The 72,089-nt window shown below is 41.4% G+C and overlaps 1 protein-coding gene across 1 annotated transcript; it reads left to right on the plus strand.

The window, feature by feature from the left end:
* Positions 1–468: 468 nt before the first annotated feature.
* lrrc3 (leucine rich repeat containing 3) lies at positions 469–41,485 on the plus strand. Its single transcript, XM_059966105.1, has 2 exons — positions 469–606; positions 40,453–41,485. The coding sequence occupies exon 2, from the start codon at positions 40,547–40,549 to the stop codon at positions 41,330–41,332; it is 786 nt and encodes a 261-aa protein (XP_059822088.1). The 5' UTR covers positions 469–606; positions 40,453–40,546; the 3' UTR covers positions 41,333–41,485.
* Positions 41,486–72,089: the final 30,604 nt, after the last annotated feature.

Genomic DNA, 72,089 nt, shown 5'->3' on the forward strand with positions numbered 1-72,089 from the left:
ATACACAATGGGCTGAACTCTCTCCTATGTTATAACAAGATCATTTTGTTAGCACTTTCTTGCATTTTTACAATAAAGCTTTCTAACTTCGCAGCAAGGTTTGATTTAGGGAAAAGGAATAAATTATTGCAATTACTATTCCTGAAGCTTTGCCAACAAGTTGGTCATGATGCAGTTTTATTTGGCAGGTCTCTATGAAATGGATAACCTTTAGTATCACCAAAAAAAAAACAAATCACAGGATACAACAAGGATATGTGTGTGAGGAGATGGGGGGAGCAGAAACATCTGACAGAGATTTATGCGACAGGCTGCAAATAAAATACACTTATTAATACAATACAAGCTGCGGAGGTGCTTCCTAACTCTCAGTGGCACAGAGAGATGCCAATCAGAAGTGAAGGCCCTTGCCATTGGATGAAAGAGAGAAGGGGTTGTCCAATGCTGGGCGCTGAGGAGAAGGGACAATCAGGTGAAGGTCTTTGACTGAGGGAGTGTGAGAATGAAGAAAAGAGGGAACAAAAGAGAAAATAGGGTTTGAAATAACATCAACAGCGGCAACAAGTAGAAGAGGAGCTCGATAGCAGCATCTGGAATCTCATTCAGGTACTGTAACACGCTGCTAATGGTAGCAGATGGAAATCTTCATGCTGGATATTACTGCTTATGTTATCCAGCTATTTGCTGTGAATGTGAACAAGTTAACAGTTGCTGTTAACAAGATTTTCTGCACTGCGATTTGTAGGGTCTCCTGTTTACTTATTTATATCCTAAATTAAATTCTGTGCTATTTAGTTCTGGTTTACAGAGAAGAATTACTTTGTCAACTGGGACAGGGTTTCTTTTTGTTTAAATCGAATTGATGGTTAGATTTAATCCATGACAATGGAATGAGCATAGACTTGGTGGAAGGAAGAATAAAATCTGTCAGTTTGTATTCTAAAGGAGAGCTTGCTGCTGTATCAGTATCTGTATCAGTTGAGGATATTTTTTTCTATGTTTCTATCTGCATCCTGAGAATGCTCATTGCCAGCTAGAAGCAGGCATGCTTCCTAACGTGCATAAATGGCCCCTTTGGGGCTGCTGGTGTGCTTGTGACTGATCTTACATACATCATTACAGATGTTAACATCTGGCCCTGTCACTCTGGAATAGATGCAAGGGAGGGGGAATCCCTGGTGCTTGTACCTTCCTTGTTCACTGTTTTCCCCAGAACCCACAGCCTCACTGTGTTGTTTATGGTGCTCCGACTAGGGGAGCCTGGTGGGTAAATGGAGACAGGAGAGGTTGAATGGTAAGCGGTGAGAAGGGAGAATGGGTATCTGGCACTTTCAGCCTCTTTTGGACATTGCTGTGAGATCACTGAATGATCACAGCCGGCGGCACTGTCTATTATATTAATCGACATACTGGCCAAACTCACGACTGATTATTGACAATAATTAGATGTTATTCACCACCCCCTTCAAATAAGTACATGGTCAGTCCGGGACATTCCCCTGGCAGCAAGAATAATAATGCATTCCATTTAATGGCAATTGAAGCTTAGAAATGATTTTATGTGGGTATTAGAAACCAACATCTTTCTGCCCATTGTTTTGCTGCAACTAATAACCAACATAATTCATCATGAAAACAGCAGGTGGGGAAATATCACACAAAGGTGAAGCTTTCATCTATAAGTTTCAGCATCAGTCATTATGCTATTTTCTTACCTCTTTATCGAACAATGGAATGGCATGGCAAGTGTAGACCTAGTCCAATGATCCTGCACCAGTTCTTTGAAAGTGTTATCCAATTAGTCTCACCCTGCTCTATTGCATAATCCTATAAGACTTCCTTTTCAAGAATTTCTCCAAATCCTTTTGAAACTTCCCACTTTCAAGTAATACATTCCAGATCATAACAATTCACTACGTGGAAAGAATTTCCTTCAGTGTTCCCCTGGCTTTTTATTTCAGTCATCTTAATTCTGTCCTTTAGTTATCAATCCGGTGAAAACTGTTTTATTCCCCTTGTTTAGTACATACATCAAGTCCATTCATAGCTTTAAACATCTATAATTAAATAATTATTAATCGACATAGCATCTTTCACCGAGATTGATCATACAATGAAGCTTTCCTTTCATTCCGCAATTATGATGCTCCTATTCAATGTGAAAATCTCCCCTGTGGTGTTTAGCAGGTCTTGCGTACTAACCCATATGACAATGCTATCCACTAACAGTAAGGGATGACATTGCCCTTGGACCTCGGCAGTTTGTTTGTTTAACCCAAGTCATGTTGCCTTTGATTACTTTTCTATCAGTTTGACTTGTTTGAAAGTAGAGACCCAGAGATTTTTCTTAAACTTGCTGTATCATTGGTAGCTACATCCCAATCAATCAACCTAAGCCCTGTTAATATCAATAACTTTAAGGTAACTAATGGAATATGGATTGGAATTTCACTTTCTGACCTCTGTGACTCTCTACACACATGAATTAGACTGAACACATCATGATATAATGATCTTTGCAAGCTCGACTCTAATGATCTCATAAGGGGGGCGGCTTTGAACACAGGAGAATGAAATGGAATGAAATTGAGTTTGATGCCGTAACAAACTGGTGTGTTTGGAAATGGAGAAGAAAAGCCCTTCCACATTTCCTCTTTCTTATTTTATCATTTTCATTACCCTCATTTCCGCTCACCTTCTCTACCTTCTTCTGCAATCCTCCCATCTTCTTACTTTCTCTCTATTGTCACAACCCTATCTGCTATCCTTTCTTTTCTCTCTAGACACCACACTTATTTTTTCTTATTTGATTTAGCCATAGGAATAAGCATTTCTCATTTCTTTTTGCACTGCAAAGTTGCTAGTATTTATTGATCAGTTCCTTATTTGTTGCAATGTCTTCTAAGGAAAGCCCACGTCAGCGTATGACCAGAAGTGGAATCATATATGAGATAGAATGGGTAAGGTTGACAGAAATCCTTCCCAAAAATACACCTGTAAGCCAAATGACTTTTGCAACAGCCTGCAGTTTCATGATCACTGATACCATGTTTCCAAATTTACCCAACAGAACTCTCAAACGGGATTTGAACTCTTATTCTCTAGATCATTATTCAGGCTTATGTATTATTCTCCAATAATATTCACTGATATTTGCAAACCCTTCCATTTGCTCCAGGTTAAGCAACATCAGGAGATGTAACACTTGCTCTTTTACTCCTCCCTTCCCACCAACAAGGGTCCAAGCAATGTTTTCCCCATGAAATAGTGATTTAACTTGAACTTCTATCCACTGTGTTTATGTATTCTTCACAACTGAAATCTCATTTACAAGGAGGAGACCACTTTGGCCACAGCTTTGCCGACCACCCCAATCGAGATTTATAGGGTCTAATGATACAAACAGGCACTTCAGCCCCTCATGTACTTGACAGCCTACAAACACTAAACCTACACCATAAATATTTTATTTTCCCTGTCTTCACACCAACTCTTCTCAGATTCTATCACTCACTTCCATAAATAGGGAAACTTACAGAGGCCAAGTTACCTACCAACCCACATGTATTTGTTATGTGGGAGTCAACCAGAGCACCCAGAGGAAACCCAGAATGTGCAAACTCCGTACAGACAGTGCGCAAGATCAGAAATGAATCTTGGTCACTGGAGCGGTGAAGTTTCAGCTCGACTAGTTTTTTTTATTGCAAATTACGATAAATTGCACACTACACTTTCAGATGGAGACGTAACGTAAAGATTTTTACTCCTCATGTATGTGAAGGATGTAAGAAATAAAGTCAATTCAATGTGCCACTCCAGTGAAGCTCGAGGTAAATTCAAGGAAAACCTTCTGGCAAGACACATTTCAATGTTTGGTACTCAAATCTGAGCAATGATTTTAGAGGATAAGTGTTTCAATATTTTTTGCTTGCTCCTCATACCCTTCAGCCATTTAATTTCATCTGTCTTTCACAATATAATTCTTCCTTTTTATATTTTCCTCCCTTTACTACAGTCTAGTAATCTTAAACCTCTTTGTCCTTACTTTGAAATGTTAAACGTGCTTCATATCCCACAGCAGTTGACTGCCCAATTGATTATTTTCAATATTTGTGCATTTCTAGTATCCGCATTACTTAGCTACTTTATAATTACCCACTTCCAATTCTCATCTCTTTTGCCTGGTTTTCCTCCCTTCACCTTTTTCCTCTTGTCTGTGTTATTTCCATTGTTTATCTTTTCCTCTTTACTCTTCTCTACTGCACTCTGCATTTCTATCTGTGCACTTTCCAGAATCCTATGAGGCTTGTTTTCCTGAACCTACATTTCTCTCCCATTTCTTTTTCTCTTTGACATCAGGAGCCTTTGATGATAGCTTGTGATACACAATGGAAAATTGGTTTTATTATTCATTTTGCAAGTCACTTGTCCAGCATTTATAGCCCTTTTCTAATTGCCCTTCAGGAAGTGATAGTTAGCCATGACTTTGTATAATATTTCTGGTGAAGGTACATCCACCATGCTGTTGGAGAAGGAGTTCCAGGATTTAGATCCAGCGATGGTGAATGACAGGTGATATATTTCCAAGTCAGAATGATGTGTGACTTGGAGGGAATCTGTTGGTAGGAAACATCATACCTTTGTCTGTGTTGGTGGAAGAGTTTGCATGTTTAAGGAAATACAGCCAGAGCCCAGGTGAATAACTGCAGTGTATTTTGTAGATGATACATACTGTAGTTGCTGTGGATATGGATATTTATATGGATGGTCCAGTTGACCTCTGGTTCACTTGTGAAGGGCATAAATGTTTAGGGTGGTCAATGAAGTGCAAACGGAGATGGCTGCTTTGTCATGGATGACATCAAGCTTCTTGAAAATTGTTAAAGTTGCACTCATCCAAGCAAGTGGGGAGAATACTATCACAGTCCTGACTTAGTCATAGTATTACAGCACAGAAACAGACGCTTCAGCACAAATCATTCATGCCAGCCAATGAGCTTCCCATATGAATTCCATTTAGTCCATGTACAGTACCTCTAAACCAAGTGTCTTCAAACCATAATTACATCTCCCTCTACCATTTCCTCTGGCAGCTCGTTCCATAAATCCACCATCCTTTGTGTGAAAAACCTGCCCAAGTCACCTTTAAATATTTCACCTCTCACCTTAAACCTAGTTTTAGGCTCCCCTACCCTGGGAAAAAGATGGTGACCATCCATCTTATCTATGTCCTCACAGTGTTATAAACCTCTATAAGATCACCTTTCAACCTCCATCGTTCCAGGGAAAAAACAGTTCCAGTTTATGCAGTCTCCCCTCATAACTCAAGCACTCCATTTCTGACAACATTCTTGTGAATTTTTTCTGCGTCCCCTCTAGCTTAATCCTCTCCCTGCTATAGTATGGTGACCAGACATGTACACAATGATCCATTCTTAACAACATCCTATACAGTTGTAACAGGACATCCCAACTTTCATTCACTTCCCCATCTAATGAAGGCAAGGCTTGTTACCAGTGTGGCCACTTTCAAGGAAGTACAGTATGTACTTGCACCCTTATGACTTGTGTCTTATAGTTGGTGAAAAAGCTTTGGGATTTTAACATGAAGAGGTAACACAGTATACCTAGCTTTTGATATGACAATGTGCCCAAGATATTTATATGGATGGTCCAGTTGACCTCCGGTTCAAAGTTGATGTTGGAGGGATCATCAATCCTAATGTCAATGGTGGGTGGTTAGATTCTCTCTTGTTGCAGATAGTAATTTTCTGGTGCTACTGTGCTCTGATAGTTACATGCCACTTAAAGTCCAAATATTGTCTAATTTTTACTGTGTGCAGGCTTGGCAGTTTCATTTACTAGGGAGTTACAAACAAAATTGGATGTTGTGCAATCATGATGGACTTTATGATGAAATCTAGATCATTGAGGGAGCAGCTGAAAGGGTCTAGGACACTGCCTTGAGAAACTTATACAATGATGTCCAAGGGCCAGGATGATTGACCTCCAACAAGCACAGACAGAAGACAAAATACAAGGTCAATGGCAAGATTCTTAGCAGTGTGAATGAACAGAGAGATCTTGGGGTAATGTTCTTGGATCCTTCAAAGTTGCTACCCAGGTTGATAAGATGGTTAAGAAGACCACCTTCATTAGTAGAAGGAATAAGTTCAGGGGCCTTGAGGCAATGTTGCAGCTCTATAAAACTCAGGTTAGAAAACACGGGATATCATAGGAAGGATGTGAAAGTTTTAGAGGGGGTGCAGAAGAGATTTATCAGGCTGCTGCCTAGATTAGAGACCATGTCTTATGAGGGTAGGTTGAGCGAGCTGGGGCTTTTACTTTGGAGTGAAGGAGGATGAAAGGTGACTTGATAGAGGTGTACAAGATGATAAGAGGTGTAGATCGAATGGATAATCAGAGGCTTTTTCCCAGTGTGGAATGGCTAATGTGAGGAGTCATCATTTTAAGGTGATTAGAGGTAAGAGGTCAGAGGTAAGTTTTTTTGTGGAATGCCCTGATGGGGTGGTGGGCAAAGAAATACATTAGGGACATTTAAGAATCTCTTCAATAAGCACATGGATGATAGAAAAATAGAGGTCTATGTAGGTGTGAAGGATTAGGTTAATCTTCGAGTAGATTAAAACATTGTGGGCCAAAGGACCTATATTGTGCTGTAGTGCCCTGTATTCTGTGTCTTATTAACCACAACTGCCTTCTGTTATGTGCCAAATGACTCCAACAAATGGAGTGTTTTCTCCTTGATACCTGTTGAGTTGGTTTGACCATGGCTCCATGATGCCATGCTCAGCCAATGCTTTGAGACAACAGTAACTGCCCATCAAAGGAATCCACTCTCACCTGAACCATTCAGTCCATATGGGCCTTGTCAAAAATTAAACAGGGCTTTGGCATGACAACACTGCTGACAATCAGGCTGATTGGGCAGTAATTAGCCAGAGCAGATTTGTTCTTTTTTGTGAAATAAAGGATACAGCTGAGCAAGTTTCTACATTGTGAAGAAAATGCCAGAGTGAAGCAACTCTGGAACAGTTTAGCTGGAGCTGCAGAGTGCTGTGAGCTCAGGTCTTCAACAGCTGCAGCCAGGGTATTGTTTGGACATATAAACATAGAAAACCTACAGCACAATACAGGCCTTTCGGCTCACAAAGTTGTGCCGAGTATGTCCCTACCTTAGAAATTACTAGGCTTACCCATAGCCCTCTATTTTTCTAAGCTCCATGTACCTATCCAAAAGTCTCTTAAAAGACCCTATCGTATCCGCCTCCACCACTGTTGCTGGCAGCCCATTCCATGCACTCACCACTCTCTGTGTAAAAAACTTACCCCTGACATCTTCTCTATACCTACTCCCTAGCACCTTAAAACTGTGTCCTCTTGTGGCAGCCATTTCAGCCCTGAGAAAAAGCCTCTGACTATCCTTATGATCAATATAGCCTTTGTTGTATCCAGCCATTTCTTCAGGTTACGTGCAGTGAATCAAATGTGGAGTGAAACCAATCCATTTTACCAGGTTGCTATGGCGACAAATTTTCCATTGGAAACCAATTTCAGAAATACTGTACCAAGTTCACTTGTCAAAAATGAATTTAACTTCCATTGGAAAAGTTGGAAAACTGTTCTTACCTCCCTGAATTTGAAGTGGAATCTATCCCGAGCTGATATTAAGGGTTTTTGATGAATCTATGCTCATAGAAAAAACACTGCTTTTAATTTTCTTATTTGAAATTGGATTGGGACTAACAGGATTGTGCAACAAGAACAATTTATATTCAATACACCAAAACTTTCCAAGATGCTTTCCCATTGAGTTATCACATAAAATTGATGTTAAACTCCAAATGGGTAGGCTTTTTCCATTGAGAGTAGGGGAGATTCAAACAAGAGGACATGAGTTGTGAGTTTTTGGTAACACAAGGGGTAACTTCTTTACTCAGAGTGGCAGCTGTGTGGAACGAGCCTCCTGTAGAAGTGGTAGAGGCAGGTTCAATTTTGTCACTAAAAAAAAAATTGGATAGGTATATGGACAGGAAAGGAATGGAGGATTATGGGCTGAGTGCAGGTAAGTGGGACTAGGGGAGAGTAAGTATTCGGCACGGACTAGAAGGGCTGAGATGGCCTGTTTCTGTGCTGTAAATGTTATATGGTTATATGTGGTTATATGGATATATTCATTCAGAGGATCAAAAACTTGATTAAAGAGGAAGGTTGTTAAGGAGTTTCTAAATGAGATCGAGTCAGCGAAGTTCAACAATGAACTACAGAGTTCAGCACCTTGGGAGCTGAGAATTAGCTTAGCTAGCAATGGTGTAGAGATTAAATTTGAAGAAACCGGAGTTGGAAGAAGGTGGATACCCTAGAATGGTGAGGGAGACAAAAGGGATAATGGCTATGGAGAGGTTAGGAAACAAGGATGAGAATTTTGACTATAAAGTGAAAAATAACTCCAAATGTTGGAAATCTGAAATAAAGCTAGTTAAGCTCAATAAAGTTAGCTCAACCATTAGTGTCTAGGGAGAGAGAAACAGTGCAATGTTTCAGTGGTTCTTCATCAGGGACTTAAGAGCTGCTAAACCAAGGCATTGCTTAGCTAGAGTTCAAACGTTGCATGCCAAGTAATAAACCATAAAACATAGGAGCAGAATTAGGCTATTCAGCCCATCAAGTCTTCTCCACCTTTGATCATGCTTTGGTGTCCTCACTAACCTATCAACCTCCATTTTAAACACATCCCTGACTTGGCCTGCACAGCTGTCTGTGGCAACGAATTCCACAAATTCACCACTCCCTGGCTAAAGAAATTCCTCCTCATCTCTGTTCTAAAGGGATGCCCTTTTATTCTGAGTCTGTGCCCTCTGGGCCCACAGTTGCAAACATCCTCTCCACCACCTAGGCCTATCAATTTTCAGTAGGTTTCAAACCTAACAGGTACAAGCCTAGAGCCATCAAGCACGCCTCATACAGTAACCTTTCATTTCCAGGATCATTCTCGTAAACCTCTTCTGGACCCTTTCCAATGATAGCACATAATTTTTTTTAGATATGGGGCCCAAAATTGCTCACAATACTCCAAATGTGGTCTGACCAGTGCCTTATAAAGCCTCAGAGTTACATTCTTGCTTTCATGTTAAATTCTTGTTGAAATGAATGCTAACACTGTATTTGTCTTCCTTGCTACTGACTCAGCCTGCAAATTAATCTCTAGGGAATCCTGCATAAAGATTCCCTTTGCTCATTTGATTTCTGAATTCACTCCCTGTTTAAAAATAGCGTTCACCTTTACTCCTTCTACCAAAGTGCATGGACATACACACCGTATTCCATCTGCTACTTCTTTGCCCATTCTTCTAATCTGTCCAAATCCTTTTGTAGACTCCCTGCTTCCTTAACACTAACTGCTCCTCTGTCTATTTCTGAATAGGTGGTGGATGAATGGGATGCCGCTGCAAAATTTTGGTTGGACCATCTTTTACAGAAGGTAAACCAATGTCAGGGCAGCATTGGAATGGTGAAGTCTGGGCATAACAAGGGCATGGATGATTGGTTCCAGAGGTAGATGAGATAAGTCTGGGGTCTGTCTGTGATAAGTAGAAATAGTTGTGGTTTTAGTCCTGGTGCTCATCTCATGATCAGATATGGCATCAAGGTGTGAAAAATCCAGGTTTGTTCCATTCTATTGCTAGGGACAGGAAAGGAATCAACGGCTCAGAAGTTGAGTTTGAGATGGGGAACCAAAGATAGTGGTTTTGAGATGCACAATATTTTGTTGAAGAAACTTCTTGCTAGTGCCGTACCTGCGACAAGCAGTATACAAATATTGAAAGAGTAGAGAGGTCACTGGAGCTGATGGTGAGGTGAAGCAGGACAATGCCTGCATGTGCATAGAAGCCAAAGCCATGTGTTCAGACGATGTTGCTATGCATGGATGGGAGATCTTGTAACAATGGGACTGATCTTAGGGGTAATGGTAAGGACCTAGAAAAGAAGTTATTGCATCCCTTTCTTCATCTACCACCGGCAACAGCAAAATGGGTCAGTTCAGTTCCATGTACCTGAACAATAGTGGAGAAGAAGTGCGAGTCAATGATACTAAAAGGTATCACCAGATTGAGAAGGTTGGGGGGAGGGGGAATAGATCTTGGTCATAATCATTGAGAAACCTGTTAAAATCATTCAAATATGGAAGAAACCATTGTCAATGGCTATGTTTGGAAGGAAATGCTGGCAGTGATGATAGCAGAACAGCAATGGCTTGAGTTTCTGGGGAAAAATGAGAATAGATGTATTCCAAAAACAAAGAAATACTCAGGTGGCAAAATAGTATAACCGTGGCTGACAAGGGAAGTCAAATGAAATGTAAAAGCAAAAGAGCGGGCATACAACAAAGTAAAATCTAGTGGGAAGATAGTGAATTGGGAAGGTTTTAAAAACCTACAGAAAACAACTAAAAGAATCATTAGGAGGGAAAAGATGAAATATGAAAGCAAGCCAGCAAACAATATGAAAGTGGTTAGAAAAAGCTTTTTCAGGTATTTAAAAATAAAAAAAAAACAGATGAGACTGATATAGGACTTGTAGTAAATACAGCTGGAGAGATAATAACGGGGGACAAAGAGATGGCAGATGTGCTAAATGAGTATTTTGTATCAGTCTTCTCTGTGGAAGACACCAGCACGAATCAACGGACTCTGGCATGGTTCCAGAGGACCGGAAAATTGCAAATGTCACTTCACTCTTTAAGAAAGGAGGGAGAAAACAGAAAGGAAATTATAAACCAATTAGCCTGACCTCAGTGGTTGGGAAGATGTTAGAGTCAATTGTTAAGGATGAGGTAATGGAGTAGTTGGTGACACAGGACAAGACAGGACTAAGTCAACATGGTTTCCTTAAGGGAAAATCCTGCCTGACAAATCTGTTGGAATTCTTTGAGGAGATTCAAAGTAGGATAGGTAAAGAGGATGCAGTGGATGTTCTATATTTGGACTTTCAGAAGGCCTTTGACAAGGTGCCATACATGGGGCTGCTTACCAAGTTAAGAGCCCATGGTATTACAGGGAAGTTACTAACATGGTTAGAGCATTGGCTGATTGGTAGGAGGAAGCGAGTGGGAATAAAAGGATCCTTTTCTGGTTGGCTGCCAGTGACTAGTGGTGTTCCACAGGGGTTGGGGTTGGTGTTGGGACCGCTTCTTTCTATGCTGTATATCAATTATTTAAATGATGGAATAGATGGCTTTGTTGCCAAGTTTGAAGATGATATGAAGATTGGTGGAAGGGCAGGTAGTGTTGAGGAAACAGGAAGGCTGCAGAGGACTTAGGCAGATTAGGAGAATGGCCAAGAAACTGGCACATGACTCAATGGGCCAAATGGCCTAATTCTGCTCCTATGTCTCATGGTATTGTTTTATTCCTTACATTTGAAAAGAGAGGAGATGAATGGTTTACTAGAGAGTAGTCAGAGCAAAAGTGAGCATTGTTTAAAGTGGGAATTGAGACATTAAAGGCAGAGTTAAGGTCATTATTGAGTCATCTGGCAGCTTCAGAAATATCATTCAATGTTAGGCCTCTTGTGATCAATAGAGAGGGGAAACTTATTTTTGGATCTAGCTCAGGCAGGTTACATAATACTGAGCAAACTTATCACATGTGATAGGCATGCTTTTATCAACCGAAATCACATATATTCAAAGGGCTGTCCTTTAAGTCAGTTGGCAGAGATAGGCTTCACTCTGGGTGGAATTATAGAATCCCATGGCACCACTTTGAAGAAAAATAGTTCTGTATATTTTGGCCAGTATTCCATATATTGCATTGTTGCTGAATATACCATTTGAATGTCACATTTTCTGTGTGGCAACCAGAGCTTTGAGAAAAACAAGTATTTGACTGAGAGTGAAGCACTTTTGAATTTCCTGACCCAGTAAAAGAAGCTTTGATCTTTTCTCCAAATTTTATTACAACTGGAATGTTTTACTGATCCCCCCCTGCTAAGGAAAACCCACAAAGTTTGATGCAAATGAGCAATCAATATCTTTTCAGTATAGTCAATATATTTGTATTTCACTCCTGTCCCCCCCAGTGTATCCCAAAATCTTGTCTCCACATTTGCAATTCCAAACATCCCAGTAATGACAGCAGCTGTGAGTTAAAATTTGATTCAAATCTCTCCAGATCTGAGACATTGATGCTTTATTATAGAAGCTACTATTTCCTGAGTCTGTACACTGCTGTCTGCAGCATAAGCGCTGTAAGAGATTTATCTGCAGTAACGGTTCTGTATTCAGTGCAGTGTTGAGATGTAGCTGTTTCCAAAGCAGTCCCATTTACTGGACTGAACATCGAGGGAGGATCGTGGAATGCTACAACCTCCCCCCCCCCCCCCCCCCACCAGAGGCTCCCTGTAAAATCAGCAGCCAGTAACTAGGCAACGAGTGGTCGTTAGATCATTGATATCCCTTAATGTTCTGCTGGCTTCGTAATCTGTTTTCCTCAAGCAATGGAAACCTGGCAGAAATTGGAAAGAGGGTGAAGTGTTGCTGTCTAGAGTTGTGCCTCCAACATGCTTATTTAGATATAAAATATTCCCATGAAGGCAGCATCCATCATCAAGGACCTCCACCATCCAGGCCATATTCTCTTCTCACTGCTGCCATCTGGAAGAAGGTACAGGACCTCAGGAGTCACTCCACTAGGTTCAGGAACAGTTATTACCCCTCAATCATCAGGCTCTTGAACCAATGAGGGTATCTAGATTTATAGATAATTGGGCAGTTTTCCAGGGAAGGTGGGACCTGTTCTGGCAGAACGATTTACATCTGAACTGGATGGGGACAAATATTCTCGCAGGTAGGTTTGCTAGAAAGACTCCAGTGGATTTAAACTAGATACGAGGGGGGAAGGGAACCAGAGTGTAGGAATAGATGTATGGGAGAAGGAAGAAAAAGACAGTAAAGTTCTTTGTACTGTTAGAGATAAGGAGAGAGGAAGAGGTGGAGAATTTCTTAAATGCATTTATTTTAATACTAGGAGCATGTAAGAAAGGTGGATGAGAGAGCATGGATTGATACCTGGAAATATGATGTTGTAGCTATTAGTTAAACATGGTTGCAGGAGAGGTGTGATTGGCAACTAAATATTCCTGGATTTTGTTGCTTCAGGTGTGATAGAATCGGAGGGACGAGAGAGAGAGGTGTTGCGTTGCTTGTCAGAGAAAATATTACAACGGTGCTCTGGCAGGATAGATTAGAGGGCTCGTCTAGGGAGACTATTTGGGTGGAATTGAGGAATGGAAAAGGTGTAGTAACACTTATAGGGGTGTATTATAGACCACCTAATGGGGAGCGAGAATTGGAGGAGCAAATCTTCAAGGAGATAGCAGATATTTGTAGTAAGCACAGGGTTGTGATTGTGAGAGATTTTAATTCTCCCCACATAGACTGGGAAGCCCATACTGTAAAGGGGATGGATGGTTTGGAGTTTGTAAAATGTGTGCAGGATAGTTTTTTGCAGCAATACATAGAGGCACCAACTAGAGAAAGGGCAGTATTGGATCTCCTGTTAGGGAATGAAATAGGTCAGGTGACGGAGGTATGTGTTGGGGAGCACTTCAGGTCCAGTGATCACAATAGCATTAGTTTCAATGTAATTATGGAAAAGGATAGGACTGGACCCAGGGTTGAGATTTTCGATTGGAAAAAGGCTAACTTTGAGGAGATGCAAAAGGATTTAGAAGGAGTGGATTGGGACAATTTGTTTTATGGGAAGGATGTAATAGAGGAATGGAGGTAATTTAAAGGTGAAATTTTGAGGGTACAGAATCTTTATGTTCCTGTTAGGTTGAAAGGAAAGGTTAAAAGTTTGAGAGAGCCATGCTTTTCAAGGGATATTGGAAATTTGGTTAGGAAAAAGAAAGTTATCTATAATAAGTATAGGCAGCATGGAGTAAATGAGGTGATCGAGGAATATAAAGGATGTAAGAAGAATCTTAAGAAAGAAATTAGAAAAGCTAAAAGAAGATACAAGGTTGCTTTGGCAAGTAAGGTGAAAATAAATCCAAAGGGTTTCTACAATTATATTAATAGCAAAAGGATAGTGAGGGATAAAATTGGTCCCTTAGAGAATCAGAGTGGACAGCTATGTGTGGAGCCGAAAGAGATGGGGGAGATTTTGAACAATTTCTCTTCTTCGGTATTCACTAAGAAGAAGGATATTGAATTGTGCAAGGTAAGGGAAACAGTAGGGAAGTTATGGAAACTGTAACGATTAAAGAGGAAGAAGTACTGGTGCTTTTAAGGAATATAAAAGTAGATAAATCTCTGGATCCTGACAGGATATTCCCTAGGACCTTGAGGGAAGTTAATGTGGAAATAGCAGGGGCTCTGACAGAAATATTTCAAATGTCATTAGAAACAGGGATAGTGCCAGAGGATTGGCATATTGCTCATGTGGCTCCATTGTTTAAAAAGGGTTCTAAGAGTAAACCTAGCAATTATAGGCCTGTCAGCTTGATGTCAGTGGTGGGTAAATTAATGGAAAGTATTCTTAGAGATGGTATATATAATTATCTGGATAGACAGGGTCTGATTAGGAACAGTCAGCATGGATTTGTGCGTGGAAGGTCATGTTTGACAAATCTTATTGAATTTTTTGAAGAGGTTACGAGGAAAGTTGACGAGGGTAAAACAGTGGATGTTGTCTATATGGACTTTAGTAAGGTCTTTGACAAGGTTCTGCATGGAAGGTTAGTTAGGAAGGTTCAATTGTTAGGTATTAATATTGAAGTAGTAAAATGGATTCAACAATGGCTGGATGGGAGATGCCAGAGAGTAGTGGTGGATAAGTGTTTGTCAGGTTGGAGGCCGGTGACTAGTGGTGTGCCTCAGGGATCTGTACTGGGCCCAATGTTGTTTGTCATATACATTAATGATCTGGATGATGGGGTGGTAAATTGGATTAGTAAGTATGCAGATGATACTAAAGTAGGTGGAGTTGTGGATAATGAAGTAGGTTTTCAAAGTTTGCAGAGAGATTTAGGCCAGTTAGAAGAGTGGGCTGAGCGATGGCAGATCGCGTTTAATGCTGATAAGTGTGAGGTGCTACATTTTGGTAGGAATAATCCAAATAGGACATACATGGTAAATGTTAGGGCATTGAAGACTGCAGTAGAACAGAGTGATCTAGGAATAATGGTGCATAGTTCCCTGAAGGTGGAATCTCATGTGGATAGGGTGGTGAAGAAAGCTTTTGGTATGCTGGCCTTTATAAATCAGAGCATTGAGTATAGGAGTTGGGATGTAATGTTAAAATTGTACAAGGCATTGGTAAGGCCGAATTTGGAGTATTGTGTACAGTTCTGGTCACCAAATTATAGGAAAGATATCAACAAAATAGAGAGAGTTCAGAGAAGATTTACTAGAATGTTACCTGGGTTTCAGCACCTAAGTTATAGGGAAAGGTTAAACAAGTTAGGTCTTTATTCTTGGAGCGTAGGAGGTTGAGGGGGGACTTGATAGAGGTATTTAAAATTATGAGGGGAATAGACAGAGTTGACGTGGATAGGCTTTTTCCATTGAGAGTAGGGGAGATTCAAACAAGAGGAATGAGTTGAGAGTTAGGTGGCAAAAGTTTAAGGGTAATATGAGGGGGAATTTCTTTACTCAGAGAGTGGTAGCTGTGTGGAACGAGCTTCCAGTAGAAGTGGTAGAGGCAGGTTTGGTATTGTCATTTAAAGTAAAATTGGATAGGTATATGGACAGGAAAGGAATGGAGGGTCAGTGAGACTAGGTGAGAGTAAGCGTTCGGCATGGTCTAGAAGGGCCGAAATGGCCTGTTTCTGTGCTGTAATTGTTGTACAGTTATCTTCACTCAGCTTCACTTGCCCCATCACTAAACTATTCCCACAATCTGTGTACTCATTTCAAGGACTCTTCATCTCATGTTCTTGATACTTATTATTTGTTTGTTTGTTTATTTATTTATTTATTATTTCTTTTTATTTCTCTTTCTTTTTGTATTTGTACAGTTAGTTGTCTTATATACACCAGCTGCTTGTCCGTCCTGTTGGATGCGGTCTTTCATTGATTCTATTGTGTTCCTTGTATTTACTGTGATTACCCACAAGAAAATGAATCTCAGGATTGTGTATGGTGACATATATGTACTTTGATGATAAATTTACTTTGAACTTTGAACATAGGTTGATACGTTCACAAGTAATTCAGTTCAGAGCAACAATTATAAGTGCAAATAATGTACCTACAAGGCATAATTTTTCTAATTGTAAGTCAATATACATTATCAAGTAATATACACTAAGTAGCCACTTCATTAGGTACAACTGTACACCTGCTCTTTAATGCAAGTATCTAATCAACCGTCACGTGGCAGCAACCCAGTTCATAAAAGCATGCAGATGTGGTCAAAAGGATCAGTGTTGTTCAGACCAAACATCAGAATGGAGAGGAATGACTAAGTGGCTTTGACTGTGGACTGATTGTTGATGCCAGATGGGGTGGTTTAAGTATCTCAGAAACTGCTGATCTCCTGGGATTTTCATGCACAACAGTCTCCAAAGTTTACAGAGAATGCTGTGGCTGAAAATGCTTTGTTTATCAGAGACAAGAGCAGAATGGCCAGACTGGTTCAAGCCGACAAGAAGGCGACAGTAACTCAAATAACCATCTATTTCAACTGTGGTGTGCAGGAGAGCATCTCTGAAGACACAACACATTGAACCTCAAAGTGGATGGGCTACAACAGCAGAAGGCCACGCTGGTTTCCACTCCTGTGGTCACTGTGTAAATCCATTAATCAATTAGCAAACAATAATGAGGAATAAAGCATTCCTTTAAGCTAAAGCATTCTGGAGGAGTGCATACAGGACTGCAATAAAGAACTCCTTAGTCATTCTGGAAAAACGCTTACAGGATTGCTTTGAGTCAGTAAATTGTATGATATTCAGACATTCATTTTCAAATCTGAATGAATATACCACAGTTCTTATTGACTTCATCATGACCTGTGTGGATAAGTGCATGCCTTCAAGAACTTACCATTACTGAGGGCTACTTCTGCAGCATTCAAGACCAGTGATCCAGAACTATACAATAAGCAGTTCAGGTGCAACCTATGGAAACTTATTTTAAGAGTGAAAAATAACTCTGATTGAATTTAGAGATGGAATCGGATGCATGTCATCACTGGCAGTGTTTGCAGGTGATCATGTGGATAGCCAGAGGCTTTTCCCCAGGGCTGAAATGGCTAGCATGAGAGGGCATAGTTTTAAGGTGCTTGGAAGAAGGTACAGAGGTGGTGTCAGGGGCAAGTTTTTTATATATATATATATATATATATATATATATATATATATATATATATATAAAAAAACGCAGAGAGTTATGAGTGCGGGGAATGGGCTGCCGGCAGCGGTGGAGGAGGAGGAATGGATAGGATCTTTTAAGTGACTCCTGCATGGCTACATGGATCTTAGAAAAATAGAGGGCTATGGGTAAAGCCTAGGTAGTTCTAAGGTAAGGACATGTTTGGCACAGCTTTGTGGGCCGAAGGGCCTGTATTGTGCTGTAGGTTTTCTACGTTTCCAATGTTTCTTACTTTCTACAAGGTGAAACCTTACATCATGAATGGTTATGATGTTTCACTACCAGATGAGTTCAATGCCTTTTATGCACACTTTGAAAGGAAGAATAAAACTACATCCGTGCGAATTCCTATAGCACCTGGTAACACTGTGATCTCTGTCTTGGAGGCTGACATCAGAATATTTTTCAAGAGGATGAATCTTCAAAAGGTATCAAGCCCTGATGGTTTACCAGGTAAGGCACTGAAAACATGTGCCAACCAACTGGTGGGAGTTTTCAAGGACATTTTCAATCTCTCACTGCCGCAGTCAGAGGTTCCCACCTACTTCAAAATGGCGACAATCATACCAGTGCCCAAAAGAACAGAGTGAGCTGCCTCAATGCCTATTGCCCAGTTGCACTCATGTCTACTATGATGAAGTGCTTTGAGAATTTGATCATGGCCAGAAGTGACTCCTACCAAAGCAATGATCTGGACCCACTACAATTTATCTATCATCACAATACAGTAAGACTACGTGGATGCAATCTCTCTGAATCTCCACTCAGCCTTGGACTACCTGGACAATAGCAATACTTACATCTGTTTATTGATTACAGCTCAGCATTCAACATCATCACAGTCTCAGAACTAATCAACAAGCTCCAAAAGTTTGGCCTCTGTACCTCCCCCTGCAACTGGATCCTTCACTTCCTCATCGGGGGACTAGTCAGTGTGTATCAGAAATAACATCTCCTTACTGGCTCTCAACACTGTCACCCCTCAAGGATGCGTGCTTAGCGCACTGTTTTACTCTCTCTACACCTGTGACTTTGTGGCTTGGCACAGCTCAAAAGCCTTCTATAAGTTTGCCAATGACACAACTATTGCTGGCGGAATTTTAGACAGTGATGAGAAGTGAGATAGATCAGCTGACTGAGTTGTGTCACAGCAACAACCTTCAGCTCAACATCAGTAAGATTAAGGAATTGATTGTGGGCTTCTGGAACAGGAAGCTAAGGGAACACACACCAGTCCTCATCGAAGGAAATGCTGTGGAAAGGGTGAGCACTTTCCAGTCCTTGGGTGTAAACATCTCTGAAGATTTGTCCTGGGCCCAACATATTGATGCAATTACAAAGAAGTCACGACTGCAGCTATACTTCATTAAGACTTTGAGGAGATTTTTCATGTCACCAAGGACTCTCATAAATTTCTATAGATGTACTGGGATGACCATTCTAACTGGTTGCATCATCGTCTGTTATGGAGGGGCCACTGCACAGAATCAGAAAAAGCTGCAGAAAGTTGTAAAATCAGCCAGTTACATCATGGGCACTAGCCTCCCCAGCATTGAGGACACCTTCAAACTTCCATAATCAAAGTAAATTTACTATCAAAGTACATATATGCCACCATATACAACCTTGAGATTCATTTTCTTGTTGGCATACTCAATAAATTTACAGAATAATAACCATAACAAAATCAATGAAAGACCACAGTACTAGGACATCTAACCACAGTGTTGGGATAGCAAACTATGAAAATAGAAAAAGAAGAAACAAATAATAGTAAATAAATAAGCAATAAATATTGAGAACATGAAATGAAGAGTCCTTGAAAGTGAAACTATTGTTTGTGGGATCATTTCAATGATGTTACAAGTGAAGTGGGTTCAAGAGCCTAATGGTAGAGGTGAAGTAACTATTCCTGAACTTTGTGCTGTGAGTCCTGAGGCTCCTTTACCTTCTTCCTGATGGTAGCATCCAGAAGAGAGCATGCCGTAGGTGGGGGGGTGGGGGGGAGAGGTTGCTGATGATGGAAGCTGCTTTCCTACGACAGTGTTTCAGTGGGGGTGTGCTCAACGGTTGGGAGGGCTTTACCTGTGATGGACTAGATTGTATCCACTACTTTTTGTAGGATTTTCCTTTCAAAGACATTAGTGTTTCCATACCAGGCTGTAATGCTGCCAGTCAATATACTCTCCACTACACGTCTATAAAAGTTTGTCAGATGAATCTCCGCCAACTCCTAAGGAAGTAGAGGTACTGCCGTACATTCTTCATAATTGCACAGGACAGGTCCTCTGAAATAATAACACAGAGGAATTTAAAGTTGCTGACACTCTCCACTCTGATCTTCCAATGAGGACTGGCTCATGGACCCCTGGTTTCCTTCCCCTGAAGTCAGTAATCAGCTCCTTGGTCCTGCTGATGTTGAGTAAAAGTTGTTGTTATAGCAACACTCAGGCAGATTTTAAATCTCCTTTCTATATGCTGATTCATCACCACCTTTGATTCAGCTTACAACAATGGTGTTGTCAGCAAACTTGAAAATAGCATTGGAACTTTGCTTAGCCACATATCATAAGTGTAAAGTCAGTAGAGCAGGGTTGTAAACTTGTGCTTCTGTCCAGATATTCTACAGCGGAGTGAAGAGCCAATGAGATTGTATTTGCCGTGGACCTGTTGCTCTGGTGGGCAAATTAGAGCAGATTTAAGTCACTTCTCATGCAGGAATTGATATGTTTCATCACCGACCTCTCATCACTGTGGATGTTAGTGCTACTGGACAATAGCCATTGAGGCAGGTTACCATGCTCTTCTTGGGCACCGGTATAATGGAAGCCTACTTGAAGCAGGTGGGTATCTCACACTACCGAAGCAAGAGGTTAAAGATCTGAGTGAACACTCAAGCCAGTTGATCAGCACAGCTCCTTAGTACTTGGCCAGGTAACCCCTCTGGGCTGGGTGCTTATTGTGGGTTCACCCTCCTGAAGGTTGCTCGCATGCCTACCTCAGAGACTGAAATCGCAGGATCATCGGGGAAAGTGTGTGTTTGTAATGGGTCCCCTGTGTTTTGATGGTCAAAGCAAGCATAGAAGCCATTGAACTCATCTGGAATCAAAGCCCTGTTGTTGCCTATGTTGCTTGATTTATCTTTATAAGAAGTGATAGTATTCAAGCCCTGTCTCAACTGTCAAGCATCCTTCGTTGATTCAAGTTTAGTCCAGAACTGCCATTGCACCTGTGGGATGGCTTTCTGGAGATCGTGCCTGGTCCTCTTGTAAGTTTTTTTGGTCACTAAACTTGAATGCAACTGATCTGGCTCTCAGCAGATTGTGGATCTCATGGTTGGGGAAGATCCTGAATGATTTTGTGGGGACACACTCATCTACAGCTTTGTTAATGAAGTTCATTACAACCATGGTGTATTCATTCAAATCCACAGATGAGTCCTTGAACACAGCCCAGTCCGCTGACTCAAAGCAAACCCATGTCCGCTCCTCTGCCTCCCGTGACCATCTCTTTGTTGTCCTAATCTCTGGAGTCTTGCTCTTGCTCTTTAGCCTTGCCTGTATGTAACTAGGAGAAGGACAGCCAAGTGATCTGCTTTACTGAAATGTGGTCTGGGCATGGAATGGTAGGCATTCATATCATAGTGTAACAGTGGTCTAGTGCATTGGGACATCTGCTGCTACAGGTTATATGTTGATAGTAACTGGGCAGGGTTTTCTTCAAATGAGCTTGGTTGAAGAACCCAACTATAATTTGAAATGTGTCCAGATGGACTGTTTCTTGATTGGAGCTGACATCATGCAGTATCACAAGTGCTTGATTATAGTCTGCCACTGGTGGTAAGTAAACTGTGGTCAAGATTATGGAGGAGAACTCCCCAGGTAAATAGAACAAACAGCATTTGACCATTAGGTGTTCAAGATTGGGGGAACAGGAGTTTGACATAATCACCACAATGGAACACTACTCACGAGTTAATCATGAAACACACATGTCCACCTTGTGCCTTTTCCGAATCAGTAGTTCAGTCCATTCGGTGAATCAAGATTCTGATTTGACCGCTGTATCTGGAATGCAGGGAGAAAGCCATATCTCAGTCAAACATAGAATAGAACAGTTCTTCATTTCCCTCCCATATAGCAATCTTGTGCTCAGGTCCTCAATTTTGCTCTCCAGCAACTGTAAATTTACCAACAAGATGGTGGGTAGAGGGGCCCTCATTCCACTGCATTTCAGCCTGGTTTGGAGTCCCCCCTCCTGCCCTGCTTTTGGCCATGGCAATGAACCTTCATTTATTAAAGGTACTGTACCAGCTTGGTCCACCGAGTCCTTCAGACATTTGTGAAATCTTCAGATCATAGTTGATTTGAAAGTACATTGCTAAGAGGGAAATTATATACTGCAAATTGCAGAGATATTAATTCAAAAGAGGTATATTTAGAAGTATATTTTGACATATTGGCTGCAGCCAACAGAGCGTCACTGTGGTTCCTTGAAAAATCTTTGGTTTTCAATGACTTTTCAATGTTTTCTCCACCTCCGCGACTCCCAAGTCTATCCTGAGGACTCCCAGGCCATCCTCTCGAGATCCCTCTTGAAGTTCCCCTTGAGGTTTCCAAGTGTCACTTGATATTTCTAAGTCTCTCTGCTTCTCGAAGTACCTCTGGAGGTTTCCCAGGCCTCCCTCTTGAGTTCACAATGCCTCTCTCTCGAGTTCCCCAGCTCTCTTGAGCTGTCCCGGGATCTCGGGTTTTCAGGTCTCCCTGAGTCATCAGGTGCTGGCCATAGGGAGGTGATTACTGTAATAATCTTCGCAGCCCTGTGCAGGACATTGAAGAGCATTAGGCTCTGAAGTGTTTAGAGCACCTGAACTGGTTAATTGTTGTTTAACAAGAGTCATTAACCATTTAGAGTTCCTCATGTTTTTCTCAAATGACTTGCTCTTAGTAATGAGGTCTCCTGCTGCTTTCTCTTTAAGCTTGTTAAGTTTATTTTGACAGGCTCAGGGATTCTGTATTACCTGTATTTTTTTGGCAGATGCCTGATTAATGCTAATTGCAGGGTCTTAGCTTTGAGAATGTTACTTCTTGCGCTATCATTTGATTGAACCACCAATGTTCTTTTGAAATTATTATGGATAAAATCTCATCACCATCTCTACATCAGAGTTCGACTCTGTTCCGCACTTGGGTTCCAATATAGCAACACAGACTTCCCAGCACTTTACCCATATTAGAGTTACAACCAAAATGTGACTCTGTAGATTAGATCACATTAACCATCTTTATATTACACTAGTATAGCACTTGCTTTTCTCTCTTCAGCAACTGTCTAATTCTCTTTTGAAAATTATGGTTAAATGTGCTTTTAGCACTCCCACAGGCGATAAATTCCAGATCACGCCTGCTCCTGAATGAAAGGTTTCATCATCAGAGGAGTTGTCAGGAGGTCATCAGCCTCAAATATTAATTCTGTTACTCCCTCCATAGATGCTGTGTGGCCTGCATTTCCTGATTTATTTCCATTTTATTTTCACAATGTATATTGCATATTACAACCCCTGATCTACTACAGTGGAAGGATGGGGAAAAGGCTACTTCAACTTCCTTCAGCCAGCCAAAATTTGGGTGATCATAAGAAACAAACTTCTATTAAGTATGCTCCCTGATAGATTACTTAGATTCCCGTTTAGATTAATTTAGGTAGGGGGCTAGTGGAAAATGTGAGTGGTGAGGGAAAAGTCAAATGTTGGGTTTACTTCAGCTCACCAACGTCAGCACAGGCACCACGTCAGGAACAAGGTGGCAGAGGCAAGAGTTCATGAGCACTGCAAGTCATGGTTCAAACTATGATGACTGGTAAAGGAACTTTAGACTGAGAGGCACAAAGTTTTTTAAGGTGACCGCAAGAGAAAACCTGGATGACATTAAAGAGCATTTTCCTCCCAGGATTCTTAGCACGCTGCCAGCTCAGAATACAAATTCTTATCGGCATGTTTCCACAGAAGTGCCACCACTGGTCACAGGTGCCTGACTGAAACCATTGGAACCCCTCGAGACTCACTGAGATAAATTAGGAAGATTTTTTGCATTAAGCATTCTTTCATTTCTTTTGAGTGTAGTTGATCGAAAGGTGATTTAACTGAAATTTTTAAAGGATTTGAGAGAATAAATAGAAAATAGGACATAATTTTTAAAAATTTGAGGTGGTTAAGATCAGCATTAAAGTAAAAGAGTACAATTCATGCATTGGTTAAGGCTTTCTTTATTCCAGTGCTGGTCTTTGTCTGTTAAATAGATGCCATGAAATTTTCTTTTTCTCTTGGAACAAATTAGTTAAAACCTAGATTAAATTAGTAGAGGAAGGAGTTCACATACACATACTAAATCCAATGCCAGGGAATTGCTAAGATTGCTAAGCAACAGGCTGTACATCTGCCAACCACAAAACATTCAGTTCTCTAAGTGAAGTGAATAAAGAACTGCCTTTAATCTCCATGCCAACATTTATCTCAGAATTGTTACAACTAAAAAACCGATTAACTGGCCATTATCACAAGCTTTAACGGGTCAATTAGATCAGCAAAGAGAAAAAGACCTACATAATATTTCAGGGCAATGATCTTTCAATTTTTAAAATTTAAAGACAACTTTTTTTCAGAAAAACAATACAAGAAATGCAGAGATAGTACATTTTTTTTAATTGTATAGTGTCCAGTCAATTCACTCAAAGTATTGTCATCAATTATTACCATAATCCATGAGACATAGGAGCAGAATTAGGCCATTTGACCCATTGAGTCTGATTCACCATTTCATCATGGCTGATTTATTATCCATCTCATCCCCATTCTCCCGTTTTGCCATAACCATTGATGCCCTTACTATCAAGAACCTATCAACCTCCACTGTAAATATACCCAATGACTTAGCCTCCATAGATGTCCATGGTAATGAATTCCACAGATTCACCACCCTCTGGCTAAAGAAATTCCTCCTCATCTTGTTCTAAAGGAACGTCCTTGTATTCTGAGGCTGTGCCCCCTGGTCCGAGACTCCCCCACTATAGGAAGCACCCAATCAGATTCAATGTGTACATTCACAGGCTGCTCAGAACATTCCTCACTGATCTGATTTGCTTGAAAACAATGCATTTCTCTGTATATTTCGATGTACATGTGACAAATAAAGCTAACCTGATCTTTAAAATGCACACAGTTCAAGCTGAAGTTCAAGTTTCTGGTCATTCAACAGTATACCACCAAATAAAACAATGTTTCTCCAGACAAACGAGCACAACACAGTACATATAACTCACACGCAAAACATAATATACTGTAATATTGCCTCAAATGAAATAAGAAATAGTAATAATGCCAATCATGTGGCGCCTTTGAAAAATATACCAACAGAACTTAGACCCTCCATGTCTTGTGGCAGCAGGCTCTAAACTGCAGTCCCTCCCTCCATTGTCTTTGCATTCGCTGCTCTGAACTTCAGTGATCTCCTCACCCCCCCCACCCCAGTTTGTTTTCCTGCAGCCTGGAATATGCTAACCAACAGCATTCCATTTCAAAGATCTTTTTGTACTGGAACACCAACAAGTTTAGTTAGAATGATGAAAGCCATCAGTCTGAAATATTAACAGACATTCTTTCCACAAATGCTGCCTGATATGCTGAAAGATCCTAGTGTTTTTTTTTTGGTTTTAATTTAAGATTTCCTGCATCCTCAATATTTTGCTTCTGTACTTTCACATTGTTGTTGTAGGAGCTTGATGTACAGAGATTATAAGATGCGTTTTCCACAATATAAAAATAACTGTAGTTCAAAAGCACATTGTCTTCCTGTTCTCCGTGCTCCTTTTCCTGTTGACAATGTTGATGTTGGCCAGAGTTATTTCTCAATCCATGGTGCAGAGAGCAATCATGGAGTTCTAGCTGACATTGATCTCCTCTTGAAAAGCACACTCGGCATGCAATGGAATAATAAAAAAATGACAGTGGGCGATGGAAATACAATGCAGGGCAAAGGATTCCTTCATTCTCAATAAATCAAGGATTTAAAATAAATGGAAATGCTCAGCTGGTTAGGCAGCACCTGCAGGGAGAGATACACATCAGTGAGCTATCATCAGAAATAACAGGAAGTTGTTTAATAGAGACAGTAAACTATTTTATCTTTCCATGGATGTTTAGCAATTCTGTTTTTTTTTCTCTGTTTTTAAATTAGTGTTCCAGCACCTGTAGCATTTTGCTTCTGAGTAAATCAAACATTGAAATTATATTTGCTGTAATAGGTCCAGAAGACTTAACGATAGAAGTTAAAATCAGCATTGTGCTTAATACCCAAATGTAGGGTAAAATAAGTCTGGTATCCTGTTGAGTGCCATTTCCCAATATACCTAATGCAATGCAGTCTGTATGATGAACTGTGACTTTTATTCCTGTAATGCAAGCTAGCATTAGCACATTAAACAACCTCAGATTGCTAATCTTAGTGCCAGAGAATGGGTTATTATAAGATTGCTAAGCAACTGCCAGAGCCTCAGTATAAATTGATATTCATTCAGTTCCTCTGAAGAAAAGTGGCTTAGGATCTACCTTTAATGCACTCTCTGCACTCCCGATAATATCTGGCAACAAAAATTGTCATTTAAAACTCACTGCTCCCACACTTTGAATTATCTGTTGATAATTGTTAACAGATAATAACTTAACAGATAATAAATTGACAGTTAATAATTTAATAGTTCAATTATTTCAACTGCTGGATGTTTTGCTGCCATAAAATAAAATGATCAACAATGAGAGGCCTGAAGACAAGGCTTATAAAATTTGATGGCACACATACACTTAAAACAAATCCCACCTCTTTTCTTGAAAGCACTGATATATGTTGTGTGGTAAGGGCAGTCACAGGAACAGTATACTATTCAGAACCCTGACACCCTTTCCAGTAGCTGGTAAGATCATTGCTGGTCTGTACCTTGGCTTCAGCAATCTGTATTTTTGTATCTGCCAGGGCATCAATAGCAAGATATTTGGCCGTGGAGAGCATCACAAGTGAATTTGATTTCACCAGATGCTTTGACATCCAAGGGAGTGTAATATCTTTCCATAATCAGTTGAAGAGACAAGTTGCTGGAATAATTGTTTTGGGTTCTGTTGAGTGTTTCCAATATTTCCTGTTCTTTTTATGTTTCAGTATTATAACAAGAACAGTTATTTGATTTTCACAAAGAACTCAAATGAAATGTTTAGAAATAATTTCCATTTATGTAGTACCTTTCATAACTGCAAAAATATCCAAAAGCAATCAATTTATAGCCATGAAATATTTTTAAAGAATATTCCTTGTTGTAATATTATAAACTAACAACTTGGACAGAGTAAACTCCCACCAGCGGCAACATGAAAATGGTCAAAATCTGTGCTGTTTTTACAGTGGTACTAGTATTCACTACTCTTTATCAAAATAACCATCTATTAATTTCAACCTAAAAAAGCAGAAGGGGAATTAGTTTGAAGTCTCACCTAAGGTCCACACCACCAACAGTTCACCTGTTACTCATGTCCACATGGGAATGTTGGCATGAATGCATGCTCCAATGTTGTCTCCTGTGTAACAGCCAGTGAGCCAAGGTTCAGTAGAGTGACTTGAATAGCAATGAGAGTTCAGGAACATTGAACCTTAATCAGCTCAAATTCCACTATGCCAACGAGATAAATTAAGATATTGTATTATTGAAAATAATCTCATCTGATTTCTTTATATCTTCAGAGAAGGAAATCTGGTGTCCTTACTGAATCTGACCTATATATAGCTCCAGTCCTTCCAGTATTTTGACTTAACTACTCCAACTATGGTTGGACACACATGTTGCCAGTGATGTCCGCATCCATTGAGCAAATGAATAAAAGATACGTGCTGAAACAATATTGAGGTGGTTACTAATATTTTAACATTATTGAGAGTTGCTGGGTGGGACTTGCGAGATGCTCTAGTGGAGAGTCAGCACAGACATAATAGGCTGAACAACCTCCTGTGTTGTAACCAACTTGTGACTCTAGAGCAAATTGGAATTAAAGCAGAGGTTGATAGGTTTCTTGATTAGTAAGGGCATAAAAGGTTATGGAGAGAAGGCAGAAGAATGGGATTGAGAGGAATATCAAATCAGTCATGACTGAACGGTGGAGCAGACTCCATGAGCCAAATTACCTAATCTGCTCCTATTTCTTATGGTCTTATGGTTTTGTGGAGATGCATCCAATTCCGTCAGAACTCAGGTGGGCATTTACCTTTTAGAAATGAAGTACATAGAAGACCATCAACATTTCCACCTAATCTCTGAATAATGATGTCATCAAGCAGAGCTCTCCATGTGTGTGAGTTACATGCGTGCCAGAAAGGTCCCTGGCTGAACTGAAAGTCTACACCACATATTGATGTTATAGACTAATCACTGAAGCAAGACAAAAATCTGCTGGAGAAACACAGTGGGTCGATCAGCATCTGTGGAGGCAAAGGGATGGTTTATATTTCAAATTGAGATCCTGCATCCTGCAATGTTTTTTTTGCTCCAGATTACATTTTCCATCTCTTGTTTCTCTACATCAATTGTTGACACTGGAAGATGATGTTAAAGGCCTTCTGCAAATTGGGTAGCGGAAGTCCAAAATTTAGGCATTAGATGCCATACCTGAATTAGCATCCTCAATACATGGCTAGAACAATGCCAATTTGTAATCAAAACCTGAGTTATTATCACTGACTTAGATGACACAAAGTTATTGTTTTGTGGCAGTTATATAGTGCAAAGGCATAAAATTCCTGTAAGTCACAATAATAAATAAATAGTGCAAAAAAAGGAATAATGAGCTAGTGCTCATGGACCACCAGAATTCTGATGGTGCAGAGGAAAAAACTGTTTCTGAATCATTGAGTGTGTGTCATTAGGCTCCTGTACCTCCTTCCTGATGGTAGCAACGAGAAGAAGGCATGTCCCATATGGTGAGGGTCCTGATGATAGATACTGCCTTCTTAAGGCATCAACTCTTGATGATGTCCTTCAAGGTGAGAAAGGTTGTGCCTATGATGGAGCTGGCTAATTTAACAACCCTTTGAAGTCTCTTCCAATCCTGTGTAATTGAGCATTTCTGGCAAATACTCTGGAATTCCTCCTGAAAGCTTTTCCCTGTTAGTCTTTTGAAAACCCTCTTATCTTTGAGACTATAATTATATTAGCCCCACCAAGCCACCTTCTCCAGCAGATTTCCCCCACTTCCATGCATGGGTCAGAACTCTTTAAAAGACAAAAGAAAACTGCAGATGCTTAACATTTGAAATAAAACCAGACAACCTTACAATCACTCAGCAGTTCAGAGAATATCTGTGGAAACAGAAACAGAGCTAACATTTCAGGCTCAAGACACTTTATCAGAACTGGTAAAAGCAGAGAAGGTGAGGGAGGGATGGGTAGAACAAAGAAGTCTCTCCTTTTTCTCTCTTTGTTCTACCCATCCCTCCCTCACCTTCTCTGCTACTTGTAGGGTGAAACCATTGTGACATTTAAAGGCAGATTATGCTTCTTTGTCTTTGGTATATGTTGACACTTGCAAGGCTAAGGGATATGCCCAGTAGGCTAGACTATACCAATAGAAAGAGAAAAGCTAAGCCCAAAATTACAGGCAGTTAACAGGCAGAAGTGGCATGTTCTGATTTTTAGTCTCTTCTGTCACCCTAAAGTAGGAGAATTCAACATTGGGCCTGGAATGCTTTTACATACTAATACGGAAGATGGAGTCGTTACCCTCAAGCTTATGTTGGGCTTTGTTCTAAGAGTATAGGGACAGTGGGAGGCAAATGGAAGCCCAGAGTCCCACAAAGTGATCATTCGTTCTGCACTTGGTTTCTCAGATTTGGTTTCTAAAGGAGAACTCAGGCTGTGAATCTCTATGATACTGAGCGATGATCTGTTGTAAATGAGATCATTAAAATTATGTCATGACTAATAGATAGAGTGGAGATGGATTGACTTGTGGTGGAGTTCTGAACAAGGAGCTGTATATGCATGATGCTCATTAATAAATCTAATAAATAATTCAGGAAAAACCTCTTATATCATAGTGAGAATGTGGAACTGCCTATATGTGATTATTGATGTAATTAGTCTAAATGCATTTAGCAGAAAGTTAGATAAGTACAAAAGTGATCAGTGTATAGGTCATATTGAAAAAGAACAATGAACTTGTATGGCACATAAAAACTCATTTAGATTGATTGAGCTGACTTTTACTCATCCGAGATGTGTGCTCTATGCAGTATTATATATAGTTACATTGTTTACTCACATTCTCTTTCATGGGCTCAGGACACAATAAATTATAACTAGTTCGTAAAATTCTACAAACCTTTAAACTACTGCTCTACACAAAATCAACTGAGATTTTTTTTTTATTGAAAGTGTAGACAAAAAAGACAAATTTAAGGATTCTAAAAATAGTTGTTAGAAGAGCAAAGATGTGCTTGTTTCTATGTAGCACATTGGGCCAAAATTTGTTAATTTTTGGTTTGATTGTCACAATTATTGGAAGGCCAGGACTACAACTGCAAACCTTATAGTCACTGGTAATGAATTTGGGAGAAATTTGTTTACTTAAACAATAATTAGAAGATAGAAATCACTACAACACAGAGTAGTTCAGACAATTAACATAAATGCTTTTAAGGGAGTGCCAGTTAAATATATGAAGGAGGAATATATAAAAGATTACGTTGATTAGATAAGAATGGAACAAATCTTGTGTGGAGCATAAACATTGACAGGAACCTGGATCTCAGCTATAATTTCCAATTAACTGCAATGTACGTGAAGAGATTTCAAAAATATCAGAGAACTGATCTAAATATCACTTCAGATTCACTACAAAAAGAGATTTTTTTTGTGATCTGCAAGCATCATTGTTGATTGAAACTGGGAAATCTTCAGATACACACAGTGGCCACTTTTATAGGTACCTCCTTTACCTAATAAGGTGCTCACTGCATGTACATTCATGGTTTTCTGCTGCTGCGGCCCATCCATTTCAAGGTTCAATATGTTGTATGTTCAGAGATGCTCATCTGCACACCACTGTTGTAATGTGTGGCTGCTTGATTTACTGCCACCTTCCTGTCAGCTGGAACCAGCCTGGCTATTCTCCTCTCATTTTGGGCCAAGATTTATTCATTTCCATAGATGCTGCCCGACCTGCTGAGTTCCTCCAGCATTTTGTGTGTTGCATGCAAGTAAGTGTGCTGCTTTATACTGACAATGTCAAGTTTGTTAAGTGACTTGGCATTGTATTCATGCAGCTCGGTGGTGAGTATCCCTAACCATGTGCACTGTACATTGGAAAGTGTTTGGGTGACAGGAGGTGAGTCAGTTGCTGTAGGATATCCAGCCTCTGACCTTCTTTTGCAGTCATGGTACTGATGTGGTTGGTCCAGTTGAATTTTGGGTCAATGGTGACCAACCTCAGAACATCACCCGCTCTATTGTCACCAAACCAGCGGTCCAATGAGGCATGAAGAATGAGTAGTCAGCGGCAGTACCAAGTGAATTATTCATTTTGGCCTCCTCCTGCAATTATTGAGCCAATCTGATATATTCATAACGTTATCAGAATTAGCATGGATTTTGGTATCACACTTCATTCCAACTGTAGTGCTGAAGGTTGCCGAGAAGCAGATGTGAGCTGTTCCAATACACTTACAATGCAAATTACTCAACAAAATATAAAGTTGCCCAGGTATGGTCTGTTCATAAAGGGCAGGTTAAGTCCTATCTGGTTAAATACAATCTAGTCAGTCTACTCTCAATTATCAGCAAAATGATGGAGGCTTCCATTTGATAGAAAACTATCAAAGTCCTCCAGATCAGTCTGTTTGTTCAGTTCCTCTACACCACTACCACTTGGCACTAGACTCCATTCAAACATGAACAAAAGAGCTGACTTCCGGAAGCTAAGTGATGGTGGTTGCTTGTGGCATTAAGGCAAGACCTGGTGCAGCTGAAATAATTGGGAACCAAGCATAACTCTGATGCCTTGGCTTACACAGAGGAATAAGGTTTTGATTGTTTAAGGTCGATCTAGACCTCACTGCAAGAATTCCAATGGAGGGCATTGCAGACCCAATCACTTTCATCTACTTTATCAATGATCTTCCTTCTGTCACTTAGCCTGAAACAGAGATGGTTCTCCATTGTGCATTACTGAATTCCATTTTAACACTAACAGGCCACAAGACATGGGCATGGGCTGGTGGATGGTCAAATCTCCAAAGTGTCAGTTCCAATGAAGATGTTTAACCATATTCCCTTGGTATTCAATGGCACAACTATTGTCTAAGTCAGCCTGCATTAACGTCTTGTGAGCTTTTGATGGGTCACCATTGATCAGATTGGGTCAGGTGCCTGAACACTAATGCCAAAAATTGTAATTCACCCTAATGTATTAAATTATTAGCTAATAATGACCTGTCTGGAGACCCCACTCCAAAAGGTACTGGAAAAACATATTTTTAAATAGTCATCAGGGTTATTTTCACACTGATTGCCTTCTTAAAACATGAACTGCACAGTTCTGTGATTTTCTCTGATTTCTGTTTCTTTTTGCACTAGTGCCTTGTTCAGCTTAGTCTTTTTTCTTCTCCACTGTCTGGTATAAGTTATGAATAATTTATGTTCTGAGTGTTGTCTGAATCTACGTGCCTGTGATGCTGCTGCAGGCATGTCTTTCATTGTACCTCTACCTCCCCATGCTTGTGCACATGACAATAAATTCAACTTGACTCCTGAGAACAAATGCCAGCAATCACAGCCCTTATATATTTGCTGCGAGGAAGATTGGGAAGTGAGTACACACCCACTCCCTTGACATAAAACACTACTACTGAGGTCAAGGGACACCTGTGTTCATTGTGCATAACCACATACCCGCCTTCTTATTCCTCCCGTGATCACTGACAGCACTTGAGTCCTAAGTAGTCTTGAATCACTGCAAGGAATGAGCTCCTCTGTAGCTTGTATTCTTGCTGCGGATCACTGAAACATGTATAGGGCGCCCCCTTAATGAGGAATGAAATATGCAGAGCCTTAAGAACCTAGGTAGGAAAATGCAGACAACAGCATATAGAAAATAAAAAAGATGTTGGAAATCCAAAATAAAAATAGAAAACACTGGAAATTCTTAACAAGTCAGAACACATCTATAGGAAGAGAAACAGAGTTAACGTTTCAAGCCACAGACCCTCCATCAGAGCTGGCAAATTATTGATATTGCAGTGGGGTCATGTTAATTCACAAGTCATTGCAAATTTGTTGAAGGGTTCCTCCACAATTTACTGGGAGTCAGAAGGTTAAAAGTCCAACATTATTGCTCTGCTTTCTGTTGGTAAGGCAGAACTTTGAGTGCCACACATTATTATGTGCATGCATGATTTCAGTCATGCTAAAAAAAATCTTGCTTCAGTCACTGTGACAACTCCTCATAAATAAATCTTAAAATCTAAAGCTAAGTAGTTATTGTTTTTATTGGTGCTGCAGATCCAGGATTGGATCACCGCCTGCATTGGATCAGCATTTCCAATGAGTGCAGTGGGAAATTTAAGTAATGTCCATTACATCTTCAGCTTGATGTGAAAGCAAGCCTGGAGGACTCCTATCTCTAACACCTATACTTAATCCTTGTAGGCGATTGCAAAATCTGCCCAGTTCAAAAGATGAAAGCTTCCCTTATTTGACAAAGCATGGCTACAACAATAGGTGAGGACATTTCTGCAATCAGAACAGATGCAGCATAACACCAAGGCAGGAGAAATTCCTGCAGGGCAGTGAGGTAGACACAATTTTATTTTAAAGCCTGACGTGGAGCAAGAAGAAGAAATAGCTTGCAGACATCTTGAATCAATAATTAGATCTAACTCTGTCACTGACGCTCATAAATCTCTTGAGCTTTCTTTGATTGATTTACAAGATTTACTTGATTGAATCAACTCCGTGTAACTTGCCGCTTGCCTCGCTTCAACCACTTAACTAATTTAAATTGGGCAGCTGTAAAATGGTGTGAGGAAGGAAATATTTTGCTCCCAAGTTCCAGAAATCAAACTACATCGTTCTCTTCATTTAATGTTTACAAAGCCTATGTATTCTGGGAGCAAGAGGGCAGCTAGGGGCAGGTCAACTCAAGAACAAAGGAGGGAATTTATACACATAGAGGTCATGGATAATGGTGAAATTAGGGAGGAGTATTGTGATATTCAAAGGCATTTGATTTGATATTAAGAAGAAGGAGGTGTTGGCTGCCTTGAAAAACATTAAGTTGAATTAGTCTCTAGGGCCTGAAGTGATCTATCCCAAGATACCAAGGGAAGAGGTTGCAGGGGCCTTGAATCATATCTTTGTATCCTCTTCAGCCATAAATAAAGTGCCAGAAAAATAGGAAATAGTCAATGTTTTTTTACATTATTTAAGAAGGGCAAAAGGGAAAATTCAGAATATTATTGACTCATGAGCCTTACATCAGTGTCAGGGAAATTACTGAGAAGATTCTTAGAGAATGAATTTACTCACACTTCAAAAAGCTTGTTATAAAGTCAGCAAGGCTAGGTGCAAGAAAGTCTCGAAAATTTGATTGAATTTTTTGGGGAAGTTACAAAGATGATTGATCAGGATAGGAATGTGGATGTTGTCTACATGCCACTTAGTACAGCATTTGACAAGGTTCCTCATAGTAGTCTGGTCCAGGGGTCACGTAAAATCCATGGGAAGTTGGTAATTTGGATCCAAAATTGGTCATAGAAGACAAGAGTATAGTCCTGGAGGAGTGTTTTCTTGGTCTTTCCTGTGACACCTAGATTCTGAAAAATGATTAATTAAAAGAGAGTCTACTCTTCATTTTGTTAGTTTGTCTACATTTTCCTGAAATCTGTTACTATTCACTACATTGCATACTTTGGTTCAGCTGAAAATGTTGTAATTATGCCCTGGATTACAAACAGTGAAGACCCCGAAGCCAACCTTTGGGGAGTAGTTCTTATGCACCCTGCCAATCCAAAAAACAACTTTTCACTGCTACCACTGATTTCTGTCCCTCGGCCAATTTAACATTCACGCACTTTAATTTCATGGGAATCAATTTTGTTTATGAGTCTTTTATGTGGTACGATGACAGATGTCTTTTGTAGACATTTACAAGTTCTTGTAGTACAAGAATAACTATCACCTCAGATGAATACAGCAATTGCAGAGATCAGGTGATATGGCACTAGTGACAAAAGCTGTAATGATATAATCATAGAATGCAGAACAAAGAACAGAATAGGAATATGCCTTTCAGCCCACCAATCTTCCACTGATCATGATGCCAAATTAAACTAATACATCTTTCCCTACTCGGACCATATCCCCCATTCCCTGCTACCTTTATTCATGTGTCTGTTAAACAATGCTGTCACATCTTCTTCCACCTCTTCTCCTAGTAGTGTGTTCCAGGTACCTACTACTCTGTAAAAATCTTACCTCACAAATCTCCTTTAAACGTTGCCCTCTTAAAGCTATGCCCTCTAGTATTTGATATTTCCACCTTGGGAAAAGACTCTGACTACTAATCCTATCTATGCCTTTGATAATTTTATATACTCCTGTCATTTTGTCTGTCAACCTCTGATGCTCCAGAGAAAACAATCCAAGTTTTTCCTACTTTTTCCTTAGCTAACACGGTCTAATCAAATTCAAGTTCAACCTTATTGCTGTCTATCCCTGGTGGTGCTCAAAATTGGCTGACTCCGGATTGCAGACTCAGTTCATGAGTGCAATTTTCCTTTAAGAAAAAAGAAGCACAGAAAGCATGCTGGTCTGCAAGTAAGATTGAAACACAGAGCCTTAGAACCCCACTATCCGGCTGGTGAATGTACAATTCAAGAAAATAAAATTGAAGACCTCAGAATAAAATTGCAGTACCAGGGAGACATCAGAGACTGCTGTATACTTTGCATCATGGAAACATGGCTCACCTCACTATTTTAGAAGCAGTGCTGCAGCCTGAAGACTTCACCAACCACAGAACAGCTGAGTCTTTTCAAGGTAGAGGAGGCGGAGTTTGTTTATGATAAATGCATCATGGTGAACAGACATGGTAGTTCTGTCTCAGTCCTGCTCATCTGACCTAGAACACCTAATGGTCAGGTGTCATTCATTTTACCTGCCGAGGGAGATTTCTCCCATCATTCCACCCTTGGCCAGTGTCAGGCAGGCACTGGAGGAGCTGAGCATCATGATCGTCAGTCACAGAACGGTGCATCCTGTTGCTTTTCTAATCATTGCGGGGGATTTCAACTGGGTCACGTTGAGGAAGTCGCTGACTAACTACCACCACCATATCACCTGTGGACCCAGAGGAGCCAACACACTTGACCACTTTTACACCATCATCAAGAACACTTATCGTGCTCTCCCAGATCTACAATTTGGCAAGTCTGATCATCTGACTGTACTTCTACTTCTGGCATACAGGCAGTGACTAAGGAACAGAGACCAGTGGTGAGGACTACAAAGATGTAGTTAAGGGAGGCAGAGGAGTGCTCATAGGACTACTTTAAATCAGTGGACTGGACAATATTAGGGATTCATCTTCGAATCTGAATGAAAATGCCACAGTTGTCACCAATTTCAGCAAGACTTGTGTGATGACTCTGTGCTTTTGAGAACCTATTGGACATACCAAAACTAATAGCCATGGATGTACCAGAAGATTTGTAGTCTGTCGAGGGCTAGATCTATGACATTCAAAACCAGTGATCCAGATTTATACAAGTCCATGTACAATCTACGGAAGGCTATTTTAAGAGTGAAATAAAAACAATTTTGATTAAAGTTAGAGACAGAATTGGATGCACGTCAACTCTGGCACGGTTTACAGGCCATTACTTCCTACAAGGTGAAACCTAACATCACGAATGGCTGTGATGCTCTACTCCCAGATGAGCTTAATACTACTAATGCATGCTTTGAATGGGAGAATAAAATTATATAACATTGGCAGAAGTGTTCAAGGATATCTTCAATCTCTCACTGCTGCAGTCAGTGGTTCCACCTTCCTCAAAAGGCTGGCAATTATACCATTGCTCAAGAGCAGGGTGAGCTGTCACAATGACAATCACCCAGTGGCACTCACATCTACTGTGATGAAGTGCTTTGAAAGATTGGTCATGGCCAGAATCAACTCCTGGACCCACTGCAACTGGCTATCACCATGCAATGCAATGCGAATGCAATCTCACCGGTTCTCCATTTGGCCTTGGATGACCTGGACAATATTAATACCTATGTCAGACTGCTGTATATTGATTACAGTTCAGTGCTCAACAGCATCATACCCTCAGTATTAATCAACAAGCTCCAAAACCTGGACCACAGCTGCCTGTGGTAATGAATTCCACAGATTCACCACCAGCTGGCTAAAGGAATTCCTTCTCATCTCTGTTCTATATGTCCTTGTATTCTGAGGCTATGCCTTTTGGTCCTATACTGTCCCATTATTGAAAACATCTTCTCGATCTAGGTCTTTCAATATTCGATATGTTTCAATGACATACAGGTGGTCATTCTTCTAAAGTCCAGCAAGTACAGACTTGCAGGGGAATCTGGTGAAAGTTGTGTTCCCGTGTACCTTAACCCTTTGTCCTTCTTAGTTGTATAGTTTGTGTGTGTAGAAGGTGTGGTAATTAACATAGAACAAAGAATAGTGCAGCACAGTACAGGCCCTTCAGCCCACAAAGCATGTGCTGATCATAATGTGCCAAGCTACAAATCCATCTGTCTACACATGGCCTCTATCCCTCTGTTCCCTGCCTGTTCATGTGTTTGGCTAAGTGCCTTTTTAACATTGCACTTAACATTGCATCTACCTTAATATCTCCTGTGACAGTGCATTCGAGGCACCTTCCACTCGCTCTTTAAAGAAGAAAATCATGCCTCACATATCTCCTTTAAGCTGTCTTTCACCTTGAACCTATGCCCTCGTGATCCACAGCCAAGAAAGTTCATTAGCCCCTCTACTTCCTCGGGAGGCTAAAGAGAATTGACATCTCCCCTATGACCATCACCATTTTTCATAAAAAAACATCCTATCCAAATGCATCACAGCTTTGTACGACAACTGCTCTGCCTGTGACTGCAAGAAACTGCAGAGTGTGTGGACACAGCTCAGCACATCATGCAAACCAGTCTCTGCTGCTGCACACCTCACTGCCTCAATAAAGCAGCCAACATAATCAAAGATCCCACCCTCCCCAGACGATCTGTCCCCCCCCCATATAGCAGAAGACACAAAAGCCTGAAACCATGCACCACCAAGCTCAAGAACAGCTGCTATTCCATTGTTATAAGGCCATTGAATGATTCCCTGGTATAAATTGGACTCTTGATCTCTCAGTCTGCCTTGTTATGACATTGCCCTTTATTGCCTAGCTGCTCTGCAATTTCTCTGTAACTGTTAACACTTTATTGTGTACTGCAATTATTTTATCTTGTACTACCTCAATGCACTTGTTGTAATGAATTGATCAATATCAACAGTATGGAAGACAAGTTTTTCACTGCACCTCAGTATACGTCACAATAATAAACCAATGCACCAATTTAGCAATTAACATTTTCATGCTGGGAATAATATACTATAAATTATGAGGCATTAACCCTGTTAATGCCTCTTATAATTTTATATACTTCTATCAGGCTGCCTCTCAGCAGCCAGCGCTCCAGAAAAAAACAATCCAAGTTCTTCTAATCCTTCCTTTTAGTTAATACTCTGCAATCCAAACAATATTCTGGTGAATCTCTTCCTAACCCCCCAGGCCTCCACATCCTGTTGGGGAGAAACTTCAGTGCTTCTGGCAATGGCACATGGCACAGTGCTCTGGTGGTGGAGGAGGAGGAATGAATGCTTAGCTTTGTCAATGAAGTGCCAGTCAGGCAGGCTGTTTAGTACTGTTGAGATTTTTCAGGATTGTTGGCAAAGGAAGAGTATTCCATCATGCTCTTGATCTGTGCCTTGTAGCAGGTGAAAAGGCTTTAGGGTGTCAGATGAAATTAAATGCTGCGTTAATTAGCATATTTGGTAGGATGAGTTGAGAGGAATTATAAATGGCACCATTTTATTGGGTGGGTACTGGAGGAGAAAGATTTGGGAATGTATGTTCACTGTTATTTAAGGGTGGTGGGCGAGTTAGGAAATTTATTAGCAAACCATGTGGAGGATCCTAGGATTAAACCAACAGAAGGATTATCAACTCCCTTAATAATTCACTGGTTGGAACTCAGTGGGTTTTTGTGTCATATGCTGGATACCGTGCTTTGTCAAGAATGCCAAGACATGGAGCAGTTGTCAAAGAGGCCTACCAGAATTGTACCAGGGTCCTGTTACTTTAAAGAGTCATAAAATGATAAAGGAGGTAAATAGACCCTTCAGCCCAACAAGGCCTTTAGACCATTTGCACTAATCTCATTTGATTCTCCTCATACTCCCATAAATCTCGCCCCCTCCCCCTGATTCTACTACTCACCTACACTCTAGGGGAGTTTACAGTGGCAAATTATTACTTGATGATTTTTGGGAGATTAATCATTGATACTCTCTGGTCCAGCGAACAGTGGTGGACCACAGAAGTCTGGACTGCATAAAATTCTCATGGTCATCTTCCCTGAGAGAAGAAATGTTCCAAAAAAATCTCCATAACCTAAAGTTTCTCTAAGTCGGATCTATAAATAAATAAAACATATTGCAATCTGATTAGGATTTTTTAAAAATAATTTCTGCACATCAGCAGTAAGTCCAGCATTCATTGCCCATCTTTGACAGCCATTGAGAAAATGATAGTCAGAGATTCACAGAGTGACAAAGCTGAGAAACAGGCCCTTTAGCTCTCAAATTACATGTTACCCACCAAATACTCAATCCTGCCTTAACCATTTTATCTTCCCCGCATTCCTGTCTACGCATCTTGCCCGCAGAATATACATTCTCTACACACTATTGATGGCCAATTAAATTACTGTACTGACTACACATTTTTGAAATGCGAAAGGGAATGGGAAATCCATGTGGTCACAGAGAATGTGCAGACTCTATACAGAAAACTCCACATTGGACCTGGGTCACTGGCTTGATTCAACCGAACCTCTGAGTGATGACTTGATAAAGGTTTTCAAAGTTGTGAAGTTGTTGAGATGGATGCAAAGAAAATGGTTTGTCGTGAAGTGTGGGTAGAAGGAAATGCTCAAAATATAACAATAAATTAATCATTAACAAATCAAATATTGGAATTAGCAGGAAATTAGTACACCAAAAATGTGAGTTCTGCTACCACATAGACTGGAGGAGGTAAATGGCATGGTTAAGACACAAGGAAATATAATAAACTGTTTCCTAATTTTTAATCTATTTATCGAGATACAGTATGGAATAGCCCCTTCTGGCCCTGCGAGCAATGCTACTCAGATCCCCAAGTTAATCGTTGCGCAATCATGTGACAATTCACAATGACAAATTAACGGACTGTGGGAGAAAACTGGAGCACCTGAAGGAAGTCATGGGGAGAACGTACAAACTCCTTACAGGCAGCAGCAGGAACTTAACCTGTGTCACCTGTGCTTTAAAGCGTCGTGCTAACTACTACACTACCGTGCCACCCTATGTTCAAGGGAGGGGTGAAAGGAGGGTTCTGTTGCAAGGAAGAAGGGAGAGAACCATTTGTGTGGTGGATAAGCATCAGCATAAACTAATTGATTAAATGATCTTTCACCTGGATTTAACACAGGATCATGACCCAAAATACTGACTGTCCATTTCTCTCTACAGATGCTGTCTAATCTTCTGAGTTCCTCCAATAGTTTGTTTTTTTAAATAATAAATGATTTGTTTCTGTGATATGCCATTCAATAGAAAGAGGAAATAGCTGTCAGCATGCCCTTGGTTTTTCATCATCCTATTACTTTCCTTTAATTTGCAGGGTTCCTTCTGGAGTTTGAAGCCAGCCTTTGGTACAGCCGCTATTGTCGGAATGGACGACCTACTTTAATGGATGGTTCAAAGATCTCCTAACCATGTTGCTGACAGGCATACCATGGCTCCAGCTCAAGATTGCACACTCTATGGCCTTGGCTGGTCTCCTGATGCTGTTCTCTTTGCTTCAAGCAGCCACCACCTCATGTCCCAGAAGCTGTCAGTGTTTTGATAACAATGGCAAGTTCGTGCGCTGTGCTGGCAAGAACCTGAAAGAAATACCCAAAGACCTCCCTCATGATACTGTGTTCTTACAACTCAACTCCAACAGGATAACCAAAATACGCAACAATGCCTTCAAGGACTTAAACCTACTCAAGGAGCTGGATTTATCCAAAAATGCCATTGAGTCAATAGATATTGGAGCATTTAAAGGAATCCCTGAGAGCCTCAAGATGCTTGATCTCTCGAGCAATCAGATCCAGAGTGTACCGAAGGAAGTCTTCGGCAAAATTAAAGCAAAGGTCCGTCTTTCTAACAACCCGTGGCGTTGCGAGTGTACGCTGCAGCAAGTCATCAAGGAGTTGACCCTTGATCCAGAGACGGTCAATGATTTCATCTGCCAGTCCTCCGTTCAGGAGGAGTACACAGGAAAGCCACTCATCCAGATCCTCAATTCAGGGATAAACTTCTGCAACATTCATCAGAAGACGACTGACATCGCCATGTTCATCACCATGTTCGGCTGGTTCACCATGGTCATCTCCTATATTGTGTACTATGTGCGTCAGAATCAGGAAGATGCCAGGCGCCATCTTGAGTACCTGAAGTCCCTACCCAGCACACAGATCACCAAGGAGTTTGACACAATCAGTACTGTACTATGAGATGGACTTCCCTCTGTAGTGTGACACCTATCTAACCTTAATATCGGATGAGTCGGTAAGATTCCTGGCTCAACCACAAGTGCCTAATTTGCTAATTAGAGATTGTACGCTCTTTGACATTTTTTAAAATATTTTTTTTTGTGCATTGAAGTTCCTAATAAAGCTGCTGGAATAAATTATTGTGTTGACTTTAGTATCTGATTTAACATGATCCTCTTGACCCTACCAACCAAAGCCAGGTCCATGGGATCAGGCACAGAAACATTGACTCTTGCTCTAAAATGGAGGGGAAAAGTGTGAGGGAGTGCTTCAAGGAACAAGGCGGGGTGAGGGCTTGCTGAGGTATTCTCTCCACAACTGTGATTGAGTAATTGAAGTAGAACCAAGGCAATGAGGCTGGAAAGGAGTCCTTCTTCACCCAAAATTGGAGCTAAACTGGAGGCAACTCTTTGTGATTAGGACTGCACAGTATGAGTAATCCAGTCCAGGTTAAGAGCCGGGCTGGGAGGATAGGATATGTCTATGATTAATTGGGATGAGGTGTGGAGTGGAGGTGTCTGAAGCAGGGAAGATTTTCTCTGAGATCATTGTTGGGAGGATCCTAGTGCATTTATGGTGAAGGCCATTCCTAATGTAGAATGAAGAAAGGAGACTTAAGGTGATGGGGATGTAGACTGGTGCAAGGTGTCTTTACAAACTTCAAGAAACATCTGATACATAAATACTTCCACCAGCCAAACAGGTTTTTCTTGATAAGGAAGCCAACACACCCGACCTGCAGAATGGGCCGTGATGACGAACAGAATGAAGGGATAAGGCAAGGGAGGTGAGAATGAAACAAATAAAAGTTTAGCCCAGGGAGGGTGTGAATGGTTTATAGCAGCAGAGGATGGAGTCAAGGGAAGTCCAGCAAAATGGAGAGAGGTCCTCTGACTCAAGTACATGACAGAGATAAAATGGTAGGCCTTTATGATCATGGTCACATCGCAGAATGCAGCAGTAGGGGAATCAATAGCTCACGTGCCTTGCTAACTCAGGTGGCCTTGGGAATCAATTTCCAGTAACAGCACCTGCTGTTCAACTGAACATAGGAGATGTGGTTAAGTTATTTGTAACATGAGACAACTATAAGGTGTCTAAATAGGAAGATTCATCCAAAATCAGTTATTTTAAGCACCTCCACAGTGATGTTGGTAGTCTGCCTCTGAAAATGATTCTGTTGGATCAACTTTGAAAGCAGAGCACAGCATATTGATAGGGTGTGCGACTAGGGTGTGCACATTTAGGCTACAAACCAGTAGGGTAGTCAACTCGGTTTGGGAAGTTTCATTCAACAGCATATTGCACCAAGCATAATTAATTCTAATGTAACAGATTACATGATGAAATTACATTAATTTTTGACCTCTAATAGCTGAGCTGCCTGGTTGTGGGAGGTTTCTGATGCACTCTTCGATTTCAATTATGTATTCGCTTCAACTAAGAATTTGCAGTGGAGCATGTGCCTTGCCCCACCCCAAACCCCAGACGGGTTGTGTGGGGTGATGAGCCTATGCAAGCACAGCAGTACCAATGCAAAGATGCACATTTTGGATGGAAAGCTCTAACTTTCTCATACTCATTCTCCGTCTCTGTATATGCAGCCCACGTTGCTGAGTATTTTCAGCTTTCTCTCCATTTGTGGCTGGTTCAGCCCCTGTGTATAATTGTCAGGACATAAGCATTTCAAACCCTCGATCCTGCTGTGCCGTTCAATAAGAATGCTGCTGGTCCAATCTTGGCCTCAACAATACCTTCTTACTCTTTCCTCACACCCTTTAACTTCCTGCACATTTCAAAGTCTGTCAGTCTCCATTTTGAATATGTTCAAAGACTCCACCTCCACAGTTCTTTGGGGTAGAGAATTCCAAAGAGTTGCAACCTTCTGAAAGAAGAAATTTCTTCTTATGTCCATCTTAGATGGGTAATCCCTTTATCTGAAGATATGCCCTCTATTTTATTCGCCATAGATATTTACACATATAGGGCAGTGGTTCCAGTTGATTAGGACATATGGGGACCTGTACATTTTGGACCAATTAAACAACTGCCCGAATTAGCCAAAGTTTCATGGAAATAGTTAAAAATGCATAAAAAGACAAACTACCATTTAACTGAGTAACAAATTGTGCGTTAAAATGAAGTGCAGAACAAATTAGAGCACTAACAATACTACAACAGTCCTATAAAACTGGAGTTCCTTATGGTTATCAAAGGAGGAATTCATCCAATGTACTCTGCCATGTTCTTAAGATTGACTATAAATGAACAAAATCAGCACAGACACCTAATGTAGATGATGGCTACTTACAACACTTTCAATGACTGCATCCACCAAAAGTTCATTTTCATTGTAACATTCAAGATGTTTGTCAATACCTTCAAATTCTTTGTAGTTCCTAACTTGATGAAGTAGTGAAATCATTTCATTTTCACTTCTGGCTGTTTCTGGCATCTTGAAGCCTGAATGCTTGACATTGCAGTAAGCAAAACAATTCAGAATGGTTTTACTTCTTATTTCTCCCCAACTTTCAGTGATAAAATTCATTGCTTTTTGAACACAAACTCATGCAACAGACACTAATTTAAAACTGTTCAATCTAAACACGGTGTAGTGTTTAATTGCCACACAAATACGACTGACTCTAGTTAGAAACTTTGGCAAGTCTCCTGTCCCAATATCCCAATTAAGCAGCAACTGTCCCAAATAAATGAAGGGAATCCCAGCTATCTTCTCGATTAGTTTTTATTTTTTAAGATTTGTTCCATATAAGCAGCTGCCTTCGTCCCATATTATTTATAAGTAGCCTCCCATACGAGTTGATCCACAGAACGTTCATGATCTCCCACGCACCGCCAGAGTTCTCTCAGGAGACTTTACATAATTTCAGGACACTGTCAGTCTGGAATGAATTTCAAAACTTAATTGGAGTGTTCCCTGCTTACAAAGTGGAAATGGGTTAGGATCAAGTCAAGGGGAGGAATACCATTCTGAAACCTCTCGTATTGGATTTGCGTAGTTTCAAGAAGAGTTCAGCCTATTTACAACAAAACTAGAAACTGCATGATGTTATGTAAAGAAGGTGTGTAACTGGAAAAACACACATTCTGATTTTACAGCTGACAAGCAAAAATATTATTCTGTGTTATTTTTGGATCCCTAATATCAAGCTATTGAAGAATTTCAAAGAAAGGGGTTCCCCTTCCTCCACCATCAACGCTGCCCTCAACCACATCGCTTCCATTTCACTCATGTCTGCTCTCACACCATCCTACTGCCACGTTACGGTTCCTCTTGTCCTCACCTACCACCACACTAGCCTCTGCGTCAAGCACATAATTCTCTGAAACTTCTGCTATCTCCAAAAGGATCCCACCACCAAGCACATCTTTCAATTTCTTCCCCCCGCCACCCCACACACTTTCTGCTTCCATTAGGGATCACTCCCTACACAATTTCTTTGCCCATTCATCCTTCCCCACTGATCTCCTTCCTTGCAAGAAGAACACTTGCTAAACCTGCACCTACACCTCCTCCCCCATTACCATTTGGGACCCCGAACAGTCCTTCCAGGTGAAGCGACACTTCACCTGTGAGTCTATTGGGGCCATTGACTGTGTCCGGTGCTCCCAGTATATTGGTGAAACCCTGTATATTGGTAGATCGAAAGACTGCTTCGCTGAACACCTACGCTCTGTCCGCCAGAAGAAGCAGGATCTCCTAGTGGCCACCCATTTTAATTCCACTTCCCATTCCCATTCTGATAATGTCCATCCATGGCCTCTTCTACTGTCGCAATAAGGCCACACTCAGGTTGAAGGAACAACATCTTATATTCCGTCTGGATAGACTCCAATCTGATGGCATGAACATCGATTTCTCGAACTTCTGGTAACGCCCCCCCCTTCACCATTTCCCATCCCCTTTTCCCTCTCTCACCTTATCTCTTTGCCTGCCCATCGCCTTCCTCCCTTTTTCTTTCTTCCATGGCCTTCTGCCCTCTCCCATTAGATTCCTCCCTTTTCCAGTCCTGTTCCTCTTTCCCTAGTCAACTTCCCAGCTCTTTACTTCACCCCTTCGCCTCCTGGTATCATCTTGTGTTTCTCCCTCCCCCTCCCCCACCTTTTAAATCTACTAATCTTTTTTTCTCCAGCCCTGCCGAAGGGTCTCAGCACAAAACGTCGACTGTACTTTTTTCCATACATGCTGCCTGGCCTGCTCAGTTCCTCCAGCATTTTGTGTGTGTTGTTTATGGAACAATGTGTCTGCTACATCAGAATGCCACCAATACATGTTCAACATGTATATTGACATGGAGCAAAGCAGAATGTGGGTAAGAGCTGCAGAGGTATATTTATGGCAATTCAATTCATACCCTGCAACACCTCAGACAATGTATGTGAAAAAAATGCAAATACTGTATGTTCAGGGCATATTTTCAACTTGCATTTCCAAATAAGTATTCAAGGATAGGGTGGCACAGTTCTGGGAACCCATGTTCAATCCTGACTTTGACTGCAGGCTGTGTGGAGTTTGCACGTACGCTTTGTGATCTCCAGGTTCTCCATCTCAAAGGCATGCAGGTTAGTAGGTTAATTGGCCACTGTTAATTACCCCTGTGCATGTAGATGAGGGGTAAAACCCATGAGGAATCAAAAGGAATTTGGGGAGAAAAAAAATGGGCGGTTGATGATTCAGTGAGCCAATAGGCTTTTTTCCAAGATGTGTCTCTCAATGCCCCATGATTCTATGACAAAGCAAAACTCCTCCCGTACCTTACTTAAAATAAATATAGTCTAGTGAAATCCTGGATAATATTTAAACGAATACTTCTAAGAACAAGTGAGTGCTCCCTTCCTACCAATATCAATAAAATGCAATTGTTTGATTGAGTGCAGTATGTAGGAGGCTGCTGCAATTTCTAAATCCTACATGTGATAGTGCTGCTTTTACACTTCAACAGGACTTTATTAGCTATAACAATGGAGCTTTATAAATGGAAGTCCTTGTTCTTTAAATCACATTACATGCTCACCATAGAACTAAATAAACTAGCAGTGTAATGACTGTCAGAGTTGGGAAGACATATTGCAGGCAAGTGAAACAACAACCTACACAGACACAGCCAGTGACATCTCTAGCACATTATTCTGCATTCATTGAGGGAGAATTGTTCTTCCAGACACTCTCTTTGAATTGTGGCAAAGACCCTATGGACCAGAGCTCAGTTTAACCATTTAACATGTTGGTAGATTAACTACTTAACGTTAATTGCCACCAATATGTGGGCGTGTGGCAGAATCAGTGGAGAGTGGATGAGAATGTGGGAAAATTAAAATATTGAATTAATGTAGGATTAATGTGCATAAGTGGATGGTCAGTCAGACTTGGTGTGCTGAACAGTCTGTTTTGTTCTGTGTTTCTCTGTCTTTCCGCAACTATGAATCTTGAACTAACCATTTCAGATTCAGATCGAGATTTATTTATCACATGTACATTGAAGCTTACAGTGAAATGTATCAGTTGCATTAACAACCAACACTCCCTGGATGCAGCCCACAAGTATCGCCACACGTTCCAGAGCTGATATACCACGCCCACCGTGCTCAGTAAAACACAGAACACAACAAAATAAGCATGCCAAGCAAGAAAAGCAAAATATGACCAGTTCTTCCCTCCCTCCCACCCACCTACACACATATAAGGTCCTCTAAACCCAAGACCCTCTTCAGCCTCCAGTGGACCCGTGGATCCCAACTTCCCCAGTGGATTCGTGGAGATTTGCAGACTTGGAGTTCCAGCCACTGGGCCTCAGCTTCTGGACTTTCAATCAGCCTTCAAGCTTTGATCCGGACTTCTGATCGACCTTCGGACTATGTGCAATAGCATCTCTGTTATTTTGAAGTCAGCATTCCAAAAGGTAATTGGCTCTCGCAGATGTAGGGCTCTCAGTACAATTAACTGTGGTGTTAACTGTTCAGGCTAACAAAATGGCTTCTCTGTAATTTTACTTAATGCTGTAATGGGTTTTTGTAGCTGGAATGTTTGGGTTATAACTGCAGATAAGGGGGAAACTACTGAATGGAGAATTGTTATGCTATCTTGTATGTGTGAGCTAAGCGGGAGTTCGTGATCTTTTTTGGGAGGTGAGTGAGGAGGATGGACGTGTGAGGAGTGGACAGCGGTTCCAGGGCAGCTGATACTGGACGTCGGTGGTTCGGACGGTGGCCAAAGGCTCGGAAGGTTGTTGTGGATGGAACCAGAGGTGTGAGCTCCAACGTATTAAAATATTATGTGCACAGACTGATAAACTTACTGATTTGGCACCTTTAAGTTATCTATTTCTACTAACCCATCACTAAGGAATAACTATAAAGTTGTGATTATTTACTCACCTTTGGTGTATTGTCTGATATTTGGTTGCGAGCGTGTACTGGGGGGGCATTACACCGTATTTACACCGAAGTATTGCACTGTTGGCAGGGTGATGGCGGTTCACTCTAGGCGAACAGGGGTAAATTGGGGGCAGGGATGCTACACAGAATAAGAACTTAAGTGTTTCACCAGTCTCAAAACAGAAGTCAGATCCATATGCAAAATGATTATAAGTTAGAATCTTTCCAACTGCTGCCTATATGTACCACTCTAAGGAGACTGGCAGTAGAGGGTCTCATAAATTCTGGAATATCTGCAAACATGAGGGCTCAAACCTCATCAGCAGCTACCAAGCAGGAGGAAGAAGAGGAAGATAGGAAGGAAGGGAGGTTTTGGAATCAGAAAATAACTTTTCAAACTGTGCTTCCAATGAACATAATCCCAGTTCACTCCCAACCTCTTTGCAACAAAGTTGTTCCCTTAGAGTAATGCCATGTAGAGCTTCTGCTCACAAATCCAGCAAACTCAGTTTGATCCTGATCTAAGGTGGAGTTTGCATGTTCTCCCTGTGACTGCATGGGTTTCCTCTGGTGCTCCGATTTCCTTCTACACCATGAACTGTGCCGGTTGGTTAGTTATTTGACTGTAGTAATATGATGACCTCGATGGTGGGTGGTAGAATCTGGTGGGAAGCTGATGAAAGTGTGGGGAGACTAAAATGAGATTAGAGTATTTAGGTTCTTGATGGCTAGCATGAACTAGGTGGGTCTGATTCCGCTTTGTATAACTCCATAATCTCATTGCATCATAGTGACCACTTACCGACAACAAATTATCAGCATCAAGAGAAAATTTCAAACTATTCTCGTACTGCTGATTTTCCACATGCTCTTGCCTGCAATGGTGTCCTTACACTGTGCTTCATCAAGGAAAGTAGCACGAAAAGAGAGCAAAAAATAAAAAAAAACAATTAGTTGGTATACATGGGTTCAATGTCCATTCAGAAATCTGATGGCAAAGGGAGGAGAAGAAAACATTGAGTGTGTGTTTTTAGGCTCCTGTATCTCTTCCCTAATAGTACTAGTGAGAAGGGGGGATGACCTGGATGAAGAGGATGCTTAATGATAGACAGAGTTTTTGAGGCATCAGCTTGTGACTATGTCCTCGATGCTGGGAGATTAGTGCCCATGATGGATTTGATTGAGCTTACGACATTCTGCAGCCTTTTCTGCTCCTGTGCAGCAGCCCCTCCAACCAGATGATGATGTAACCAGTTAGAACATTCTCTACGGTACATCTGTAGAAATCTGCTAGAGTTTTTGGGGACATAACAAGCTCCTCAAGCTCCAAATGAACCATAGCTGCTGCTGTGTCTTCTCTGTAATTGAATCAATATGTTGGGCCCAGTATAGATCTTCAGAGATGGGGACACTCAGGAACTTGAAACTACTCACCCTTTCCCCTGCTGATCCCTCAGTGGAGACTGGTGTGTGTTCCTTGACTTCCTCTTCCTGAAGTCCACAATTAATTCTTTGGTCTTACTGATGTTGAGTACAAGGTTGTTGTTGTGACACCACTCAACTAGTTGATCTATCTCACCCTTATATGCCTCTCTGTCACCATCCGAAATTTTGCCAACAATAGTTACGCCATTGGCAAATTTATAGGAGGCGTTTGAGCTGTGCCTAACCACACAATTGTAGTTGTAGAGAGTGTAGAGCTGTGGACTAAGCACACACCTTGAGTTGATTCTCAGTGACGAGATGTCTTTTCTGAGCCACACAGACTGTGGTCTCCCAGTGAGGAAATCAAGGAAATAGTTGCAGAGGGAGGTACAGAGGCCCGGGTTTTGGAGCTTGTTGATTAGTACTGAGGGTATGATGGGATTGAATGCAGAGCTGTAGTCAATAAACAGTTTTTGACAGAGGTATTACTATTCTTCAGGCCTTTGAGGGCTGAGTGGAGAGCCAACGAGATGGTATCCACTCTAGATATGGTGATAGGTAAATTGTAGTGGGTCCAGGTCCTTACATAGGCTGGAGTTGATTCTGGCCATGACCATCCTCTCAAATCAATTAATTACAGTAGATGTGAGTGCAAGTGGAACATCATTGTAGAGGCTGCTCACCTTGCTCCACTTGGAGCAAATATTAACCATTCCACCCCCACAGATACTGTTCTACCCACAAGCAATCCTTTACTTGTTTTCTTTTCAGAGTAAATCTTAGTGTACAACAGGAGGAACCAATCGCTTGTTTGATACCACTTCAATATCTTATTTCCAGATTATTGCCTGGCAACTCAATTCACTTTCACTTCCAAATGAAAGTCCTGTCCCTCCTCAGGTTTCTGCTATTAGATTTCCCACATTCCTTGGTACAGGTAACAGGAGCCATTATTTGGATCGAGAAGAAGATTAAAAAAATGGTGCCCATCAGGCCTTTCTGTTGAGTTTTAAATTGATTGGTAATTAGGCAACGGGCAATGGTCAATATAAAGAGGTTAGGTTTAAATAGAGCCATAGTGTGAGTGGACAGGCTTAGGGACAGGCACTGAGGCTTTGGCACAAGAGGCTTCAGTGAGAACAAGTGGAGTCCAAGGTGAGTTTCTGGTAAGTTTCTTTTACTTTCCTTTTATTGCATTGGTAGAGTAGAACCCAAGGCACTAGTGGTGCTCCTCTTACCTGATGTGGGAAGTTATGGAGACCTCCCGTGTCCCTGTTTACTACACTTGTGAGAAGTGCATTGAGTTGCAGCTCCTTACAGACCACGATAGGGAAATGAAGCTGGGAGTTTCTTTCCTGTCCACAGAATCTCCTGTTTCTTCCCCTAATTATTGAATGCACTATCACCTCCACTCACTGGCCTACACATCATTCAGGATAATGAGGATTTGATAGAGAGGAGGTATAGGGAGGCAGTCACATATAAGTTGCAAAAAGCAGGTAGCTGGGTGACTGTCAGCAGAGGAAAAGTGCAGTACAGAATACTCCTGTGGCTGTTGCCCTCAATAACAAGTGTATACTGCATCAGATACTATTGGAGGGGGGATATCCTACCAGGTGAAAACCACACTGACCAGGTCTCTGGCACTGAGTCTGACGGTGTCTCAGAAGGGAAGGGGATAGAAGTGAAGAGAGACGGTGATAGGGGACCCAATAGTTAGGGGAAATAGACAGGAGATTCTGTGGCCATAACAGAGACTCCTAAACAGGATGTTGCCTCTCAAGGCTCAATGATATCTCAGACTGGATCCACAGCATTCTTAAGGTAAAGAGCCAGAGGTCATAGTGCATAATGGTACCAACAACATAGGGATGAGATTCTGAAAAGAATATAGAGAGCTAGGTAGGAAGCTTCTGGTAAGATAGCATCATTAAGTCATGACTCTTTGAGTGCAGTTCCAATGGGAATCATCAAATATTCCCAGTTAGAACTACTGCAGCTGAAAACCACATGGGTACTTCAGTAAGCAGCATCATTTTAAGATGTTTAAAACAGTCTATCTATACTCACAATTAACGAACCTTGGACAGCAAACTCGGGTTGCGGGTGCAGTTCCTCTTTAAGAAAATGGAAGCAGGGATACTGCGTTGGCCTACAGGTATGATTGAAACACAGGCCCTAGATTTCCATTCCTGACTATCCTGCTGGCAAATGTACAGTATCTGGAAAATAAAACTGAGACCTCGGAGCAAGATCGCTGTACCAGGGGAACAGAGGTACTCTGCTTTACAGAAACATTGCTCACTCCAGCAATTTTGGATGCTGCATTGCAGCTCATTTGCTTCACCACTCTCTGAAAACACGGGACAGCTCAGTCTTTTAAAGATAAAGGAGATGATTAACTTATCATGGTGTACAAAAGTGGAAGCTCTGCCTCAGTCCTGCTTACTTGACCTGGAACACCTGGTGGTCAAATGTCTCCATTTTTATTTGTTTCCTGCCAACATCCTGATAGCAGTGTACATTCCTTCTCAGGCCAATGTCTGGCGGACACTGGAGGAGCTGAGCAGTTGTGGTGAACTACATATACCTGTCTGGACACGCCCCCTGCTGACTGCTCCTGTGGCTCCTCCCACAGACCCCGGTATAAAGGCAATTGAGGCCTGAGCCCAGCCTTCAGTCTCCAGGATGTAGCATGGTGGTCAATTGCTGCTTGTTCTTTCTTCCAGTCAATAAAAGCTGACATCTCGCCTCATGTCTCAGAGAGTTATTGATGGTGCATCACTGGTGAACCTGTGATCTTTGAGATAAATATAGAGGCCAATATCAGAACATCTTTCAAAAGGGTAAACCCTCACAAGGCGAAAGGCCCTAATGGTGGACCCGGTAGGGTTCTGAAGACCAACTGTTCAAAGTGTTCAAAGACATCTTCGATCTCTCACTGCTGCAGTCAGAGGTTCCCATCTGCTGCAAAAGGCCGACAATCATACCAATGTCGAAGATCAGCCTCAATGACTGTTGCCCAGTAGCGCTCATATCTACTGTGATGAAGTGCTTTGAGAGGTCAGTGATAACTAGAATCAACTCTTGCTTAAGCAAGGATTTGGACCCACTGCAATTTGCCTATGACTACAATATGTCTACAGAAACTGCAGTCTCACTAGCTCCCCATTCAGCCTTGGATCACCTGAACAATAGCAATACCTATGTCAGGCTGCTGTTTATTGACGACAGCTCAGGGTTCAACACAATCATACCCTCAGTTCTAATCTACAAGCTCCAAAACCCAGGCCTCAGTATCTCCATCTGCAACAGGATCCTCGACTCCTCACCAGTAGACCACATTCTGTGTGGATCGCAAATAACATCTGCTCCTTGCTGACAATCAACACTGGCGCACCTCAAAGATGTGTGCTTAGCCCACTGCTCTACCCTCTCTACATCCACAATTGGGTGGCTATGCACAGCTCAAACGCCTTCTATAAATTTGCCAATGACCTAACTATTGTTGGTCAAAGTTCAGATGGTGACAAGGAGTACAGAAGTGAGATAGATCAGCTGGTTGAGTGTTGTCTAAACAACAACCTTGTTCTCAATGTCAGTAAAACTAAGGAGTTGATTGTGGACTTCAGGAAGGGGAAGTCCAGGGAACACACACACATAGAGGGATCAGAAATAGAAAGGGTGAGCGGTATCAAGTTCCTAGAAGCAGGGATGTGATGCTGAGGATTTATAAGGCACTGCCGAGGCCTCACCTTGAGTACTGTGAACAGTTTTGGGGTCCTCATCTAAGAAAAGATGCGCTGGCATTGGAGAGAGTTCAGAGGAGGATCACAGGGATGATTCTGGGTATGAAAGAATATGAGGAATGTTTGATGGCTCTGGATCTGTATTTGCTGGAATTTAGAAGGATGAGGGGGGGATCTCACTGAAACCTTCCGAATGTTGAAAGGCTTAGGCATAGTAGATGCAGAAAGGATGTTTCCCATGGAGGGGGGGTCTAGGGCAAGAGGGCACAGTCTCTGGATAGATGGAGTAAAGAAATTTTGTTAGCCAAGGGTGGTGAATTTGTGGAATTTGTTACCACAGGCAACTGTGGAGGCCAGGTCATTGGGTGTATTTAAGGCAGAACTTGATAAGTTTTGATTGGACATGGCATCAAAGGTTATGGGGAGAAGGCTGGGGAGTGGGGCTGAGGAAGGGAAATAAAAGGGTCAGCCATGATTAAGTGGCAGAGTGGACTCGATGGGCCAAATGTAGGCCCAATATATTGATGCAGTTATAAAGAAGGCATGACAGTAACTGCATTTCATTAGGAGTTTGAGGAGTCACCGAAGACACTCTCAATCTTCTACAGATGTACCATGGAGAACATTCTAACTGGTTGCATCACCATCTGCCATGGCTGGTCCTCTACACAGGATCAGAAAAGGCTGTAGAAAGCTTTAAACTCAACCAGTTACATCATGAGAACTGACCTTCCCAGCACCCAGGACACACTGAAAAAGCAATGTCTCAAAAAGGTGGTGGCCAACATTAAGGAACTTCGTCACCCAAGACAGCCTCTTCGCATTGCTACCACCTAGGAGGCTGTAAAGGAGCCTGAAGACACACACTCAATGTTTCATGAAAGCTTCTTCCCCTCTGCTATCAAAGATTTGAATGGGCAATGAACCCATGAACACTACCTCAGTATTTTTCCCTCTCTTTTTACACAACTTATTTAATTTTGTTTTTAATATATACTTCCAACTGTAAGTTATAGTTTAAATTATTATTCTGCCAAATTACTAATTTTGCAACATACACCAGTGATATTGAACCTGATTCTGATTTTGAAAAAGCAGGATCTCATGGGTGGTAATCTTGGATTGCTGCCTGTGCCATGCGCCAGTGAGAGTAAGACTAGTGGAAAGTTATAGTGTGGCTGCAGAACTGGTGTTGGGGGGGGGGGGGAGGCAAGGTTTCAGATTTGTAGATTGTTGGGATCTCTTCTGGAGAAGGTATAACCTGTATGAAAGGGACTGGTTACACCTGAACTTGAGGGGGTCCAACTGCCATTGCAGGCAATTTGCTCGGGCTGTCGGGGACAGTTAAACTAGGTTGGCAGGAACATAGGTTAGAAGTTGGAGTAGTTGATAGAAAGGTAGATGCAAGGTAGAGACTGATGAAGGATATGCAGTCGATAGGGCATAAATGAAGTCAATTAGATGGGTTGAAATGTGTCTAATGCAAGAAGCATTAGGAACAAGTGTGATGAACTTAGAACTCAGTATATGGAATTACAACAGAGACAGGTGTCACAAAGGCAGGAATGGCTGCTGGATGTTTCGGCATTTAAAAGGAATAGGGAGGGGGGTAAAAGAGGTGGGGAGTGACGTAGCCTATCACGGATAGTATCGCAACTGTAGAAAGGGGGGATATCATGGAGGGATTGTCAATATGGTGGAAGCTGGAAACAAGAAGGAACAATCACTTTATCTAGGCCTCCTAATAGCAGCAGGGAAACAGAGGAGCAGATTGGCAGGCAGATTTTGGAAAGGTGCAATGATAGTGGGGTTGTTGGAATGAGTGACTTCAACTTCACTAATATTGATTGGCACCTCCTTAGTGCATGCGGTTTGAATAGGACAGAATATGTTAGGTGTGTCCAGGGAGGTACCTGACACAATATGTGGACAAACTGACTAAAGGAGAGGCCATACTAGATCTCATACTAGGCAATGAAGCTAGTCAGGTGACAGATCTCTCAGTGGATGAGCTTTCAGAAGCAGTAACCACAACTCCCTAATTTTAACAGAGCCTTTGACAAAAATAGGAGCAGACTGTATGAGATTGTTTTTAATTACCAAATGGTTAATTCAATACTATCATTCCTTCAAATCTAATCAAAAAGCTCTAAGACCTAGACTTCAATACCTTCTTATGCAACTGGATCCTTGATTTCCTCACTTGACGACCCCAGTCAGTTCAGATTGGCAACAACATCTCCTCCATAAGCACCGTCTGCACAGGTGCACAACAAGACTATGTGCTTAGCCCCCTGCTCTACTTGCATTATACTTGTGACTGTGAGGCTAGGTACAGCACCAATGCTATTTTAAGTTTGCTGATGTCACCATAGTTGTGGGTCAAATCAAAGGTAGTGATGAATCAGCAGGTAGGAGGGAAATTGAGATTCTGGCTGAATGGTGCCACAACAACAACCTCTCACTCAATGTCAGAAAAACCAAAGAGCTGATTATTGACTAAAGGAGGAGGAAATTGGAGATCCATGAGCCAGTCCACATCAGGGGATCAGAGGGGCGGCAACTTTAAATTCCTCGATGTTATCATTTCAGAGGATCTGTTCTGGGTCCAGCACATAAGTGTCGTTACAAAGAAGGCACGGTGGCACGTCTACTTTCTTAGAATTTTGTGAAGATTCAGCAAGTCATCTAAAACTTTGACAGATTTCTATAGGTGCACGGTGGAGAGTATACTGACTAATTGCATCATGGCCTGGTATGGAAACCCAATGTCCTTGGACAGAAAATCATACAAAAAAATAGTAAATACAGCTTAGTCCTTCACAGGTAAAGCCCTCCTCAACACTGAGCAAATATACCAGGACGCTGTCGCAGGACAGTAGCATCCATCGTCAAAGACTCCCACCATTCAGACCATGCTCTCTTCACACTGCTGCAGTCGGGACCCCCACCACCAGGTTCAGGAGCAGTTATTATACTTCAACCATCAGGCTCTTGACCAGAGGGGATAAATTCATTCATCTTCACTCACCCCAACAGTGAGCTGATCCCACAACCTATGGATGCCCTTTCAAGGACTTTTCAACTAATTTTCTTGATATTTATTTAGTTTTTATATTTTTTTCTTTTTGTTATCCCTTTGAATTTTGAATTATGATGCAATTAGGCAGTAACTTGGGAGTGTTTGAAATGGAAATGTAGAGATTATTTAGGGGGCACTTCCAAGGGGTTCTGACACATTTGTCCCATTGAGCTAGAGGGAGAATGGTAGGGTGAAGGAATCATGGTTGACAAGAGAGGTGGAACATTCCTTCAAGAGAAAGAAGGAAGCATACTTAAGTTTTAGAAGTAAAGGTCAGACAGGACTCTTGAGAGTTATAAGATAGCTAGGAAGGACCTTATGAATGGACTTGGGAGAGCTAGAATGGCACAAGAGAAGGTCTCAGCAAGTAGGATTAAGGAAAACCCCAAGTCATTCTACATGCTTTTGAAGAACAGAAGGATGACTAGAGTGAGAATTGGACCAATCAGAGGTAAAAGAGGAAACACCTGGAGTTGGAAGAGGTAGGGGCGGTCCTTAATGAATACTTTGCTTCAGTAATCATGAGTGGGAGGGACCTTGACGAACATGAGGTCAGAGTAGAACAAGCTAGAATATGTTGAAATTAAGAAGGAGGATATGTTGAAATTTTTTTAAGGACAGCTATGTCCCCAGGGTTGGATGGGGATTCTTAGAGAAGTTCTCCAAATGGTTGTAAATCCTATCTCTAAGAATCCTCTCCAACAGGTTGCCCACCACTGATCTAAGAATCATAAATCTATAATTTCCAGGGTTATCCCTGACAGGGATCGTCAGGATGGCTCTGTGAGGAGCAGGTTGGGTCTCCTAAACCTGATTGACTTTTTTGAGGAAGTGACAAAACAAATTGACAAAGTTAGAGTTGTAGATGTGGAGTATATCAATTTTAGTAAGGCAATTGACAAAGTTCCACAAATGGTAGGCTTACTCAGAAAGTCAGAAGACATGGGATCCAAGAAAACTTGGCTGTATAGATTTAGAATTGGCATGACTATAGAAGATAGAAAGTGATTTTAAATGGAGCATCTTCTGCTTGGAGATCAATGAACAGTGGTGTTCCACAGGGATCTGTTCTGGAACTCTTGCTATTTGTGATTTTTATAAAGGACTTGGATGAGGAAGTGGAAGGATGGGTTAGTAAGTTTGCAGATGACATGCAGGTTGTAGATAATGTAGAAGAGTGTCATAGGTTAGAATGGGATATTGACAGGATGCAGTGCTGGGCTGAGAAGTGGCAGATGGAGTTCAATCTGGAAATGTTGGAAGTGATACACTTTGGAGCGTTGAGCTCGAAAACAGAGTACAAGATTAATGACAAAATTCTTAGCAATGCGGAGGAACAGAGGGAATTTGGGTCCATGTCCATAGATCCCTCAGTCATCATGCAAATTGATAGGGTGTTTAAGAAGGTATATGATGTGTTGCCCTTCATTATTTGAGGAACTAAGGTCAAGAGCTGCAAGGTAATGTTGTAGCTCTATAAATCTCTGGTTAGATCATACTTGGGATACCATTTTTAGTTCTGGTCACCTCATTGTAAGAAGGATGTGGAAGCTTTTGAGAGGGTACAGAGGAGATTTGCCAGTATACTGCCTGGATTATAGAACATATCTTATGAGTAAAGGCTGAGCAAGCTAGAGCTTTTCTCTTTGGAGTAATGGAAAATAAGATATAGTTGACTAAATAAAGCTGTATAAGATGATAAGACCATAAGGTATAGGAGCAGGAATAGGTCATTTGGCCTATCAAGTCTGTTCCACCATTTCATTATGGCTGATCCAAATTCCCTCTCAGCACCAGTCTCCTGTCTTTTCCCTAGTCTCTTCACCACTAGTCACTGGCAGCCAGACAGAAAAGGCTCCCTTTATTCCCACTCTTTGCCTCCTGTCAATCAGCCATTGTTTTATCCATGCTAGAATCTTTCCTGTAGTACCATGGGATCGTAGCTTGTCAAGCAGCCTCATGTCTGGCACCATGTCAAAGACCTTCTGAAAATCCAAGTACACAACATCAACCAATTCTCCTTTGTCAATCCTGCTTGCTATTTCATCAAAGAATTCCAGCAAATTTGTCAGGCAACATTTTCCCTTGAGGAAACCAAGCTGACTACAGCCTATTTTATCATGTGCCTCCAAGTACCCCGAGACCACATCCTTAACGATCAGCTCCAACCTCTTCCCAACCACTGAGGTCAGACTAACTGGCCTATCGTTTCCTTTCTTCTGCCTCTCTCCTCTCCTTGAAGACTGTAGATAGAGTGGACAGCCAGTGGCAATGTCAAATATGAGAGACATGCCTTTAGGATGATTGGAGGAAAGTCCTGTGGGAATGTCAGAGGTAGTTTGTTTGTTTTTTTTCACACAGAGTGGTAAGTACATGGAATTCACTGCAAAGATTGGTGATATAGACAGATGCATTAAGGATATTTATTTATTTTATTTTATTTATTGATTCTACGCGGATTAGGCTTTTCTGGCCCTTTGAGCTTCACAGCCCAACAACCCCAGCAACTCGAGTTAACTCTAATCTAATCTCTAGGCAATTTACAATGACCAATTAACCTACCCGGTGCATCTTTGGACTGTGGGGGGAAACTGGAGGACCTGGAGAAAACCCAAGCATTCCACAGGGAGGATGTATAGAGACTCCTTACAGAGGACTGTAACAGTGATGCACTGACCGCTACACTACTGTGGTGCCCAGAGATTCTTCTATAGACACATGGAAGAAGGAAAAGTTGAAGGCTATGTGGGAAGGAAGGGATAGATTGATCCAGGAGTAGGTTAAATGGTCAGCGCAACATCGTGTGCTGAAGCGCCGGTACTGTGCTGCCCTGTTCTATGTTCCATGCCGTATTTTCACATTCTTGTCTATCTGTTTCTCCTGTGTCCTGCTGAGAAGAATGTCTCATCTTCCTCACCTCTTTCCCTCTCTGTTCATCTCCTTGGTTCCACAGGCTGGGGGGGTTTAACCTCCAGAGATAGATTTGAGGGAAAACATCACTCTGCTAAGTAGTCTTCTCTAGTTCTATGACAGTGTTGAAAGGCAAAGAGGTTAAAATAGAAACAGAGGATGAGGGAGAGAAGTACTGATAGATAGTGACATGCAATGACAGGTACTAACAGAGCTCAAAGACGTTAGTATAATCTAAAATCATGATCAACATGACAGCTGAGACAGTTGGACACAGACAGATACCCTTCAGACACTTTCTGGCAACAAAAGCTGCGAGCTTGAAATATCAGATACTGATATGTGCCATTAACTACAGATGGGCAATGTTACAGATGGGCTGGCATGCCAGGAATTGGACATCTGCCTTGTTTTCTTTCCCTTCCATTTGACTGGCTTTACGGTCTGCAGATTAAGCTCATAAACTCACAGATGAATGCATAGCTGCCATCATGACATATGTATGATGAACTGATGGCGTGTTAAGACTACACTAAAGCAATTGATGCAATTAAAAAAATAATTGCACATTCAATTAGGAGCTGACGTTTTCAGGCAATGTAGCCAAATGGTCTGCAAAGAAAGAAAGACGTGTGTTTCCCCAATCCCGATTGTTCCAAAGTGAGTTACTATAAAAAGGAAGTGCTCGTGTAGTGTGGTTATCAGCTGTTATACAGGAACTGCAGCAGCCAATTTCTGCATAGCAAAATATTACCCTGGAAATCGTCTGATTTTTGTAATGGAGACACAAAAGACTGCATATACTGGAATCTGGAGCAACAGGCACGATTCTGGAGGAACTCAGTAGGTCAGGCAGCTACTATGGAGAGGAATAACTGGTCAACGTTTCGAGCTAAGACACTTTATCAGAACTGGAAATGAGGGGGCAAGAAACGAGAGTAAGTAGGTGGGAGGAGGGGAAGGATTACGAGCTGGGAGGTGATGGCTGAAGCCCGGTGAGGGGAGGTGGGTGGGTGAGAGGGGGAAGAAGTGAGAAGTTGGGAGGTGATAGGTGGAATAGGTATGGGGCTAAAGAAAATGAATTGGATAGGAGAGGATAGTGGACCATGGGAGAAAGGGAAAGGGAGGGACACCAAAGTGAGGAGATAGGCAGGTGAGGAGAAGGGAAGGGGTAAGAGGGGAGCCAGAATGAGGAATAGAAAAAGAGAGGAGGGGGAAGTGGTGAAACTACTAGAAGATAAGGAAATCAATGCTCATGCTGTCAGGTTGGAGGCTACCCAGATGGAATATCAGGTGCTGTTCCTCCAATCTGAGAGTGGCTTCATCATGATGATAGAGGAAGTTATAGATTGACAACTCATAAAAAGAGTGAGAAGTAGAATTAAAATGGGTATACACCAGAAAAACATGCCTTTTGTGGCAGACAGAGAGAAGGTGCTCAACAAAGCGGACCCCAATCTATGTTGGTTCTCACCAATGTAAAGGACACCCCTCCGGGAGCACCACATATAGCAGACGAGGCCAACAGACTTACAGGTGAAGAAATATGTGTGAGGGAAAGGTGGTGATGGAGTAGGTGTACAGGCAGGTGTAGCACTTGTCCAATTTTCAAGGGACAGAAAGTCTTCCCTCTCTGTAACAGAGCGATCTCACCAGTGATAAAAAGACAGTCTCCCCTCTCTGGCAGCAGAGCAATCCCCCAGCGATAAAAGGCAGGCAACCAGTGTTTCAATCGGCAAACGATGTAAACCTTAATCGGTGAAGTTGAGTCAAAGGTTGGCTTGCAGCCTTCTCGCCACAAGGTTCCCATACGTTGCCTCTGCCTCCTGGAATCGCCTCAGAGACTGCAGGGTGGTGGAACACCCAAACGATCTCCAAACTGCAAACCATAGACTCCAACAGTTCCAGAATCACGCTCAAGATGAAAAACAAGTGTGAAAGACACAAAGAAGTGAAATATAAGGTTTCATGATCTACCCAGAAGATGTCGACTGAAGGAGCATTGTATGCAGGTGCCATCTTACATAACCTTAGACAATATGGCATCCTTGGGACTATGACGAGGCCAGGCCAGCATATTTTCCAGACTTTGGGATGTTGCACAAACACATTTCCATTTCACTTTATATGCTACACAGCAGTATAATGAAAGTTCCAGTGAAGCCGGGTAGTTTAAAAAGAATGGGAAACGGACAAGAATTCTGGACCCTGGCTCTGACTGCAACCCCACCCTCCCTCCCAACACCTAGAAGTTCTGAAATGCACCACAGGCAACTGAGCACTCCAGATCACTAGCCCCAGCTGTACACCTCATTCACACTCTGTACTCCAGCTCCCCATCACATTCTCTCCAGAGCTTTCACATCTTTGCTAAAGCATGACGCACAGAACTGGCACAATACGTATGTGGACCAACTAGTGCTCCATAAAGATTTGTCAGAACTGCCTTATTTTTTTGTTCATTGCTTCTGGACCTGACACTGTTTTTAACCAATTTCTTAAACCTTCCTGCTACTTTCAACCACATTTAGCCCAAGTCTCTTTGTTCCAACAACCCTTTCAGGATTCTGCCCTCTAGTTTATAATGCTCATTCTCCTCTTCACAATGTAACACTTATCATTAATTAATCTCACATCTTGTATGACAACTGATACCTTAAATACGCACAACCATAATTACACTGTATTTTCCAAACATCTATTGTAATATTTAACACTTGTTAATACTTGTTAATCACACTGCAGTTACAATTACATATTACTGAATACTATGAACACAGTCATTTTGTTTCACTTTAATTTCTTCTTGGCTTCTCTCACTTGTGCCCCTGCTCTCACGCTTGCATCCTGACACCCCATTGATACTGGAATCGTTGACTTTAATGCCATTACTGAAGAGATTGCAATCCTCTGGAAAGGCACACTTGGCAAGGAGGGAGCAGTGAAAGCTAAATAGACAGCACAGCAGTATAGTTAGTGGAACTACAATATTATGGCTCCAGAGACCCAGGTTCAAAGGGTCATTTATTATCAAACCATGTATTATAGCCACAAAATAAAGACATAACATGAAAGTCATTCAGAGAGAAACATCAAACCCATCCCCCTGCACAAAAAAGAATGGCATCCCAATCATCAACCCCAAAACTCCCCCCACCACACAAACTGGACGAAAAACATTGATCCACAAAAATAGCCCCTGCACTGCACAAAGTACTAACAGAACACTCCCCTCCCCACACACAACAAAACAGAAAAGGAACAGGCGGTAAAAAAGAAACACAGAATATAAAAACCATACGTCTGAAAAAGTCCATAGTCCACATCTGCAACCGTCCAATCCATAAACGCCGAACTACAATACCATTCTCCGATATCACCGACATTCATCGAAAGAGCAGGACACTACACAAGAGAGAGGCCTACCCGCCCTCCACAACGAGCCACACCGTGTTAGGTTACTCACAGGCTCCCTCTCCAGCAGCGATTAAAAGGAAGGCAGCTGGTGCTGAACTCTCGCATGCCATCGACATTTGCCTCGATGCTCAGTCTTCCTTGAGTGACGCTTTAATCAGCAATTAATGGACACTTTAACCAGCAAAATGGAGTTCAGTGCTAAACTCCGATGCTGAACAGAGTCTGCAGACACATGGGGAGTTTCCCCCTCCCCCCCACCACCGGGTGCTTTGGTTTTCTCCCATATTGTAATAACATGCAGGATGGTAGGTTAATTGACCACTGCAAATTGCTTGTGATGTGTAGGTGAGTGGTGGAATGCAGAGGTACTTGATGGGGAAGGCTTGTTGAAAAAGGTTACAGGGAAAATTAATGGTGGATTGGAATGTTCTATGAACCAGCAAAGATATGATGGGGCATAATGACCTCCTTCAATGTTGCTAGGAAATATGGAAATATAGAAATTCCAAATTGCCAGTGCTGATGAAGGGTCTTAGCCCGAAACATTGACTATTTATCTCTCTCTATAGACACTGCTTGACCTGCTGTGTTCCTCCAGCATCTCCCAAAGAGATCTGCTCCTTCTAAGATGCTTTGAACTTGGTTTTGCCATACGCGATATTCTGTTTTGTCGGAGAGACAAGTACAAGAACTCATGGAAACACTCCAGACCAAGGACTAGAACCTGATAGATGGTGGCATCATCTGAAATTATCAAAGGCAACAATTGTGCCATATCAGCAACAGATTAGTATTAGACTGACCACCATGTAGAATGTTATGTCCATCCACCTGGCCCCAAACCACAACAGCAACAGAAATGTTACTGCAAGAACAAGATGGTCTCCTACAGGAATCTGAGGACCCCCAACAAACAAAGTTGCAGAATGCCTAGAGTATGTGGATTGACATGAAGGCAAATCAAGATGAAACATGCATTACTCAGGTTATAATGGACAGAAATGGTACAAATTGGATGTTCAATTTGAAATATGGGTGGGGTGGAGGAGAGGAGGAAGTAAATCCCGTGTAGGTTTTTTTGTTTAGCAGTTGTGGAACCTGCCATTTCAGATATAATTAAAAAGCTTGCAAAACTGGGCCAATCAGTTTTGCATGCTATTTTCTGTTGGAAATTTCAAGCTATGTTCCAGAACTTAAATATGTGACCACATGTTCTATTTTCAGGAATCTGGCAAATGTGTGGGCTTTTCATAGGGATCAAATATCAAAACTGTAAGAGACCAAATTTTCTTCCTCCATGTGAACACTGAACTTTGTCTGTTTAGAATTATAAAGAAATACAGCATAGAAACAAGCCCTTGGCTCAACAAGTCCATGCTGACTATCAACCATCCCCTTACACAAATCATACATGAATCCCATTTTATTTTATTCCCCCCACATTCTTGTTAACTCACCCACCACAACATTCTATCATTCATCTACACACCAGAAGCAATTTACATTAACCAGTTAATCTCTCAACAAACTATTATTGGAATTACGAAGAAATCGGAGCACCTGGGGGGACCCACAGAGTCAGTATTGAACCTGGGCCACTGGGACCATAGGCACAGTGGCTCTAGAAGCTGTGCCACAGTCACAAAATCATTGGTTGTAAAGGCATTGGCCGCAAATGGAAAGAATGCAGTACTTATTTCTGGGCTAAAATTGCAGTCTGTGACTTAAAGGAGCTCCCATCAGCATACGTCAGAAAAATGCTGCTGCAAATGAATTGTATTATAGATCTGATGGAAGACACAAGTCCAAACCTCAAAGCAGTTGCAAAGTATTCAGAAATTAATACGTTGCTGTTTCCCTGAAGTATGAGCCCTGACTTCAGCAGTTGAGTGAAAAAGCAGCAGATGGACTGGGAGGAATCCAATTGCAGAAGGTGCAAAGACCTGTTCTATTTATAATATTAATCAGTTTTAATTAATGTTTCTTGGATGCAATAAAATGGATCTCAGAAAATGTGCTGTGCCAAGAATCTGTTCAAACACTCATGTAAAAACACATGTTGCAAAGAATGTGTTACTTGTAAAATGCCGACTAGCACTACAAAATGTGGTAACTAATTATTATTCATCTATTTTATTCTAATGGGGATCAAAATGACTTGTTACATAATAGAAGGCACCAATATCTACAAGGCACACTTTGTTTAGTTGCAACAATTATCAAGAAGTTTATATCATAAAGGTCAAGGAAGCTAAATGAGTAGCATCCCCTGTGCTGGATTGAACATTCATTCCCACTGCTATTGCCTCATAGCGAATGCATAATGCACTGTTTACAGGATGCACTATAACTATTCACTTAAGCCTCCCCAGACGCACAACTTTCATCGAGAAAAGGCAAAGGCAGCAGAGTGCATGAGAAGCCACATCACCTAAAAATGTTCTTCCTTGTTTCACCAAGAAACTAGATATTTAAAGATCAGCTTTATTTGTCACACGTACATCGAAAAATCAAAACATAGAGTGAAATGCGTCTTTTGTGTCAATGACCAATACAGTCCAAAAATGTGTTGGGGGCAGTCCACAAATGTTGCCACGCTTCTTGCACCAACATAGCATGCCCACAAGTTAATAACTCTAACCTGTAAGTCTTTTGGAACGTGGCAGGAAAACAGAGCACCTAGAGGAAATCCACATGATCATGGGGAGAACCAACTGACAGAGAGTGGCGGGAATTGAACCCAGATCACCAGTGCTGTAAAGTGTTCCACTACGCTACCATGCCTATTGCTTCACAGCTCCTAGTTTGATCCTGACCTCCCACACTCTAAGTGTGAAGTTTGCACATACTCCAGGCTTCCAGTTTCTTTCCATATCCCAAGTACATGTGGATTTAGTGGCTTGTGCAAAATACTCCTAGTGTTTAATTGAGGGGTAGAATCAGAGAAGGGTTGCTGGAAAAGTGGAGAGAATAAAACTGGATTAGAGCAAATAGGTACATGATTGTTAGTACAGACTGAATGGGTCCAAGGGCCTACTTCTGTGCTCTAAAGTCTATATGCCAGGGATAATGTTGAGTTTATTGTCGTATGTACAAGCACACGCCCTCAGCTCGTCTACCTTCCCCACAATACTCCTCGCTTTGAAATAGACACACCTCAGAAGATTATTACCACCGCACACAAACTTTCTATTTGTGACTTTGCCTGAACTTTTATCATCATTTATTTTCACCCCTGCTCTACTATCCGCTCTATCACTCCAGTTCCCATCCCCCTGCAAATCTAGTTTAAAGCCTCCCCAATAGCACTAACAAACCTCCCTGCAAGGATATTGGTCACCCCTTTAGTTCGGGTGTAACCCGTCTCTCTTGTACAGGTCCCACCTGCCCCAGAAGAGGTCCCAATGATCTAGAAATCTGAAACCCTGCCCTCTACACCAGTTCCTCAGTCACATGTTCATCCTCCAGAGCATCCTATTGTTACCCTCACAGGCACATGGCACAGGTAGCAATCCTGAGATTACCACCCTCAAGGTCCTGATTTTTAACTTCCTACCGAGCTCTCTATACTCACTCTTCAGGACCTCCTCACTCTTTCTCCCTACGTTACTGGTATCGATGTGTACCATGACATCTGGCTGATCACCCTCCCACTTCAGAATGCTGTGCACGCGATCAGAGACATCCCTGACCCTGGCACCTGGGAGGCAACAAACCATCCGGAGTCTCTGTCACGACCACAGAATCTCCTGTCTGTACTTCTAACTATCGAGTCCCCTATCACTACCGCTCTCCGTTTCTTCCACCCTCCCTTCTGCACTGCAGAACCAAACTCAGTGCCAGAGATCCAGCTTCTGCAGCTTGTCCCAGGCAAGTCATCCTCCCCAACAGTATCCAAATTGGTATACTTGTTGTTGAGGGGAATGGCCACAGGGGAACCCTGCTCTGCCTGCCCTTTCCCCTTCCCTCAGCTGACGGTAACCCAATTACCTGTGCCCTGCTCCTTTGGCGTAGCTACCTCCCTGAAACTACTATCTATAAACTCCTCATTCTCCTGAATAATCCGGAGGTCATCCAGTTCCTGCTCCAGTTCCCTAACGTGGTTTGTTAGGAGCTGCAGCTGGATGCACTTCTTGTAGGTGTCATTGTCAGGGTCACCAGAGGACTCCCTGACTTCCCACATCCTGCAAGAGGAGCATTCCAACATCCTGCCTGGCATTCTACTCTAAACAAACAGAAACTCACTGGAACCTATCCTCGCCTCTGGCTGTTGAGCCAAAGCCATCCCATTCTACTCCCTCTCACTCCACTGCCCACTCTCACTGCTGCCTGCTGTATCTGGTGGTCTCCTTTTTAAACCTTTGGCGCTCTATGTCACATGCCTGCGCAGTCTAGCCTCTTTTCCCCGATCAGGTAAAAAAAAATGGCTCCTCTCCGAGATTCCTTACTCCTTCAATCTCAGCCTCTTACTCCAATTTAAAAGAGACCATTGAACATTTCTCTCCTTTTTAAACCTTTGGCGCTCTACATCATGCACTTGCACAGTCGAGCCTCTTTTCCCCGATCAGGTAAAAAAAAATAGGCTAAAGTCAGCATGGTTTCCTTAAGGGAAAACCTGCCTGACAGATCTGTTGGAATTACTTGAGGAAATAACAAGCAGGATAGACAAAGCAGAATTTATGAATGTTGTGTACTTGGACTTTCAGAAGGCCTTTGACAAGGTGACTCACATGATACTGCTTAACAAATTAAGAGCCCATGGTATTACAGGAAAGATACTAATATGGATAAAGCATTGGCTAATTGGCAGGAGGCAAAGACTGGGAATAAAGGAAGCCTTTTCTGTTCGGCTACCAGTGACTAGTGGTGCTTCACAGGGGTCTGTGTTGGGTCTGCTTTTTTTTACATTATATACTAATGATTTGGATGATGGAATTGATGGCTTTGAGGTTTTGTGGATGACACAAAGATAGGTCGAGGGGCAGATAGTGTTGAATAAGCAAAGAAACTGCAGAAGGCTTAGTTAGATTAGGAGAATAGGCAAAGAAGTGGCAGATGGAATATATTGTTGGAAAATGTAGGGTCATGAACTTTGGTGGAGAAATAAAAGCATAGACTGTTTTCTAATTGGAGAGAAAATTCAAAAATCTGAGGTTGGAAGACTCTGTGCAGGATTCCCTAAAAGTTAATTTGCAGGTTGAGTTGGTAAAGAGGAAGTCAAATGCAGTATTAGCAATATTAAAGCAAGGACGTAATGTTGAGACTTCATAAATCACTGGTGAGACCTCACTTGGAGTACTGTGAGCATTTTTATGCCCCTTATCTAAGAAAGGATGCACTGACATTGGAGAGGGTTCAAAGGAGGCTCACAAAAATTACCCTGGGATTGAAAAGCTTATCATATGAGGAGCACTTGATGGCTTCGGGTCTGTACTTACTGGAATTCAGAAGAATGAGTGGTCTTTCCTTGAAACCTATCAAATGTTGAAAGGCCTCAATAATGTAGATGTGAAGATAATGTTTCCTATGGTGGGGAAGCCTAGACCAGAGGGCACAGCCTAACAATAGAGGGACGCCCATTTAGAATGGTGATGAGAGGAATTTCTTTAACCAGAGTGTGGTAAATCTGTGGAATTCGCTGCCACAGGCGGCTGTGGAGGCCAAATCATCATTATATTGACAGCAGAAATTGATAGATCCTTGATTAGTCAGGGCATAAAGGGTCAAGGGGAGAAGGCATGAGACTGGGGCTGAGAGAGAAATGGATCAGCTATGTTCAAATGGCAGAACAGAGTCAATGGGCCAAATGGCCTAATTCTGTTCCGACATCTAATGGTCTTATTACTGAAAGAGTGATCTACTCTATAAGGCATGAACTTTCAGGTGATAAACTAAGCATGGGCCATGTCTTACTACTCAGATGAACAAAATGATCCTTGAAACAACAGATGATCACACAACATTAAATCTATTGATTACATCCAAAAACCACTTTTCATAAGTGTTAGAAAAAGATTGTCATCTGGCTGAAAATTAGCTTGTGCAATTAAGCAATATTGTATCCATTTACTGGTGACTTGGTATTCACTGGGAAATGAGATATCTGATGTTTTGGATAGACTTTCATTTACAACTCTTTTCATAGTGCAACTCGTCCCTCTCAGTTATTTCAATATTAATACAACATCCAAAATTAATTTACAGTGAGATTTTTTTAACCTCCCTCGTATGAGCAACTTCTATGTTTGTAGAACAACTCTATTTTACTAAGACTATTTGTGGGGCCAAGATTCAAACTAAATTCTCTCCACTGAGTTTGGTACCACTTTGCAAGCTTAAAAATAACCTTAAGTATGCTCTGCCTATGAAATCAGACCTTGGTCACTAGCGGCTTTCCATTTTGTAGGATGATTCCAGGTTGTAGGTATTGATCTTTGCCACAAATCGGTTTGCTGTTCACTGCTACATTAAGGAGGTCACCCATGTTCCATATCCAAAGAAAAAAGACTCCATCTTCTTTTCCTTTAGGTAGCAGAAGCAAGAAAATCTGAAAACATGTGAACTGCACATTTGTAAAGCAAGTCTGGAACAGGATGCTGTGGTCCTTGTTGAAATTCACCTCAAGCAGCTGTGTAGTACAAACCCAGTGATCTATAAATTGTTCCCAGGGGTATATACTGAGATAAATATCAACTGCTGCTGGGAGATCATCAACTGGGTGAAAGGTCTGCCCAAAGCCTCTTGATCTTCCACTGTAAAAGCTTGTCATGGGTGTACAATGGGATATTGACAGGATGTAAAACAGACCAGAGAAGTGGTAGATGAAGTTCAACCCAGAAAAGTGTGAAGTGATTCACTTTGGAAGGTCAAATTTGAAGGCAGAATACTGGGTTAATGGCAGGTTTCTTAGCTGTGTGGAGCAACAAGATGTTACAGTCCACATCCATAGATCCCTCAAAGTTTCCATGCCAAGTTGATAGGGTTATTAAGAAGGCATATGGTACGTTAGCATTCATTAGTCAGGGGATTAAGTTCAAGTGCTGTGAGGTAAGGTTGTAGCTCTATAGAACCCCCGTTAGAATACACTTGGAATATTGTGTTCAGTTCTCCTTACCTCATTATAAGAAGGATGTGAAAGCTCTAGAAAGGATACAGAGGAGATTTACCAGGATGCATCCTGGATTGTAGAGCATGTTGTTTGTGGACAGGTTGAGTGAGCTAGGGTTTTTCTCTTTAAGGTGAAGAAAGACAAAAGGTAACTTGATAAAGGCATAGAAAATGTTAAGAGGCATAAAACCAGTGGATAGTTAGAGACTTTCTCCCAGGGTGGAAATGGCTAATATGAGTGGTCATAATTTCAAGGTATTTGGAGGAAAGAATGGGAAGAAGTCAGAGGTAGCTTTTTAAGACCAAGAGCGGTAGGTGCATGGTTTTACTGCCAGGGTGGTGGAAGAGGGAAATACATTAGGGACATTCAAGAGACTCTTAGATAGGCACATGAATGATAGAAAAATGGAGGGCTACGTGGAAGGAAAGGGTTAGATTGATCTTGGGGAAGGTTAAAAGGTCGGCACAACATCGTGGGTTGAAGGATCTGTACTGTGCTGTAAGTGAATGCAGGTGAATGGCATGTTCTGGGATGCAGCAGTACACGCTGTGGATGTTCTGAAGCTTGCTGCGGCCACCACCAAGGCTCAGTGAGGGCCATGTAACAGCCTCTCAAACCCTCCCCAGGAGTATTGTTCAAAGAATAATGTGAGTACTGTTGATGCATTGAAAGAAAATATATTGAAGTGATAACACATTGATGTAGAGAGAGATGAATGAACAAAATCCATACATCCTGTAGCAAATTTCCTCATATTTAGAAGCCAGCAAGAACTTTGAAGATCAATTAACTGCCATTAAGAATTTGTAAAAACGATTTCGAGGAAAAGGGAGTTTTTAAAATAGATTATTCTGATCAATTTTTGCTACTGTTCCGAGAGATGCTGTGCACAAATTAGCTATTATATTTCCATTACAATAGTGACTACTCTCCAAAGGCACTTTGCAACATCCTGTGGTGATTCAAAAATAGCAAACAAATAAATTAGAAGTCTAATGTACAACCTGAAAACATTGGAGGTACTCAACATGTCAGGCAGCATTTGTGGAGAACAAAATGGGGTTTCTAGGCCTAACAGCTGTAACCAGCACCTGGATATATTGCTGAGGCACTTATCGGTGGAGTGGAGTAGGTCAGTGATAAAAGTTACAGGAGGAACAAATTTTAAGTTAGTATAGAGGCAGGGAAAGTGAGGCAAGGAGGAAAGAAAACAGAAAGTTTTTGATACATGGAAAGAAAGGAAGTCTTCTTGATTTTTCACACTGAAGACCTGTGATGTTAAAACTGTTTCAGTCTCCAATTAATGCTGCATGATATGATGAATGCAGTAGATTCCAGTTAATTGGGCTGTCAGTTAATTGGGGCAACTGCTTATCTGGGATGACTCTTAAAGGACAAACATTAACTAAAAAAATAGATGGGATTCCCTTTGTTTATTTGGGACACTATGCTGCTTAATTGGGACAGGAGATGGCTGCCAAACAGTTTCTAACTAATATCAGTTGCATGCATTTCCGTGGCTGTTAGACACTACACCATGCTTAGAGTGAACAGTTTTTAAAAAGCATCAGTTGCATGTATTCATGTTTAAAACATAGTGATTTTTGTCACACATAGAGAGAAATAAGCAGTAAGACAATTCAGAACTGTTTTGTTTACTGTGGTTTCAAACATTCAGGCTTGGAAGTGTCAGAAACGACCAAGAGAGAAAATGAAAGGATTTCATTGCTTCAACAAGTTTGGAGCTACAAAGAATTTGAAGGTATCAATAATCATCTTGAATATTACAATGAAAATGAAGATTTGGAGGACATAGTCATTATATGAAGGCAGTCTATTACCTGTACTAGCTGTCTGCACCGATTGTGTTCACTTACAGTTAACTGAGAGAATACAGCAATGTACACTGAATGAATTCCTCCATTGATAACTATTAGGAACTACTACACAGTCTTATAGTAGTATTAGCAGTGTTCTAATTTGCTCTATATTTCATTTAAATACATAATTTGTTACTCAGGTAAACTTTAGTTTGGCTCTTTTATACCTTTTAAAATATTTCCATGAAACTTTTGCTAATTAGGGTAGCTGCTTAATTGGGCCAAATTGTAATTGATTTGATGTGTCCCAATTAACCAGAATCCACTGCATTTCCAGTTTTTAACTTGTAATTATAGTCCCAGGCATTAGTCTCCCCCAATAAGTGGAAGTACCCCTGAACGTTTGACCAATCATACTGCTTCAGAAAGCCCTTTGAATCTTTCTTAATACCTATAGTCTCTTAGTTATTAGTAAGTGCAGAAATATTGCACTCTGAAGTAATTACTCCCACAATGTCTATATTTATTTTTGAAGCCCAGTGCTATCTCGAGTTCTAAGGATTGGCAAGAACTCCTTTTATTCAAAATGTGCATTTAGACCAATATTAATGCACACAAAACGCTGGAGGAACTCAGCAGGTCAGACAGGATTTATGGAAACGAACAAAGAGTCAACATTTCGGATCGAGACCCTTCAAAAGGACTGATGAAATCCTTTTGAGTCCTGATGAAGGGTCTCAGCCTGAAACGTAGACTCTTATTCCTTTCCATAGATGCTGCATAAGTTATTGAGCTCCTCTAGCATTTTGTG

This window comes from Hypanus sabinus, chromosome 4 (assembly GCF_030144855.1).
Source record: "Hypanus sabinus isolate sHypSab1 chromosome 4, sHypSab1.hap1, whole genome shotgun sequence".
NCBI classification, from domain to species: domain Eukaryota; kingdom Metazoa; phylum Chordata; class Chondrichthyes; order Myliobatiformes; family Dasyatidae; genus Hypanus; species Hypanus sabinus.

Bases quoted from the DNA above. Each gene is read 5' to 3' on its own strand.
- lrrc3 (XM_059966105.1), top strand. From the start codon at position 40,547: ATGTTGCTGACAGGCATACCATGGCTCCAGCTCAAGATTGCACACTCT.